This window comes from Saccostrea cucullata, unplaced genomic scaffold (assembly GCF_032062105.1).
Source record: "Saccostrea cucullata isolate Sc308-1 unplaced genomic scaffold, CSIRO_AGI_Scuc_v1 ctg4034, whole genome shotgun sequence".
In the NCBI taxonomy this organism is placed as follows: Eukaryota; Metazoa; Mollusca; class Bivalvia; order Ostreida; family Ostreidae; genus Saccostrea; species Saccostrea cuccullata.
Genome location: NW_026921858.1, coordinates 30,859 through 101,115, shown reverse-complemented (window position 1 = coordinate 101,115; position 70,257 = coordinate 30,859). Strand labels below are relative to the sequence as shown.

The following is a 70,257-nucleotide window of genomic DNA, read 5'->3' as shown; positions in this document are numbered from 1 at the left end:
CAACAAATAATATTGGGCAGGAAGACTGCTGAATCACCAAAGTTTGTGCTGTTATGGAGAAAAAGAGCCCAATGGAGACGCTGTCGTCGTCTGCTAGGCGACCTGATGAGCTTTTACAGAGCGAAACAGTGTACCATAAAATATCTATATTTAAGGAATGAATTTAATAGCTACCCATTTAATACGGTATAAAGTGTAAACTGTCCCAACCCAGTTTATACCGTATAAAATGGGTAGCTATTAAATTCATTCCTTAAATAATTTAATTTTCATTCATTTGATGAAGAAAAAAAGATGATTTTTTTAACAAAAATGACTTCATTTTGTACAAAATTTGAATGTAACGTCAGGCGGATTGATATGTTTTTGACGTAAGTCATTGAGACATAGGCAACCCATTTTATACTTTATGAAGTTAATTTTTTATCCAATCAAATACAACGTTACAACCTGAATTAAATTATTTGCAAATGTTTCCTTTTTTCATAACACAATATAAGCATTACGTATCTATCATGGTTTTGCAAGTCATAAACGTTAAACATTATAATTACCGTTTCTCTGAGTTCATATGGAATCAACATGCTTTCAACTGAATAAACTTGTGCTGTTGAGATTTGAAATGAAGAGTTCTTAGAGTTTTTTGACCTTTGGAATTCAAAATCTATTGGTATTCTTTAAGTCTTAAGGAGTTATGTAGAATTACTTTGTGCGTGGGATTGAACGTTATATTACAGACATGGTCTGTACATGACACAGGACACACAAATTAATTACATCAACTTTCAGCGAAGGCAGAGGAAATTAATTGGAATTATTTTGTTTTATTTAAAGATCTCATCAGTTTGTGTAACAGGCAAGGATTTTTCTATAAACATACAAAAGTAACATTCTTATAATGTATTGAAGAGTTATTCCCCTTGTCACAGCATTTCATCTAAATTTATGTACTGGTATATGCAGTCATGTTTAATTTAGATTTAATGTTTTCTTGTAACAGAATTTGAATTATTTTACATTATTTATAATGATTAAAATTATGTGAATTTAAAGTCCACTCATTAATTTCAAAAGATATTAAGTTGTATAACATGTATCTATAGATCCTAATACAGTTTTTAGAGAACAAGTTTATAAAACTTGAATTAAATAATATACCCGTAATTTGAACATTAAACTTTCATCTGCACTATGGTCACATGTATCATAAAGCTGAACTCGACTCATAGATTAAGGCATATGCCATTGTCGATATTACTGTCTGCTATATTAAGCACCAAGCTATACTCTTCGCATTTGATACAACTGCACATGACTGCTTTATTGGCACAGGTATAGGGGTGGAATGGCCACCCTTGTTTGTGCTGGTTATTCTGCCAGATCTTATAGGAAAGCTGTATTCCAGGAGAAAATTTTGACTGCTGCATCACCAACAAATAATACTGGGCAGGATGACTGCTGCATCACCAACAAATAACATTGGGCAGGATGACTGCTGAATCACCAACAAATAATATTGGGCAGGATGACTGCTGTATCACCAACAAATAATATTGGGCAGGATGACTGCTGTATCACCAACAAATAATATTGGGCAGGATGACTGCTGCATTACCAACAAATAATATTGGGCAGGATGACTGCTGCATCACCAACAAATAATATTGGGCGGGATGACTGCTGCATCACCAACAAATAACATTGGGCGGGATGACTGCTGCATCACCAACAAATAATATTGGGCAGGATGACTGCTGAATCACCAAAGTTTGTGCTGTTATGGAGAAAAAGAGCCCAATGGAGACGCTGTCGTCGTCTGCTAGGCGGCCTGATGAGCTCTCACAGAGCGAAACAGTGTACCATAAAATATCTACATTTAAGGAATGAATTTAATAGCTGCCCATTTAATACGGTATAAAGCGTAAACTGTCCCAACTCAGTTTATACCGTATAAAATGGGTAGCTATTAAATTCATTCCTTAAATAATTTAATTTTCATTCATTTGATGAAGATAAAAAGATGATTGTTCTATCAAAATGACTTCATTTTGTACAAAATTTGAATGTAACGTCAGGCGGATTGATATGTTTTTGACGTAAGTCATTGAGACATAGGCAACCCATTTTATACTTTATGAAGTTAATTTTTTATCCAATCAAATACAACGTTACAACCTGAATTTAATTATTTGCAAATGTTTCCTTTTTTCATAACTCAATACATGTATAAGCAATACGTATCTATCACGGTTTTGCAAGTCATAAACGTTAAACATTATAATTACCGTTTCTCTGAGTTCATATGGAATCAACATGCTTTCAACTGAATAAACTTGTGCTGTTGAGATTTGAAATGAAGAGTTCTTAGAGTTTTTTGACCTTTGGAATTCAAAATCTATTGGTATTCTTTAAGTCTTAAGGAGTTATGTAGAATTACTTTGTGCGTGGGATTGAACGTTATATTACAGACATGGTCTGTACATGACACAGGACACACAAATTAATTACATCAACTTTCAGCGAAGGCAGAGGAAATTAATTGGAATTATTTTGTTTTATTTAAAGATCTCATCAGTTTGTGTAACAGGCAAGTAACATTCTTATAATGTATTGAAGAGTTATTCCCCTTGTCACAGCATTTCATCTAAATTTATGTACTGGTATATGCAGTCATGTTTAATTTAGATTTAATGTTTTCTTGTAACAGAATTTGGATTATTTTACATTATTTATAATGATTAATATTATGTGAATTATAAGTCCACTCATTAATTTCAAAAGATATTAAGTTGTATAACATGTATCTATAGATCATAAATTTAAATACAGTTTTTAGAGAATAAGTTTATAAAACTTGAATTAAATAATATACCCGTAATTTGAACATTAAAGCGGCACTGTGACGCACAAAGGGGGAAATTGACAAATGTAGAATTTTCGCATGACCTCTGTAAATTTTGTTCAATTCCTAAAAGTATTCAGTTTCAGAAAATTACATGTTTCAGAACCTAAAAATTATATTTTTATGGGGAAAAATAAAAGTAAAAATAATTTCTGTCTGCCCCAGAACGAAAATATTGCAAAATACCCTGGTACTTCTTCCTCCCTATTGTACGCGTGCGCAGAAAAGTGTTGAATAAGTAATCATAGTTACCATGGTCTCATTTATCCATGAATGAATGTAAGAAGACCAAAAAATTTGATTTAATCTTTTTAAAAAAGTTTTTAGAACATATTTCTCACCTTTGCATGCTCCAGTTGAATGTTGCTTACAAGTTTGAGCTAAAAATAAGAGTTGCGTGACCTTGACATAACCGAAACAACAAAACGGTAGAAACAAACTTTATTTTTCCGGCACTTATATTGTCCAGTAAATTCTTGCAGTTTAATTGTCATATATTCGCTAAATACTCATAATTTCATAAGTCTTTCTCTTTTTGCTACAAATATCTTAAAATTACGATATGATTATGACTCGCTGTGCCGCTTTAAACTTTCATCTGCACTATGGTCACATGTATCATAAAGCTGAACTCGACTCATAGATTAAGGCATATGCCATTGTCGATATTACTGTCTGCTGTGTAAGCACCAAGCTATACTCTTCGCATTTGTTACACCTGCCCATGACTGCTATATTGTCACAGGTATCGGGGTGGAATGGCCACCCATGTTTGTGCTGGTTATCTTGCATTATAACTTTGTTTACATTTTATTGCAATTACTGTACGTACATGTGTATTAATGTTAGTATACCGCACTGACCTCTACAACTGTTTTAAAGTCCGTTTGGTATCTTACTCTCCTGCAATAGAGAAAGTACACAGTTAAAGATATTTACTGTCGCTAAGAGTGCTGTATAGCATGTACCAGTGACAATTGATTACACTGAACGGTGACTAAGTGAGCTGCTTTATATAGAGGGGTCCTCAGATGTAAAGGGAGGCCTATCGAATATGGCCAGCACATTCCTTTTTCCACTCCCATCTTCTCAGATGGCTCGTACGCTTGTACCTTGCAGTGAACTACATGTAACCTTGGACGTCATAGGTGTTCTACCATCTTGCTGATTCAGTCATGTGATCTTACTTGAATTTCATTCAAGTGTTATACATGTACTTTTGTGGCACCCCAAACACTATGTCCTTGTTTTCAAAGACTTACTAAAATGGCCAACCAAAGTTTTACATAGAAATGTATAAGAAAATTCTTTAAAAATCTTCTTCTCAAGAATAGCAAAGCCATAGTTGATCTGATTATATGGAAGCGACCTCCGGTAGTGTAGATTCAAATTTGCTCAAATCATGACCCCCAGGGGTAGGGTGGGGCCAAAATGGCCGACCAAAGTTTTACATAGAAATGTATAGGGATATTCTTTAAAAATCTGAGTTAACTCAGGTGACCTATTGCTATCCGTTTTCATCCGTCATTGTGCGGGTGTGCGTCATCTGTCGTGCATTAACATTTGAACATTTTCAGCTTCTTCTCTGAAACCACGGAACCAATTTCAACCAAATTTGGCATATAGCATCTCTGGGTGAAGGGAAACAAAATTTGTGAATTTCATAATCCCTACCCCCCCCTCCACTGGGGCCTGAGGGGTGGTGCCAAATTTCCCTCAAAATAGTGCAATCTTTAAAAATCTTCTTCTTTACTCCTGGACATCAAGCAGGCAAACTGTTGGCATAAATGTATTAAGCATTGAGTCCTCTACCAAAATTGTGAAATTCATGACCCCTGGGTCAGGGTTTCTAGTGCTAGGGTGGGGATATATAGATTATATAGTGAAAATGCATTGCTTCTTTATAAATCTTCTCTCCTTCTGGAAATTTAATAAACTAATTACATGTACATAGTTTTGATAAGCAAGAGTGACTGTTCCAAAATTGTGAATTTTATGGCCCCGGGGTCAGGGGTTCTGGTGTTAGGGTGGGGCTCTATTAATTATATAGTGAAACCGCATTATTTCTTTGAAAATCTTCATCTCCCCTTCTGGAAAATAAATAAACTAACTAAGCACATAGTTATGATGAGCAAAACTTTTTCTTCCAACATTTTGAATTTTATGGCCCAAGGGTCAGGGGTTCTAGTGCTAGGGTCGGGCTAAATAGATTATATACTAGTGAAAATGCATTATTTCTCTGAAAATCTTCTTCTCTGCTCCTGGGTATTAAATAAACTATAACTAAGTACATAGTTATGATGAGCAAGAGTGCCTTTTCCAATATTGTGAATTTTATGGCCTTAGAGGGCCAGGGGTTCTAGTGTTAGGGCGGGGCTCTATTGATTATATAGACTAGTGAAAATTAATGCATTTATTCTTTAAAAATTGTCTTCTCTGCTTCTGGGTATATGTGCTAACAAAGCACATAGATGAGCAAGAGTGTCTCTTCCAAAATTTTGAATTTCATGGCCCCAGGGTCAGTATTGAGAAAATGTATTTATTCTTTGAAAATTTCTTCCTCTGCTCCTGGATTTTATGCCAATGATCCAAGTACATGTATATATATTATTGATGAAGAAAGGTGCATCTAGCAAAATGGTTATTTTTTATGCCCCCCCCCCCCTTGGTCGAGGTAGTGGTTACATAGTCTGAAAATAAATTAATGCTTTGAAACCTGCTCTTTGATATTAATCAACCATTTTATGATAAAATTTGCGAAATTTTGAAATATGTGGTCCCAGGGTCAGTGATGTAGCCCTCCAATTTTTTTATTTAATGTTTTCTCCCCCCCCCAAAAAAAAAAAAATTCAGAGAGGGCTACATTATTGCAGCTAGGGTGAGGTACAAAAATTGTTATAAACTGGAAGTGCATTTTCTCTCTGTTACTCTGATCAACCTCTGGGTATTAAGTAAATAGAGTAAGCATGCTAAGTTTATAATTAGGATAAGCAATGGTGCCTCTTTCAAAATTGTTAATTTCATGTCCTCTGGTTTAAAACTCGAACCAAAGTTATTTGTTTGAAAGTTGTTACAGAATACTCAGATGACCTATAAGGCCCATGGGCCTCTTGTTAAGCTTATATGAGAGAAATTGAATTTCTTAAAAACCAATTGTTTTATAACTCGCCTATAAGTCGGACATAGAGTTTTGGACCAAAGTTTAACTCACACAAAGGCGAGTATATACAGTAGAAGATTGTTTCTGGTGGAGGGATGTATCGACATGTTGTGTATTCCTCCACTATTACAGCCGAGGTTTTAATGGAGCATAAAGGAGTCAGCCAAGGATTGCCGCTTGTCCCTTTACTAATCATGTTAAGCTTTGAGGAATGCATCTTTATATTGGTGATCTTGGTCTCGCTGGTTCATCATTAAGATTTTAAAATCATTTTTCTCACCTACTGTATGTGGGAAATATTTTGACATCCTTCACTCAAGTGCAGAAAGTTTAAGGGTAATATTACAATAAAATATGTTCAAATCAACCCTACAATATGATTTTGAACAATTTAGAATCTACACTTTATCAGGAAGCTTCCACATAAGTTTAATATTTATGGTCCACACTAGTCCTTGAGATTTTAAAATCACACCACGGAATTTTCAACTTTGGTACATGAATTTCAAACATAGATATCTGGACTACCATGCAAATGTTGAAATGATTGGCAACTCCTGACCAGACCATATATTTCTTAATTTTTAATTTTTCTCAGTCCCATCAAGGTTGAGATAATGAGGTTTGACTGTAATTATCTTCAATAAACTTGAAAAAAAAATTTAATAAGCAAACTTGAATCCCCTTAGCCCAAGAGACAATTGACAAAGCTCGCTTTAGCAAAGCAAAATAATTTTAAATTCCACTACTTGCTGATGGAGAGCAGCAAAGTTTGACCTATACTAGACACTTGAGCAGCGAGATATTTCGTGCCAATGTCCACTGCCACGCAGGACCTCAATTTATTTCGTGTCATCCAAAGGGTCGGTCTCCATGTCCCACAGTGGGATTTGAACCTCTCATTCAAAGGGTCGGTCTTCATGTCCCACAGTGGGATTTGAACCCCTCATCTAAAGGATCGGTCTCCATGTCCCACAGTGGGATTTGAACCTTACTCCTTGACTCCATAAAGCAGATGCTCTTCCAAAGCGCCATGTGGGTGAGCTTTTAAGTCTGAACCAGCATAATAATACAGAACACTGTATGTGTACTGAATGTTTTAATATCAATAAAATTAAAACATACAAATTTGAAAGTTGAGTATTATAAAACACAGGTACTTGTGGACAGAACCCCCTTAACTTGATTTAACCTATTTATTCGAACAGAAACCAATAAAGATTTCTTGATTTTTATAATTTAAAAAAGTTTTTTTTACCATAATTAATGAATTCCATGCATTTCTCAAATCAATTTTACAAGAGTACCGGGTAATGTCTGAACAAATACTAATACCAATATAGGTAAAAACAGTATATTTTTATAAAAATATAATTTATTACATACAGACATTCCTAAATTCATATGACTTGAAGAAAGTTATATAAAACTGACATGTACAGTGGAGCTTCGTTTATCAGGACGCTTTGGTTCCCAGTCAATTTGTCCGGATATGTGAAGCATCTGGATACCTGAATCACCAGTTAAACAAGACATAATAACATTTTGAAATTCTGTTCCGATGAAAAAGCGCCCGGATACTGAAGCATCCGGATATTTGAAGGTCCACTGTATGGTCTAATTATGAATTAATGAAGATAATAATTAATTAAAAATTATAAATTCTACAGATTAGTTTATCAATACCATGCATCTTAACAGTGAGCAATTAGAAATTTCCACAGTCTAAGGGCAATAACTCTCTTGAACACTGATTCAAAAAAAAAAAAAGAAAAAAAACATCAGGACATAACATGCAAACTTTTTTCTAAAAAATAACAGCATAAACTTGTACTTTTTCATTAAAAAGTTTCAAAATAATCTCATATTATATAAGTAAATATTTATAAGGATGATGGCAAAAAAGGTACCATTTTGTACAAATCATAGAAAGTTAATATTTGTAACTTAAAGTAGGTTGCTAAACTTCAAAATATTTCTCACATGTGAATAAAAGTTGGTTTACAGTAATGCCTTGTTTATGTTTCTAACAATTATTCAATGTTTTAGCTCTTAGTTTTGCTGTACATATTCCTGGAGAGACAGAATTAATAAAAATCTTCTTACATTTTAGAAATTCAATATTTTACATAATTTACAACCACATTGCAATGTTAAATAAATATCAGCTAGTTCATACATTCATTTGTTTGTATCACCTGTCCTTATATTTGAAATATATATAATGCAAATTTACCCTATACATACTATCAGGTCAACAAAGTAAGAAAAAAATGAGAAATTTTTCAAGGTCTAAGGGCGATAACTCTTTTGAATAACTGGCCAGTAGTCACCATACCTAATATAAAGCTTACTTCATAAAAGTAAGGAGAGATATCTCACAGAAATACTATGTACAATGTAGTACAATTGTATCTCAAAGATAAGCGTTCATGTAATCTAGATACAGTTAGACTAGACCCAACTTGCAGTCATTTGAAAAAGAGAATTATTTGAAATTTTTAAAAAAAGGAAGTCCAAGGATGTTCTAGTCCTCTTCAGATTCAGTGGTTCCAGTGAGTAACATCTGGTTCAAGCACTCCATCTTGGGGACCAGGTTCTGCATGCTGACCTTGACCCGGTTAAGAATGGAGAGCGTCTCCGAGATCCCCTGATACTGGTCCGCGTGTTTGTTGTATTTCTTCTGTTTGTCCTGCATCACTCCCAGTAAAGACTGTATTACACAATCAATCTACAAAACAGATAGAAGAGAGTGGAAGTTTCCTTTGACTTTCACAAAATTTGACACTTAAAGTTTTGTTTACATATATTCTCTGACAAAGGAAATTTTGCAGTTTTAATCCCCCCCTCCAAAAAAAAATAAAGCAAAAAAAGTGTACATAAAGAGTTTTCTACAGTAATTTACTATGGATAATGGACAAATTTTGATCAGAAAAGCTCACTTAAACCTTCGTCTCAGGTGAGATAGAAATAAAACAAACAAGAGGCCCAGAGGCCACAGCGCTCACCTGAGCACATCAGGCTTGAATTTCACCCCCCCAGGCATACATCATTTGAACAAACTAGAATCTACACTACATGAGGATGATTCCATATAAATATCACTAGTCATAGCTTTGAAGTACTTGAAAAGAAGATTTTAAAAGATTTCCCTATATATCCCTATGAAAAATTTGGGTTGGCCATTTTGGCCCCATCCTAGCTCTGGGGGTCATGATTTGAACAAATTTGAATCTACACTACCTGAGGATGATTCCACATGAGTTTCATCTTTCCTGGCCCATTGGTTCTTGAGAAGAAGATTTTGAAGATTTTTCCTAGTATATATTCCTAAGTAAATCGTGGGTCGGCCATTTTGGCCCCACCCTAGCCAGGGGGTCCTGATTTGAACAAACTTGAATCTACACTACCTGAGGATGATTTCACATTAGTTCCATCTTTCCTGGCCCAGTGGTTCTTGAGAAGATTTTAAAAGATTTTTCCTATATATTCCTATGTAAAACTTTGATCACCCATTTTGGCCCCACCCTATCCCCGGGGGTCATGATTTGAATAAATTTGAATCTACACTACCTGATGATGATTCCACATGAGTTCCATCTTTCCTAGCCCAGTGGTTCTTAAGAAGAAGATTTTTTAAAAATGCCATTAATTTTTAATCTTTTTCATAATTATCTCCCCTTGGAAGAGGGGGTGGCCCTTCATTTGAACAAACTTGAATCCCCTTTATCTAAGGATACTTTGTGGCAAGGTTGGTTGAAATTGGTCCAGTGGTTCTTGAGAAGAAGAAGAATATGTGAAAAGTTTATGGCAATGATGACAACAATAACAACAACAACGACAGACAACGGACAAATTTTGATCAGAAAAGCCCACACGAGCCTTCGGCTTAGGTGAGCTAAAAAGAGATTCTTTTGTTTTTGATTCTTTAGCCATCTGGTTTTTCTTAACTTAATAATTACATGTAATAAAACTTTCTTTGAGGTTTCCATTTGACCAATTGAAAATGTATATAGACACTGACCTGATAGAGACTGTGGGTGTAGGACTTGCCCACAGGCTTTTTGTCTGGCCCCCGTCTCTACGACCCATATGGACACCTCATTATTTCCCTGGGTGGCTGAGATCAGCCAGGACTGCTTCTGGGGGTGCATGATCAACCTCCTTACTCGGCACCTGTCCATAGCAATATAAATATTCAACACCAAAAGAGTCCATAATTGTATAAAATTTTTAAAAAATATGAAAGTGATCAAAGATTTTAAAATTAATTCTTTCTGAATCAAAGGAATTCTCTGCCGTAAGAATACACAAATGGTTTTTCTCATATAACCTCCTAAATGCCTATTGTGACGTCATGAACTTGAGCATTTTCCTGTATTTTCTTAAAAAGTCAGAAATCTCAATTTTCAGTGGAATTTTCTTTCAAAGTCAAACTCTTGCACCGTCGCCAGGGAAGATTTTGAGATACTAAACTCAAAATTAAACTTAAAAATGTACCAAATTAATGACGTCATATTTTCAAGAAAGGCTCTTCTTCATGCCATATTCTTAAATGATTTATCATATTCATCTACTCAACTATTGTTGCCAATTTACTTTTTAAGAGCATTAAATTTTACGGGACAATAAAGCTTAAACTGTACCGTCTTGCTTTGCCTGTTACCCGAGCTTCCAGACTTCCTTATTAGAGCGAAGATCGTGTCCCACTAAGAACCCATTGTTTGTATATGATTTAACAGACTGGGCACCTGTAACAAGACAGAACCCTTGAGAACTCGATCATACACCAAGATCTCCTACACTCAACATTTGAACAAAAACTTTAAGACAACATTTAAACATTTTCCTTTGTTCTTCATAATTCTTTTCCCACTTTACACAATATACCGTATAAGTAGAATTTTTAGCAAGGATATAATTTTGGCATTATATGCGAGGGTGTTGAGAACGCTTTGTAATAACTTCTTAAGTGAGCATTGCAAAATCACTAAAATTACTTATCGCTAAAAATAAAATCTGCGTCTGGCTAAAATTTTCAATTATACGGTATAAAATTGCCTATTTCATCATACATGTACATATCTAAATAATCATGCATGTCAAGTTAAATATATCTGTACAATGCTGTACCTGTATTAAAGTGCGCGAGATCTTCTGTTTCCATAGTCATACTTGTACGCATTAATAGCTTTGTTCCAAGTGGCCTTTCCTGTATCTATCCTGTTAAAAAAAGCAAATCATGAAAAGAAACAATTCATATATTTCTAACTTCAATACATGTATATAAAAGACACTACTGGCTTGCAAATGTTGATTACCACCATGTCGGTGAATATGGCTAGAGAGAGCAGATCCAGGAGCTTCAACAGAAAACTAAACCTTTCACTTTCTCTCCTCATCAAACAAAGAAATAAACAGCACTTATACGTATCTATATTCAAGTATAAGTCAGATAATTTTAAAAAATCAAATATTTTTCTTTCATCTTAAATTTTTCTGATGATTTAAAGAAAAATTAGATATTCATAAAAAAATCAATGACATAAGGCAAAAAAAAAAGTTCTTGGTTCTCAGACCCTCCCTCATCTTTTCCAAGGGTGCCTCATTGACCCTTTTTATTGCTAAATCAATAAAATATAAACACCAAATCACCTCCCTCATCATTTTTTGAGGTTTTGTACAATGTAAAAAGCTGCCTCATCATGTTTTGGGGGCAATAAAAAAGGGAAAAAAAATGCCTCCCTTCTTCATCATATTTCTTGAAAAAAGAAAAGGCCTGCGAACCAAGTAATTAACTTTGCATGGCCTAATACAATCTATATCAAAGTAATTTTTTATTTTACCAGGTACAGAAGTATTCTTGAGGGTCTGTTTAGAGCAGTTAGCAACACTGTTTACCTCCAGTTTTTCAGAGTCCCATAATTTGACTGTACCATCATTGGAGGCCTTGGCAAAGAATACATGGTCTTGAGAAACTTGAATCCTGCTAATAGATAACATATTCTTTAATTATAATTTAAATGTACTAGTGTATAATAACAAATTATTTGGCTAATTAAGGCAGTTAAATCTCAATAAAGTCATTGCTGAATAGTATTACAAAGAGAAGATAAATGTTACTGCTTAGAAGAGTTATTCCCCTTGATGATGCACTTTTCTTTTTACAGTAAAACTCGGTTATAGCGAAGTCCCGGGGACCTGTGAATTTAATTCGCTATATATCCGTAATTCGTTATATCTGTATAACAAATTTGTATAAACAATATAGCGAATTCACACTGTGCATGTTTTCTTTCAAGTATTACTACCAACTATGTTAGTGAAGCAAATATAACAAAACATATCTTCAATAACTACATGTAAGGTTTTCTTATGAATTGAATTTTTTTTTTACAAATGCTATAGGAAATCGAGAAAGTTCTATTTATCATTTCTTTTCATAATCTTAGAAAGTTCATTATAAAAGATGTAAATTTCATTAGCCTATATTTAACCTCAATGGGACTCTAAATTAGTTCACTATTTCCGTGAATTTGCTATATCCATGTTAGTTAGTAACAAAAAATGTAGAGTGACACTATACAGCTACTCACCATGGTAACAGATTGGTCCTTTGGATTTGTCTTTTTAGAAGAACGACTAGAACCCCCCCCCCCCCCAAAAAAAAAAAAATCACTTACAACAATGAATATCATTTTCATTTTTTGGAAGCAAAATTTCTCCATGTATAGGGGCAAAAACTTATCTATTACAACTGTAGTAATTTTATGCAAACATTTTGAATTAAATTGTAACCCCTGTTCTCCAAATTTTAATGATCCAACTGAATTTTGCACATCTGATATCATCTTTCAACAGGAAAAAACTGTGTACAGTCAGTAGTATTTACGGTACACAAACCTGGAAGTACTTAGATCCACTCCCGGCTGTTTTGGATCTTTCTGTTTCAGTAATTCAGCATGTCTCCTGGTTATTGCTTTACCCGGGCCCACAATACAGAATCTACCGTGGGAATTATACCCTGACTCTTGTTGAGTCTCCACAGACCTTAACAGAAAATTAGAAATTATCTATCAAAATCTAAACCAATAGTGAAAGCTTCTCTGAATTTAGAATAGAGAAAACATAACAGTTTATGAACAAATTTTACTGTCAGAAATGGAGTTGAGAGCTTGCTTACCCTGCTCTGGATCTGTTTAATTTCATTATGTAATCTTTCATGGCCGGAAAACAAATGCAGCTCAGCATCTGAAATATTTAGAATATGAGTCTTAATATATCATACATGTATGAAAGGCAATAAATTATAAACTAAATTTTACTTACAAGAAGTTGATCTTCTTGTGATTCACTCATAACAAAGGTAGACAACTATTTTAAAAACCTACATAAGGATTCTCCTCCAGCAGTAAATAACTAAGACACATAGACCTTGATTAAGATGTGAGAGAAAATGTTATGCTTTTATTTTTTAAAACCTAATTGTTAATTTACTGAATACTGAATTACCTGGGTCATAGTCTCATCTAGCTCGGAGTAGATGATGAGATGATGCGATGCCCCTGCCGGCTGATGGACTTAATATAATATACTGCTTCTCGCTCAGAATATCAAACACTCAGTCAGGCTGGCTGACCCTCAGAATATCAAACACTTGATCCGGCTGACTGACCCTCAGAATATCAAACACTCGATCTGGCTGACTGACCCTCAGGATATCAAACACTCAATCCGGCTGACTGACCCTCAGGATATCAAACACTCGATCCGGCTGACTGACCCTCAGGATATCAAACACTCGATCCGGCTGACTGACCCTCAGAATATCAAACACTCGGTCCGGCTGACTGACCCTCAGAATATCAAACACTCGAACCAGCTGACTGACCCTCAGGATATCAAACACTCGAACCAGCTGACTGACCCTCAGAATATCAAACACTCGAACCAGCTGACTGACCCTCAGAATATCAAACACTCGATCCGGCTGACTGACCCTCAGAATATCAAACACTCAATCCGGCTGACTGACCCTCAGGATATCAAACACTCGATCCGGCTGACTGACCCTCAGAATATCAAACACTCGAACCAGCTGACTGACCCTCAGGATATCAAACACTCGAACCAGCTGACTGACCCTCAGGATATCAAACACTCGATCCGGCTGACTGACCCTCAGGATATCAAACACTCGATCCGGCTGACTGACCCTCAGAATATCAAACATTTGATCCGGCTGACTGACCCTCAGGATATCAAACACTCGATCCGGCTGACTGACCCTCAGAATATCAAACACTCAATCCGGCTGACTGACCCTCAGGATATCAAACACTCGATCCGGCTGACTGACCCTCAGGATATCAAACACTCGATCCGGCTGACTGACCCTCAGGATATCAAACAATCGATCCGGCTGACTGACCCTCAGAATATCAAACACTCGAACCAGCTGACTGACCCTCAGAATATCAAACACTCGAACCAGCTGACTGACCCTCAGGATATCAAACACTCAATCCGGCTGACTGACCCTCAGGATATCAAACACTCGATCCGGCTGACTGACCCTCAGAATATCAAACACTCGAACCAGCTGACTGACCCTCAGGATATCAAACACTCAATCCGGCTGACTGACCCTCAGGATATCAAACACTCGATCCGGCTGACTGACCCTCAGAATATCAAACACTCAGTCAGGCTGGCTGACCCGCAGGATGTAGTCAAAGACGTTCTGCAGGGCATTCAGCAGAAAAATCTGAAAGAAGCATAATGTGTAGTTATTTCATACTGCAATTTTGCTGGTTAAAAAATGAAAATGAAACTTTAAGAATTTTTCCTTTTGAATTTCCCACCACTAAAATCATGAATATTTATTATCTGGCACATTGCCTTGTATATATTCACATTCTGTTTCTGTTTGATGTCAGGAATAAGATTTATTCTTCCACGATTATTCAAAACATCAAAGAAAACCGCAAGACATTATTCTCCAATTAAATCACGAATGTCATAAAAAATTTATCAGATCAGAAACATGTATCAAATCTGAACAATTCAAATGCATGTATGGCTGCAGTAGAATGAAATACATGTTTAGACCGCATCGAAGTGTCAACATGTTGTCTTTTGCAGTATAAACACTGTAAATTGCATCAAGTTGCTGATGAATGTCAGTTTTTATAGCTTAGCGGGACTATTCCACAGACCTCCCTACACACAATTTTTTTTGTTATTGTATAATCGTTTTAACGTATCAATACATATTATGAACATATTGGTAATTTGTAAAAAGGCGCGCGCTATTTTTAATGTAACGAAAGCTCAAATCGTTTGCATTCTATATTCACAGCTAAGCTGAGTGAAACAAATTTTACAACTGATGTTAAATAAAACAGCGTAATCAAGACATGGTGATCTTATTTGTTTCTCTATAGAGGAAATGATTATCCTTAATTTAGCGTTTGTACCATACTTGGCAGAATAGAAATAAAGTCCATGTTGTCCTGAATGATGCCCGATAACCTCTGGGGTCGAGAAATATATGTTGTTCGAAAGATAAAAGCTGAGGCGCTAGCCAAGGCTTTTTTTATATTTCAAACATTTGGAGACCAAGGAGGTTATTCTGCAACATTCACGAAAACGCAGACTTTATTTCTAAAACAAACAAGTGTTTGACAAAAGCTTTTACAGAATGTTAGAATTTAATACTCACTTGATTCAAATAATTGAATAAGAAATGTTTACAAAAGTGAGCATAGTATTAGATTATTAAATTATTATATGAAATAAAATGTATGTACATGTAATTATTTGGTCACATTTTTTATAGCTTACTTACAGGGTGTGTCAAAAAAGGGATCAATTCATGTAAGAATTCCTGGAGCATGGATTTTTGAATGAGACCTAATTCTGTAACAGCCTGTAGAGCAACTTACGTCTTGTGTACCACAAATTCTTCTTGGTCACTCAATAGAAAATCAAGTTTATACTGTGAAATCATTATTTCAATTGGGGATTTAATTATCATTGTTTCTTTAAGATTTGACTGGCTATAATTATTATCACCTGATTTCCGTACCTGGTCAATAAGTGGCTTCAGAATAGAGCAGCTCTGCTACTGATATAGGCGGCCACACCCACAATGTTGTCAAAGAGGAGCCACGGAGATGCCAGTCAGTCTGAAAAAAAAACAAGAATGTAATGTATATATGTGTACATACCGTGTAATTTGGCATATTCAAATTTAAATGCACTCACTGGGTATGAGTTGTTGGTGTAATCATGAATTAGTGCTACACATGTCTGTGTCATATTTTGTATTTATAAAAGATTTCTTAGAGATACAGTAAAACTCGGTTATAACAAAGTCTAGGGGACCTCTGAAATTAATTCACTAATTTATCCCTTACTCATTATATCCGTATAAGGAATTAATTAAATTAATATAGCTGGGGGATCCATGACGGTGTGTTCCCATTTCGCTTTAATAGTGAAAAACAGGTAAGAAAACGTTAAAAAGAACTAAGGCAAAATTGGAATTTCAGTATTTCTAAATTTTATTACTTGGTTGATATAAAAAATTAAATGATATTTTTTTATTGAATTTAACAGATAACGGAAATTTATGAATAAAGTGATTGAAATAATACATGTAATAATAAAAATTTCTTTATGCTATATATATTTTATCGTCATCACCTTTATTCACCTGAGAGCTTACTAAGGCAAAATGGGAATGTTAAAGGACAAGATAGGGTAAGAACAGTATTTGGCCCCCGATTTGGAGTAACTTTCAGAATGATCCAACAGTTTATCCATGAAAACCTGTTTTCACCCCTGCCACATAATGAGTGTTGGTTTTAAGATTTAGGAAATACAGGGGTCACAGTGAGTCAGGAAATAGGTCATTTTTCGAAATTTCTCATTTTTATGCAATTTTTCATTAATTTTACAGCACATTTTCTTTTGGAAAACATAGAGCACACGCTTGCCTATATCTACTAAATTTATATATTTTATACACTGATATCAGATGCAGTATATATGTAAAAATCTCAGATAGGCAAGCGTGTGCTCTATGTTTTCCGAAGAGAAATGTATCCCAAATATGATGAAATTCCACCAGAATTGAGGAAATTCGGGAAAATGTCTTATTTCTGCACCCTCTAGTGGCTGCCATGTAGGCTTTGAATCAAAATCAGTGCTTGTCTTGAAGTAAGCATCATTTTAACTTCTTAACTACAAACTATCACAGTTTTACCAGTGTTCTGATTTTTATATCAAATAAGGGGCCAGATTCGGCTGCTACCCTATCTTGTCCTTTAACAGTTAAGGTGAGATGGGAACAAATCTCCATGATAACTTCGCTATATCCATGGATTCACAATATCCCTGTTCGTACTCAGCAACTTTTACTGTATTCATAAATTAGCTCATTATCGTCTGTTCCAAAGTCTCTAAAATATAAAGCCTGCTATTCTAAATACAGTATACAGGGAAATTTTTGCCCCTTCCACAGGTACCCTTATTTTGGGCAAAATCAAAGATTTCAGTGCAATTTCTTAAACAAAGCTAGAACCTGGGTGAATTCAAATTGGGGAAAAATTTGTTTGAAACTGTGAAAGGGGCAAAAATAACACTTGGTGAAAATAACCCTGTATACAGTACACATACAGTACAAGTACATCACTGATCAGAGAAAGTTAATTTCACATAGGACTTTAATTATTATTTATCTTACCTTGTCATCGAGGAATGTTATCATGTGAGACAGCAACACATCATTGGCTGAAAATTAAATACAGAAATTTTAAAACATTTCTAAAAATTCAAATCCACCATCCTAAACCACATTTACTCTACATGTATATCGGGCAAGAGAATGAGAATAAACTTCAAACAACTACCACAACTCAAGCATGTTTTAACTTTACATCCGTAAATCAGATTGTAGAATTAAATCTTGTTGAGAAAAGTATTTTTCAATGCCTGGTTTTGGTAAAGTGAGTACCTTTCTAGCTGCCAAGGAAGACACACAGCTTTGTGATTGCGTTCTCCAGTAGGGTCTGTTTAACACTGTTGTTTGGGTCACTCAGCAGGGTCATGACCTTCTGTTGTCTGGGTCACTCAGCAGGGTCACAACCTTCTGTTGTACGTGTTACTCAGCAGGGTCACGACCTTCTGTTGTCTGGGTCACTCAGCAGGGTCACGACCTTCTGTTGTCTGGGTCACTCAGCAGGGTCACGACCTTCTGTTGTATGGTCATCATGTAGAGACGGCAGCTCTATGTCATAATTTGCCTGTTTAAACAACAAGAGGCCAATGGGCCACATCACTCACCTGAGCAATGTGACTAGGAAAAAAGCATAAGTTAGTGTAATATTGAAAAGTTGAAACCCAATAGTGGTCCCAAACAATACTTAAAATTGAGAGCTACATTGGGTATGAATTAAACAAACTTGAATCTACACTAACTTAGGATGCTTGCATATTTCTTTGACTACCTGTGGTTTTATTGCCCTTTACATTTGAACTTTCATTGAGGCCCCACCCTACCCCAAGGGGTCATGATTCAAACAAAATTGAATCTACACTACCGAAGAATGCTTCCATATGAATAGGACTGATCATGGCTTTGCTGTTTTTGAAATAAAGATTTTTGAAGATTTTTTTTTACACGTATGTAAAACTTGGATTCCATGCCGTGGCTTATACCTATCCCCTGGGATTATGATTTGAACAAACTTGAATGTCCACTACATGAGGATACTTCCATAAAAATATGATCATTCATGCCTTTGCTATTCCAGAGAATGATTTTGAAAGAATTTTCCATGTCAAAATTGAATCCTCATGCTTCCCTATGAGTTTCTCTCTTTGCACAGTGGTTTTTGAGAAGAAGATTTTAAAAAAAAAATTCATATATTTCTATGTAAAATTTTGATTGGCCATTGGGGGAGGGGGGGGGGCACCTGCCTATTCTCATTAGAAAAACAAACTGCTCAGCTGAATAAAAAAGATCAATTTCTTATGTTTGCTTTCAAGTCATATATCATGAGAAATAAAATGTTTGAATTTATGTAGCTTGTCTTAAGTTGGTGTGTGTTATTTTCTCTCTCAACTTACTAATAACTTGAGAGGGGACAGTCTGCTCGGGGGAGTCAGTCAAAATTGAATCTCCACTACCTGAAGATGCTTCCCTATGAGTTTCATCTCTCCTGCACAGTGGTTTTTGAGAAGAAGATTTTAAAAAAAAAATTCTTATATATTTCTATGTAAAATTTTGATTGGCCATTGGGGGAGGGGGGGGGGGGCACCTTGGAAGCTTCTTTAAACTTTTATTTGCCCTTTTGCCACTTTTCAGTTAGAAAAACAACAGGACTTTCTACTCCAACGCATGCGCAATATGATTAACTTGAAAGATGAAGTTTGAAAAAATGTTATGGGTAAAAACACGTTACTTTGAAAATTCAGAGACATTTTTGTGTATGAAAACCTCTTTTAATCAGACAAAAATTGATTTTTAAAAAAAAAAAATCGAAGTACCTTAAAGAATTAAAAAATAAGGAATATAACTAGTTTTCCTTGTCATCTTTAACTGTTTTGAAAATTATTATTAGAATGTATTTTTGAACACATGATGTTTAATATTCAACACTTCAAAAACACTAAATGTTTAAAAATTAAACACTTAATAAACACTTAGAGTTTACTAAATAAACACCGTGAGTGTTTAAAATTTAAACATTTCATGTGTAATAAATAAACGTGTTCAACCTAAACACTTAAACGCTTAAACATGTTTATTCGATGCAACAGATAATAATTACTTAAACATGTTTATTGGTTAATTTTTAAACACTTCAACTTGTTTATTTTACAAAATAAATAAATACTTAAACGTGTTTATAAGTTTTCAACATTTTTATTTGAAACAAATATAAATCAGTACAAAGCACACTGTGGTTGATAATGAATATGTACATAAAGCTTTTTTTTTTTGATAAATGATTTAATGTTGATTGAGGGTTCAAACTTTATAAACAACTATATATTAAATAACACATTCACCAACAAATGGATTCATTATTTTTAATTTAGTTGAAAAAAAAAATAGAATTTATAAAAAAAAATACATTATTGCTTAATAAAATGAAATTTTTTTTTCTAGATCATCCTTAACATCTTTTTTTAAAAAAATAAAAGAAGCAAAATATAAATAGTTGTAAATCAAGCTTTCACTTGTTAACATAAAATTTAATTACTGATAAGTTTTTTTTTCTCCCTTCTCAGTCTGAAAAAAATGATGTAAAATGACATTTTTGCAAAAAAAAACTGCAAATATAATTTGTTGTCTGGGTACAGCGTACTAATATGTATGATTTCAATATGTTGAAGTATTTTCAAGTTTTATACTTTCACAAATATTATTTTTAACAAATGTCCTTTTGATTTAAAGGACTAATTTTTTGATAAACAAGAGCTGCATGTTTATCACTCACATAATATCCATATCATATTCTAACTGAGTTAAAAAGTCTATAGCTCCTCTGGTTGTGGGTAAAATTCAGGTTCTTCTACAACGGATGATGATCTCCAGTTTTCCATTCTCCAAAACTGTTTTCACCCCAAGTAGTTCTAGTGCATTCCTTCATATCCTGAAAGATGAATGGAAAAATAATCACTATGCAAATTCAGATAATTATCTGTAAAAAAATACATAAAGATAAAAAAAAATTATTTTTCTTCACGCCAATTTTAATTATATTATACATACTGAGAAACAATTTTGGAATAAAAATCTGCAATTCAAATACCTGTAAATCATACATGTACATGTATAAGCGTAAAATCTGTACACTAAAAAAATTAAATGTTCATGTACCTGTAGGAGCAGCCCAACAGCAAGAATTTAGAGAGAGGGGGGATACCTTGTCCCGAGGCATTTTCTAGAGTACATAAAGTTTCCTTAAAGAATACATGTACATGAAATTATTGTTGGTAGATGCACTAACTCAAGTTTTAAATATAGTTATTGGTCAAAGGCAAATACAAAGTCTCTCGCGAACGATGTCAATTTCTAGCAATGAATTATTCAGTAAGATATTAACAAAATATGTAGGCGTCTGCAGCTGTGGTAGTGTGGGTTGCATGTTAAGGAGCATAAATATTAGCATGATATGTATTGGATTATTATCATCATTTATCAAGAAAATGGTCTGTGTGTGTGTGGGGGGGGGGGGGGGGGGGGGGGGGCTTTTTCTTTTTTGTAAGCCCCTCTCAAGGTTAAGCATGATCTTTGTTTCAATCCCTTTCCGTTTTCTTCTCAGGATTCACAGTAACAGATGAATGTCCCTGCAAAAATCAGATATCAAGACTACATAAGCATTTTATATGTCTACCTCTGTGCATGGCCGGATTGCACAATATAAATTTGCATTTGATAAATGAAAAGCATTTTAGATCTCATAATGTATTCAACATTCTTTTTGAAAAGATTTTATGTAAAGAAATGTATAAATACCTCTTATATCCTGGCTAGATATGGTGTTTCTTGTCAGTATGTGCGTGATTCTGCATCTTCTGTGTTCAAATGGCATGTTATGACATAATCAACTGCGTCATTTTCTATCATAACGAATTAAACACTGGTGTTTAATTTGCAATTTCTATATAAATACCATGTGTTTAATTTATAAATATATATGGTTAAGAAATGAACACTCTTGTTAAACACCGGTGATTAAAATATTGATACAATTATAGAAAATATCATGATATTTGTTTCCATTTCTTCTTTAACAGTTTCTGAAAATTTTGAAATTTTGGCACAAAATTACTACCAATTAATGTTAATTGTGAATGCGTTTGGTATGATCTAAAGTCAACATATTCCCTTGCTATTCGTATTTTTTTCTGTGTCGATAAATATCTAATATTATATACATAAATTAAGACATTGTAAAAATGACAAATTCATACAGCATATACTAAGAACCAACACATAATTTATTTTTTGATTTGATGCATATGAACATTACGTGTTTAAGACGGATGATTAAACACCCTCCTTATTGAACACCAGTTTAAACATAAGTGTTTATATATAAAACGCTTGTGTTTTGTTTTTAAACCTACTATGTTTAATTGTAAAACACGACTGTTTAAAAATTAAACACAAGTTAAACATCATTTTTTACAGTGTACCCACTGACTCAGTTTAAAAAAATATTAGTCGGCAACTGCGAACAAAGATTTTTTTAAGCTTAGCCTAGTACACTGGTCTGTATGGACCTGCTGGGCCGATATTCTGGGCACTGCCCTGTACGTACCTGCTGGGCCCATACTTTGTGCACTGCTCTTTATGGACCTGCTAGGTCCATACTCTGGGCCCTGCCCTGTACATGTATGTACTGCCCTGTATGTACCTGTACATGTAGGCACTGCCCTGTATGTACCTGCTGGGCCCATACTCTGGACACTGCCCTGTATGTACCTGCTGGGCCCATACTCTGGACACTGCCCTGAATGTACCTGCTAAGCCCATACTCTGGACACTGCCCTGTATGGACCTGCTGGGCCCATACTCTGGACACTACACTGTATGGACGTGCTGGGCCTATACTCTGGACACTGCCCTGTATGTACCTGCTGGGCCCATACTCTGGACACTGCCCTGTATGTACCTGCTGGGCCCATACTCTGGTTACTGCGCTGTATGTTCCTGCTGGGTCCATACTCTGGACACTGCCCTGTATGTACCTGCTGGGCCCATACTCTGGTTACTGCGCTGTATGTACCTGCTGGGCCCATACTCTGGACACTGCCCTGTATATACCTGCTGGGCCCATACTCTGGACACTACCCTGTATGTACCTGCTGGGCCCATACTCTGGACACTGTCCTGAATGTACCTGCTGGGCCCATACTCTGGACACTGCCCTGTATATACCTGCTGGGCCCATACTCTAGACACTGCCCTGTATGTACCTGCTGGGCCCATACTCCGGACACTGCCCTGTATGTACCTGCTAGGCCCATACTCTGGACACTACCCTGTTATTTATTTATTTATTATTTATTTATTTTTAAAAAATAAAAGGTAGATAAATATATAGATATATATCTACACGACCATACAGAGGCCTGTCTTTCTGCATTTGTGTAGAAAGTTCAGAGATTTTTGAGGCTGGAACCACAAAGTGAAACAATAAGAATATTATATTCTAAGCACCAATGAATGATTTATCGTATTATGATTTATCAACAATATATAAACACAAAACACTGCCCTGTATGTACCTGCTGGGCCCATACTCTGAGCACTGCCCTGTATGGACCTGCTGGGCCCATACTCTGGACACTGCCCTGTATGTACCTGCTGGGCCCATACTCTGGACACAGCCCTGTATGTACCTGCTTGGCCCATACTCTGGACACTGCCTTGTATGGACCTACTAGGTCCATACTCTGGACACTGCCCTGTATGTACCTGCTGGGCCCATACTCTGGACACTGCCCTGTATGTACACTGTAAAAAATGATGTTTAACTTGTGTTTTGTTTTTAAACCTACTATGTTTAATTGTAAAACACGACTGTTTAAAAATTAAACACAAGTTAAACATCATTTTTTACAGTGTACCCACTGACTCAGTTTAAAAAAATATTAGTCGGCAACTGCGAACAAAGATTTTTTTAAGCTTAGCCTAGTACACTGGTCTGTATGGACCTGCTGGGCCGATATTCTGGGCACTGCCCTGTACGTACCTGCTGGGCCCATACTTTGTGCACTGCTCTTTATGGACCTGCTAGGTCCATACTCTGGGCCCTGCCCTGTACATGTATGTACCTGCTGGGCCCAAACTCTGGGCACTGCCCTGTATGGACCTGCTAGGCCCATACTCTGGACACAGCCCTGTATGTACCTGCTTGGCCCATACTCTGGACACTGCCTTGTATGGACCTGCTAGGTCCATACTCTGGACACTGCCCTGTATGTACCTGCTGGGCCCATACTCTGGACACTGCCCTGTATGTACCTGCTAGGCCCATACTCTGGACACTGTTCTGTATGTACCTGCTAGGCCCATATTCTGGACACTGCCCTGTATGTACCTTCTGGGCCCATACTCTGGACACTGCCCTGTATGTACCTGCTGGGCCCATACTCTGGACAATGCCCTGTATGTACCTGCTGGGCCCATACTCTGGACACTGCCCTGTATGTACCTGATGGGCCCATACTCTGGACACTACCCTGTATGTACCTGCTAGGCCCATACTCTTGACACTGCCCTGTATGTACCTGCTAGGCCCATACTCTTGACACTGCCCTGTATGTACCTGCTAGGCACATACTCTGGACACTGTCCGGTATGTACCTGCTAGGCCCATACTCTTGACACTGCCCTGTATGTACCTGCTAGGCACATACTCTGGACACTGTCCTGTATGTACCTGCTATGCCCATATTCTGGACACTGCCTAGTATGGACCTGCTGGACTTATTTCATTTCAGCATTTGTATATAAAATTTAAATCATAATAAAACTATGGTTATCGAATGTATGTTTTGAAATATTTGCAAATATAACGCAAGTATGGTAGTAATATTTGAGGGAAAACATGCTTTTAGCAAATTCGCTATATATTGTTATATGAATTTCTTATATGGATATTACGAATTACAAATATAACAAATTAAATTCACAGGTCCCTGGCAGGACTTCGCTATAACCGAGTTTTACTGTAGATAACTATTAAATTAAATTCAGTTATAAAAGGAGAGGAGAAAATGTATGGCTGGACAAGGAATTGAATCCAGGATCTCAGTATCACTAGTCAGGTACTCTACCATTATTCAGGTTGATATCCATTACACGCGTACACAGTACTTATATATATGCCTATTAATCTATATCTCATTTACATTGTACTTGTACAGTGTATTATTTCTGTCCAGAATTAGTCTATGATTGTCAAAGATTTGCACAAATAGAACAATAAAAAGGTGTTCTGACAGTTTACTTTAAATTTATAAATAAAATTAAAAAGGGTAACTGATTCTTCGTGTTAATATTGCATCTTTTTCTGTCCATAGTTACACATAATTTTTTCGAACACTTTAAAACAGAACATTATGAATATAGCTTACCTACTTTTTCGTGTCACTATTAGAAGTGTTTGTCTAATATTATGGGGCAGGGCCCAATGTACAACTGCCGACTGGCTTCTTTGAGGTTGTTTGATTTGACGCCAATATGAAACTAATATTTTTTCAATCTTGAACCCGATGCAAATTGACATAAAAAGTGAAAACAGCACATGAACAGGTTTTTTAAATTCAAATGAGACAATTTGAAAAGAAGATGATCTTGTGAAACACTGATTCAGTTGATGAAAGCTCTATATAGACCAAGATTAAAGTTTTCAAATATATTTCAAACTCTAAGATCAAGAACCCCTCCCCCCCCCCCCCCCCAGTTAAAAGTTATGGCGATCAGGGTTTTCAGTTTTTCATTTCTTAGTAGATCATACTCTTAGTTCTTAATTCAAACAACTTAATTACTTTAAAATTATTGGTACCAAAGGAAAGTTCTCAAAAGGAATACATATGATTCATGTGCAAGCACAGACACCTGACGTTACTTATTTTTTTTTTCTTTCAATAAAAAATAAGATCTATACCCCCTACCTAATAATTAATGTGTGAAAGCATCAATTAAATGTTCTATCTAGAGCAATTTATGTTATGTAATAGCATAAAGTTATAGATAAGATGTAGCTGTAGATCTGTAGCGTTATGGTTTTATATATTTGTCTTTGGCCATAACGCTACAGATCCTGTAATGCAAAAAAGGTGCATGCAATTTACGGCGCAATATGTTTTGCGCGCTTTGGGGGAAATTACCCACTTTCAAGCATTGGTCAATCAACCGCCTTTTACTCCCTAATTCTAGACACATCCTGTAGCCAATATGTATATTTTATACACCTCCCAACCCTTTATACTCGTCTCTACAAGTGATAAACTCGCCTGATTAAAATTATTTGTATTGCAGAAAATTCACTTCTAACGACTTTATTGCCTGAAGAGACAAATATAAATGGTTGAAAGGTGGACAAAAAAAAAGACAAATGAAATATATAAAAAAATCCCATTTCGAGGGGGGGTAGCCAACTTTTTCTTCAGATTTGTTGCTTCGTTAAAAAGCTAGATCTGAAAGGTGGGGGGGGGGGGGGCTTGCCCCCTGTGACTACGCCTAAGAAGGATATGGAAATAAAGAACAGTATTCAATCTCAACGTCCATTAAACAAATATACAAAATAAGAGCAGAGCAAACAAAAGGCAAATATATAAAATAAGAAACGCTATCTGCAGCTAGATGAGATGTTGACCATTCGTTCAATTAAAAGAAAATTTCTGCTTTGAGAGTTTATTTTATTTTATATATTTAATTGTACAGGGGCGTAGCAACGGGGGGGGGGGGGGGCGGGCTCCCTTCACCTTTTTCCCAACCTTACTGTTACTATAGGAAATGTTAATTGAAAACCTGGTTGTTGCCTCCCCCTTTTAGACTTTTTAAGTTATGTACCAAAAATGAAGCATTAGAAATGGTACTGAAAGTATTTGACACTGAGAAAAAGTTCCCCCCCTCTCCCTCAAAATATTTCTTACTTTGGGCAAACTTTTTTTTTTGCTCGTCAACTTTTGCAGGTGAGTAAAAAAAAATTCTCTAGCTGCTCCCCCCCCCACTTTCAAAAACGATGTAACGCCACTGCATGTGCATGAAGTCACCCGTCGTTAAAACTTAGAAATACCAAGGTACACGTGTATAGTTCATATCATAATAAACGTCTACAAAATTAAGGGAGAAAATATTTTTAAAGACTTTTCGTATAGACAAAAATATGATGGATATATACAAAGCTGGAGATAAAAGGATAGACAGGATGAATCTAAAGTTCATTTTTATGATTTTAATGACCATATACGGTAACTATTGTTAATAACACCCCTTAATTTTAATTTAATCGTACTCTCTACATAGGTTGATATTTAGATAGCTGAGGTATTTAAATCATGTGACCTGGTAACAGGTTAACATTTAGAACAAAGACAAGGAAGTAAATTGTGATGTAAAGGATTATCAGGGAGGCCATGTTGGATTTAGAGGTGATGCTAGATTATATTTAGAAAATTTAACATGCTGAAAGACATTTCCAGATTATTGATTTCAAGTCTAGTACATGTATAATACATTAGATAAATTGCATGAGAGGGCCACTTTAGATAGATTAGATAGATTATATTTATTAACTACATAAACTGTTTTGACTGTTATCGAACATTTTTTCATGATTTTTTAATCAAACATAAGAAAAGTTTACATGCCAATTTAAAACTACAAATAGATCCTTCCTGTTATTTCTATACACTGTCTACAATTAACAAAATGTCATGTTCCATTTTTTATTTCTAAACAAAATTTAGAACAACATTTATATTTACTCCCACCCGGTAAATTCAAAATTTAGAACATGACAAAACATAACTCTTATATATTTATTTATTTTATTTTAAAATTGCTTAACATTTCTGTAGTCAGTGAGCCATGCCTACATTTACTTTATACAGGGTCATCTGATTTTATGACCAAAACTCCAGTGATGGACCCCCTTGACAGAGCTCAAGTTCTCCTCCTCTGTGACCTGTGTCAAAAAGCTGCATTACAGAGTCATTGTGAACTTTGTCAGATTAACATTTGTAAGGCCTGTGTAGGGGAGCATCTCTCTGATTCATCAAAAAGGCACAAAGTTGTACCATAAAAACACAGAAAATCTACTCCAACTGCTATCTACCCAAAGTGTCCAAACCACACCCAGAAACATTGTGAACTTTACTGTGAGAAATGTGACATCCCTGTCTGTTCTACCTGCATCTCCTCTGGGAAACATCATGGGCATAAATTAACAAATGTCTTACAGAATCCCAGCTTTATAAAAGAAATTTTAAACAATGATTTGAAAGAACTAGCAAAAAAAATATGTCCTACATATGAAGAAATTGCATCAGATTTAAACTCTGAAAAACTTAATTTGGAAAAACATTATGAGAAACTGACAACAGCTGTCACCATACAAGGAGAAGACTGGCACAGAGAAATTAACATTGTTGTCAACAAACAGAAATCTGAAATTGATGAGCTGAAATCTAAACACCTGGCTGCTCTAGATAAACAGGAAAATGAAATCAAACAGACCACGTCTGATGTTAAACAGTGCATTTTTGATCTGAAGAAATTACTGGACTCCAATGACGTCTCCCTAACATCTGGGTACAAATCTAGAAATGCTGAATTCAGAAGTTTACCTCCTAAAGTCAATGTTTCATTACCAAGTTTCTCTCCTCATCAGATCAACACAGAACTGCTCCATCAAATGTTTGGTTCTCTGTCAGCATTATCCATTACAACAGAAGAACATGGCTACACAATGAAGACACCAGAAGCCGTATCCCGTCCTCCAGTCAAACTACTGCTTGATAAACCAGAGCTCATCACCACCATAAACACTGGGCATGAACATGGGCTATACAGTGTTACCTGTCTGAGTGATGAAGAAATCTGGACATGTGGAGAAGACAAAATCATGAAACTTTACAACCTCCAGGGCAAGCTATTGAAGTCAATCCAAACCAAATCAGAGAACTATCCACTAGACATAGCAGTAACAGAGAGAGGAGATCTAGTTTATACTGACCCTGGTACAAGGACTGTAAACATAGTGAAGAATAAACAAATACAGGAAGTGATCAGATTACAGAGGTGGAGAACTTACTATGTCTGTGGTACCTCCTCTGGTGACTTCCTGGTTACCATGGTCAGTGATGAAGATAAACAATCAAAAGTCGTCCGTTACTCTGGCTCACAGAGAGAAACAATCCATTCAGTTTGATAGTGAAGGTAAACCTCTGTATTCATGTAGTATCTTCAGTAAATACATCACTGAGAACAGGAACCTGGATATCTATGTGGCTGACAGTGGTGCCAAAGCAGTAGTGGTGGTTAATCAGGCAGGAAAACTTCGATTAGGTACACTGGTCATCCTTCTACTAATAAGGGATTAATTTATCCATGCGGCATCACAACAGAAAGCCAGAGTCAGATCCTGATAGCAGACCGTCGCAACAACTGCATCCACATCCTAGATCAGGACGGACAGTTCCTCCGTTACATTGATAACTGTCATCTACCGCGTCCATGTGGTTTATGTGTAGACACCAGAGATGATCTAATTGTGGCTGAGTATATAGGTGGTAAAGTGAAGGAAATCAAATATATTTGAACGAAGTGTTTTAAATAACATGCTTGTGATAGAAACTTTCCAATTTTACAAATCACCAGAATTTATTGTTTGATTCAGGTTGATTTTCTAGTATTTATGTGTGTGGGGTGTGAGGGTGAGTGTGTGTAAGGGTGTGTGTGAGGGTGTGTGTGAGGGAGTGTGTGTGTGTGTGTGTGTGTGAGTGGGGTGAGGGTGTGTGGGGGTGTGGTGAAAATATTTTCAATAATACTAGTATTATCAACATGATCAATAAGGTATAACATATATTAAACAAAAAGAATATTAAGAACAATCATTTCAAAATTCTACTAAAGGTTGAAATGACTGCTTCATATATTAACGTTATATTGGAAGAAAACTTCAATATTTCAAAGGAATACTATGTATATTTGCAAGCAAGGAGAAAGAAAAACCAGAAGTCTCTGTCGAGACTGAAGCTCTACTGGTTTGAACTAATAGCAAAGGAAGAGGAAAATACTTAAGCAGTTGGGAATTAAAACTTTACAACAGCAATAAATAGAATATTGATCCGCGATTAAGTCTCTTTATGTTCTTAGTGTAGTTTACTTGCATGCCACATTATATTATAATCAGACTAAAACTGTATTTGGAGTGGTATTTTGAGAGTATTCAACAAAAATTTCTATTTTTAATTACCAAGGCAATGATGTTCATGGGAGTCAAAAAACCGATACACAGAAATGTGTATCTTAGGGTAGTCAACTTGTGTGCCAAATTATTGAAATCAGTCCAAAACTGTAGGAAAAAATAGAATTTTGAAAGAATTTCTTCACAGAAATTTCTATTTTTATTAACCACAGAATCACTGTTTATCGAAATCAAAAACCGATACACAGAATTATGTATCTTAATTAGTGTAGTCTACTTGTCTGCCAAGTTTTATTGAAATCACAACAAAACTGTAGGAGGAGCAGAATTTTGAAAGAATTTAACAGAAATTTCTATTTTTAGTAACCACAGCAACACCGTTTATCGAAATCAAAAACCAATATACAGAATTAAGTATCTTAGTGTAGTCTACTTGTGTGCCAAGCTATATTGAAATCAATCCGTAACTTTTATAAAAAAGTAGAATTTTAAAAGAATTTCTTCACAGAAATTTCTATTTTTAGTAAACACGGAAACACTGTTCATCGAAATCAAAGACCGATATACAGAATTGTGTATCTTAATAAGTGTAGTCTACTTGTTTGCCAAGTAATATTGAAACCAGACCAAAACTGTCAGAGACGTAGCATTTTGAAAGGATTTCACAAAAAAAATTTTTTTTAGTAACCACGGCAACACCGTTCATCAAAATTTAAAACCGATTAAGAGTATTATGTATCTTAGTGTAGTCTACTTGTGTGCCAAGTTATACTGAAATCAGACCAAAACTGTAGAAAAAGTAGCATTTTGAAAGAATTTCACAGAAATGTCTTTGTTTAGTAACCACAGCAACACCGTTCATCGAAATCAAGAGCCGATACACAGAATTAAGTATCTTAGTGCAGTATACTTGTGTGCCAAGTTATTTATGAAATAAGTTATCATTTTAAAAAATATATCGGGCTATAAATACGGGTTGGTCACGAGATTAAATTCCTTAATGATGAATTTAATCTCGTACCAACCCGTATTTATAGCCCGATAGATGTTTAAAAATAATACCTTATTACTTATATTTACATTTCTGACTTAGTCATACTTTATATTTGCCTGATTTTGACTTTTAACGCGTGCAATGCATTATTTTTCAAACCCAACGGCATGTATTTAATCCACTGAACGCGCGTCGATCCTTTATGAGAAATAACGTCGAACGTTGATCCGGTATTTATACAGTTATAGATATGCATTGTTTGCAGTAGAGTTATAGAAAGGAAAACATTTCCAAATGTAAATAAATTGAAATCAGTCCAAAACTGTAGGAGACGTAGCATTTGAAAGTATTTCACAGAAATTTCTATCTTTGGCTACCACAGCAACACCTTTCATCGAAATCAAAAACCGATATACAGTATTATGAATCTTAGTGTAGCCTACTTGTGTGCCAAGTTATACTGAAATCTGACCAAAACTGTAGAAAAAGTTGCATTTTGAAAGAATTTCACAGCAATTTTTATTTATAGTAACAACGACAACACCGTTCATCGAAATCAAAACAGATATACAGAAACATGTAATATCTAAGTGTAGTCTACTTGTGTGCCAGGATATGTTAAAATCAGACTAAAACTATAGGAGGAGTAGCACTTTGAAAGAATTTCACAAAAAAAAAATATTTTTAGTAACCACGTCAACACCATTCATCAAAATCAAAAACCGATACACAGAATTATGTATCTTAGTGTAGTCTTCTTGTGTGCCAAGTTATTTTCAAATCAGACCAAAACTATAGTAGGAATATCATTTGAAAAATTGTTTACAGACAGTTAGACGGACAGACAGAGGGACTGCACTGCACACTGAAGAGTTGTGATTATACGAGGGGCTATCAAGATGTTCGTGGACTAGCGCCATAAAATTAAAACCGCTTTAGGCATGTTAGGTGCATGAATGAATTTTAAAATATCTAGATATCACCATCTTTTCTATCTATAGAATAATAAAATAGTAATGTTTTTGTAAGCAGTGGCATGTCCATGCGGTGCAACATTGAAAATGACGTTTTTTTTTCTACCTAAGTATACTGCTAATAAGAAAAACTAAATGTGATATGAACATTTGACATCCAAAAATCCCGTTAATTTAGGGATGTGTTGGGACACTATTGTTCCATAAAATATTAATTTTTCACCTCATTCTGGAAATTCTATGAAATTTTATCGTATATTTTACATGGAGTATCGACACAAATGTTGCCTTGAAAATGATGTAAAAAGGGGGAGGGGTTTCCTTTTCCAACACTCTATAAAGTTTTGCCCCTTGATCAGTTGATTAAACTGGTTTACACTTAGAGAATATTTAAACTGGCTAAGGAGAAATAATATGCATCCAGATTATTTGTTTTTTTTTTATGCCAAAATAGATTAAGAGAGAAAAAGAATGCACGATTTATGATGATTTGTAGTCAAGGTGTGAAAAATCAATCACGTCAAAAATGATCGACATTGATCGTGTTGTGTAGATATTGAACTCCAAAAAGCAAAATATAATGGCACAATCAAGCGAGGATCTCTGCCATGGTATAAATCCATTAGCAATAGTATATACATTGAAAGCCGCTGTTCATGTCATTGAAAAATCATATAAACAAGACGGATTGAAGCCGATGTTCATGTCATTGTAAAATCATATAAACAAGACGGATTGAAGTCCTTATACTCAGCTCTAGAGAATCTCATCAAAATAAGTGTATGAAGTAGAAGAAGCAGACATTGAAAAACAATGACGTTGTCGGACGTCATAAAAGTAAACGGCGACAGCGCCGGGTGATGATTTAATGTCGTTTTCATTTTATGATAATTTTGGAAAATAATGAACGTATCAAGATAAGATTTTCAACATTTCTTTATTTTTTGTTGTTTTATGCTCCATAAAAATTTTGTAAGCTCAGACTACATAGTACTAATTTTATAGCCTTGTGGCAACGCACTTTGAAAAAATTACGCACTTTGAAAAATTTTTTCAAGGTGCTTTAAAATTTGGGACCAAGCTTATGCACTTTGAAAAAGAATTCTTTTTTTCAAAGTGCGTTAAGATCGACCACATTAACACACTTTGAGAAAAAATGTAAAGACTAATCAATATTCCTTCAATTAATCGGTATCATATAAATAACAGATCCTGGTTTGATGACTTTTTTTATGATAAAGTCAGTGTAGGACCTGAGATATTGACGTTTTAAATATTTACGGTTTTGAAAAATTAAAAGGGAAATTAAAGGGTCTCGAAAAAAAGGATGACTATTGTTTAAGTTCATTAATTCGTTTCTTCTTTTTTTTTAAACAGGGTGTAGCAACAGGGGAGGGGGGGCAGGGGGGCCTGCATCCCCACTTTTTTTTCCTAACCTTACTTATACTATAGGAAATGTTAATTGAAAACCTGGTTGGCCCCCCACTTTTAGACCTTTAGTGATGACAGAGAATGTAGTATTGGAATTGCTACTGAAAGTAGTTGACAGTGAGAAAAAGTATACCTAATTATCCCCACCACCACCACCACAAAATAGTATTTTCGACCTTGGGCTATTGGGCTAAACTTTTCCTTTTTTTTTACTTGTCAACTTTTTTAGTTAAGTACAAAAAAAATTTCTCTGGCTGGCCCCCTACACTTATAAAAACGATGCTACGCCACTGTTAAATTTTAGTCTTTTATAAGTAGATGTTGTAAAGGTGCATAGGGGGCACTAACAGAGGACAGCTTCAAGCAACTTAGCATTTATCATAATAAAAAGGGACCAATTTGATTGTTCAAACTATGAAGATGCTTTCTCTCTCATACGTTTTACTGTACTTAAAAATTTCTAGTTTTCATCTGTTTTAATTAAATCATTTATGATTGAAAGTTTTCAACGTCATACCAGTTAGGTTAATTCATAATTATATGAATGCTTTGAGTATAGCATAGACATCGAGACTGGACGAAGAGCCAGGGGAGGGGATGGGGGCTTAAGCCCCACTTATTTTGGAAAGATATATATACATCGTATAAGCATTGAAAATGCAGCGTACCCTTTTTAGGTTTATTGCTCCCACGTTTGTTACCGACACCTATGCATTAAAAAGATAAAGATTAGGACTGATGGATCTTATACCCGTCTTCTCCTCTTCTCAACCGGTGTAAATCAATTCATTTTTGAAGTTAGGGTTAGGTTTAGTTTTTTTAAAGATAAATAAGAAATAAAATCTTTCCATGACTAAAATATGATTTTTTTTTTCAAAGTGCGTTAAGTGTCTCCATGATAAAATATATTGATGTAGACTCTTAACGCACTTTGAAAAAAAATTTCAAAGTGCGTTGATTTTGTCCCAATTTTAACGAATTTTTTTTTTCAAAGTGCGTTAAGAGTGTACATTAACATTTTTTACCATGGGGAAAAATGCACTTTGAAAAAAAATATGTATTAAGCAAAAATTCTATAGAATTCAATTTTAGTAATTGAGAAAATTATTTTGTAATAATTATATCTTCTTAATTCACGTGAATTGATTATACCTTATTGAGAACAAGGAGAAGACGAGAAGAAGGTCTCTCAGCCCAACTCTTTTTTTTTACATAGCCGTGGGTAGCAAATTAATTGAACGTTACATGTACCCCCCCCCCCCCGAAAGTAATCCCAAATTAATGTCTATATTATGTAACTACTGTATATCATTGTAAAACATTCGCGTGTCTAAGCACCCCTCCCGGTACCCGATGCCTATGCTTCACCAAAATATGCATTTGCATAACTAGTATAACGTTGAAAACTTTTGATAAATTTTAGTTTACATGAAATGCATGCAAACTGGAAAAATTTAAGTACAATTATAAAACATTTAAGAGAGAAAGAATTTTCAAAGTATGGAAAAATCAAAATCGCTCACTTCACACCCTGAAGTGACCTTATCACCAAAAAGTTGGCCAACAGGTTCAATTAGTTTAAACCATATTTTATTTGAACATGACAAGGGAAGTACAAAGATCAAAAAGGATTCGGAAACAAGTTTCAAAAACTAATACTAATCCGTTTCCTTATTATTTATGATAATGATGACAGACCCTTATTCATCGTCTCAAGCCACGGTCCGGAGTCCGCAGATAGCTCTCTCAGAATGGAAGAGGAGTGTACATTTTGGCCGTGGTTTGCGACGATTACCCTTTTTTAGATAGTTACATAACAGGTTCAATTATTTATCATACCTAAGATTTGCAAGAATATCAATTATGCACTTTTTTCAAAGTGCGTTAATATGGTCGATATTAACGCACTTTGAAAATAAATTTTATTTTTTCAAAGTGTGTTGAATTGGTTCAAATTTTAACGCACTTTGAATTTTTTTTTCAAAGTGCGTAATTTTTCAAAGTGCGTTGTAACAAAGCTGGCATGGCATTTCTATTATTTACCGGCTGTTTTTTTAAATATATTTTTTTAAAGATTAATAAATAACTTTGGAGTATAATTTATTTTGAGGTATTAATTTCTTGGTATAGATTTATCAATTTTATCTTGTTTTATTTCAATTTATGAGTTAAAAAAAAACCAAAACAAACAAACACTGCAACCAAAAGTAAACGATTTAAGTCTTTCTTCTTGAACATGTTGAATTGTTTATACACACCCTTTTTATTGAGTTCTTAAATATGCACGGATCAGCTTGATTTAAAAAAAGTAAGAATGAGTCATTCAAATGCAACCCTCGAAATGTTTTATTTTTCTATATTTCACATGATATTCGTAAAATCGTAATTTTGTCGCCTTTTACCCCCCCCCCCCCCCGCACTTTTTTCACGTAAAATAGTTTCGTGTGTTAAGAAAAAAAATGAAGCATGGAGAGAAAATTATTAAATAATGTAAGATTTATTTTATTTTTAGAAAATAATGCAGTATTACAATCGTCTGTTGATGTTATGTAAACCCATTGCGACTTATAAAATATCTAGTTGGATAAAATAAGTCCTATTTTGCAATTTTGATATTCCCCCTTTTCACTGCAACAAAGGCTACCTCTAATTTTCTTTTTATTTTTTAAAAGGGGGATGAAAATTGCATGATGTATGTGAAATAAAAAACATTTCATCATTTATTTTTTTTATTTGTCAATTCCTTTGTTTAATGGGGAGTTTTAACAAGTGTTTAGTATGTAATTGTGTATAAAAACACGAAAAGGGTCAATATCTTGAAAGAGCTCCCATTTTACTACAATAAAGGCAAAGTAACAATATTTCATTCTAATTAGCATTTACATACAAATATATTTCTAGGAACTAAAAAAATTTATCATTCCGTTCTGGAAATTTCCAAAAACGGAATGATAAATCTTTTTAGTTCCATAATATGTTTTCTATATGCTAAAAATAGCTTTTTTGAACCTCACTATTACTTTTTAACCATGAGAGATAGAGACTTCATATTTGGTATATATATATTATTATAACAGTAACTTGATCCGAAGGGTCGTATTACGTCGAGTTGACAGGCGCGGATCAACAGATAACACGAGACACGAAGCGTCGAGTGTGATCTGATGATCCGCGCCTGTTAACGAGACGTGATACGGCTCCTCGGATCAAGTTACTGTTATAATGATAAATTTATTATATACCCCCTTATAACTAGCTAAATATAGCAGAATAAAACTTTAGAGATAGATTGTATAATATTTCTCCATTAAACAAAGCATAATAACAAGGGACTTTTTAACGCGCAAGAAAAATAACGTCATGTTTTTGCGTACTACGTCACCAGTTTCAGAGAGTGGTGATATGGATTCAGAAAACCACAGTGTGGTGATCCAGAAAATCAGATCAAACTCTGTAAAATTAAAAGTAATAAAAACAAGGAAATTGATGGGTATATAATAAACATACTTCACTAATCAAGTTCTTTCAAATGACACTAAGATCAATGACCTTGTGACCTTAGATGTTTTTTAACTTTGTTGCCACCGGGCGCATAGTGTTTCACAAACACATCTTGTTTAATTAAAGAAACAAGAGCCCGGTGTAAAGACGAAAAATGACCTCCATCGAATAATGACCGGGGGTCATTTTTCAACGACAAAAAAATGACTTCATACCCATAGAAAAAAAATCATTTTTTGTAGAAAAAGTGTCATAGGGGTCATTATTTTATATGTTAGTCCTATAAAAAATTGACCCCCATTGAAAAATGACCCCCTTTAAAGTAAAAAGAGATTCTTTAATTGTCAAGTAATAAAATTTCTTTTTTATTTCCTCCTTATAGTGTTTGCTTAAAGAATGATATTCCATTTGTTTTTAGAAATCAAACCATGCAAAAATCAGATTCCAATACTCTTAATAGAAAAATTAATTTTTCCTTCATTTCAACTTTTAGCTTGTATAAGTTTGGCAAATCCTATTTGACAATGAAAGAGGGGGAAATTTTAAACCCCCCCCCCCAAAAAAAAAAAAAATTACGCTTATTCCAAAAAAAAATCAAATAATAATAATAAAATAAAAAAATAAAAAATAAATAAAAAAAAATGAATGAAAGGCAAAAATATAAATAAAACTCTTTTCCTTTCAATAATTATACTGAAAGAGGCTCTAGGTAAGATATTGAAATGAAGTTAAGCCTTCACACAAGTACTATCATATCATAATTTACTTCGCCATGATTAAAGCATACTTTAAATGTTGGTGGGGGTATACTTGAAAGTTTTGTGGCAAAGTAACAGTTGAAAATTAGTAGAATAGTAGATTATTTTAAGCTTATTTTTAGTCGCTCCTTATAGAAAAATACAGGTAGGGTAGTTTTTTTGTTGATAATCGACTTCCTCCTAAATAAGTAAGGGGTGGGGTGGGTATGACACCTAAAAACATGCTCTGTAAAGCTATGGGCAAGTGTAAAAATACACATTCTAATGCAAAAACTATACACTTAGACATGACCTTTCGATTTAGCACACAGTATTCATTACATTTCTTAATTCTTGTTTTACTCCACCCTTTTACCCAGTTCTGAGTTTTTTTTTCAGAGAATTTAATATGAAAATCAGAACACACATTTTCATTTTTGTAACGTCTTCTTTATACTGTATCATAATATGAAAAGTTCATTGAAGACCATTTCTTTTTATGTCCCTGTAATCGAAGATTCGGGGGGTATATAGTTTTATCGTGTTTGTCTGTATGTCTGTCTGTCTATCTGGCGGTCTGGTTCTCCGCAAAAACTATAACCTTGACCATAACTTTTCATTTATTGGAGCTATGCCTTTCATATTCAATATGCGTGTATTCCTTGTTACAAGACCTTACTTTGGTTACCACCAAATTTCACCTTTTGACTTTTACCTTGGAGTTTGTCCCATTTTACAAAAAATGCCAAATTTTTTAATTTACTTTGGCTATAACTTTTTAACTGTAGATACTAGTACTCTCATACTTCGCAAATGTATATCTTGTTACATTAAACCTTTCTTAAGAAACCATCAACTTTGACCTTTTAGTTTGACCTACTTTTCAAACACTTATCCTGAGCCATTAATTTTGAACAAGTGGTGCTAGGGCTTTCTTATTTAGTAATTGTATTTCTTGTAAGAAGACCCTACTTTGGGTACCATGATATTTAAATTGCCATTAAGAAAAGTTTAATCTTCGCTATGTTGCCATACAGGGGCATAGCTGTTTCACAAACACATCTTTTTATATGTAAGAGGAGTTGCGAATAACAGATGGATACCCCAAAGCGTAACAGACGGACGGACGGACGTCCCGATCACTATATACCCTCCCGCTTTTCAAGGATATAATAATATATGATATTGATTTTTTCTGTCAGTACGATGTTTTCCACTATCGAAAAACAATGTTTACCTAACCCTCTAGGCTCGATAAATCTTTACTCCTTTAGATTCTGAATGATCGCATTGACCTTAAAATATAGCTATAATCGTATCTTATGAGATCAACATCTCATTAATTTTTCCAAATAAGCTCAGGTGAGCATTTTGGCCAATATGCTTCTTTATCTATTTTTTTTTTTTTTTGCCCTCTAAAAATTTAAGCTTTAATCCACAGGGAGTTGTTTTTGTACGGGGTCATTTTTCTTCACGTGGGTTCTGCAAATTTTTAGGGTGGTGACACTTTTTCTACGGGCAAAAAGGTCATTTTTCTACGTTGAATAATGACCGAGGGTCATTTTTCGCCGTTGAATTTTGACCGGGGGTCATTTTTCGCTGTCAAAAAATGACCCCCGGTCATTATTCGATGGGGGACATTATTCGTCTTTACACCGGCCATGGGCCACATCGCTTTCCTGAGTAGCTTTGTATTTTCTGTTCTTTACCAGATTCCCCCCTTGAAAAAACTATTGGGACCTAACCCTACCCCATGAGTCATACTTTGGACAATTTAAAATAGAGAATGAGTGCCGAAGAATTTGCTGCTCTCCTCCGGAAAGTGGTGTTGTCTCCATATGAGTGAAAAAATTCTTAAAGACACGTTAAACAATATACAATCAATCAGTGTAAAAATCGGATTCCCTATTGTGGCCACGCCATACCCCCGGGTTCATACTTTGAGTAATTCTCAGTTTTTCTGGCCAAACGTTTCTTGGAAAGATTTTCAAAGAAAGATTTTTTTCTATATATTTCAATGTAAATCTTGCATTCCCTATTGTGGCCCCTCCCTACCCACGGGGCTCATGAAATGAACAATTTAGAATCTACAAGTTACCCAAACTTTGGTGCTTCCACATATGTTTCAGCTTTTCTGGTCCATGCAGTTGTTCTTGAGAAGAACATTTTTTTAATGAACCTGTCACAATATTGTAAGTATTGCTCCAAATGCGCTTCCATACATATTGGAGTGTTTTACTTGCACGCATCGAAGGTCACTGAATTGTAGCATACAGAGCTGCAGCATCGGTTGGTAAACCTGTTTGTCAAGTTGAACGATATTTATAGCCATGGGTTTTGACCAGGTTTGTCAGATTAGTTCTGGACACCAAACTGTGTAGACGGTGTGAGATAAGGACCCCATACTTAGTGGATTGGGCAGCTCCTATGCTGTGTGAAATTGGGATGCATTTCTTAGTGATACTTTTACCTGTGTGGACCATTTGAAACCTGAGTGGACATTTGACTCCTGCGTGGACTGTTTGAAACCTGGGCCTTTTGTTTTTGCATGTGTAAGAGTGTGAGTGACTACAATCCAGTAAGTGTTATTTTCTTGTTTTTCTTAGAAGTTTGTGTATACGAAATTATTTGCTTGTTATATATATTTTTATCGCTACAAAACGTAAATTACCTGGTTTATAGCTGTAAATACTTGAATACAATCTTTGTTACGGAAGACCATATTTGTATTATAGTTTTTGTCACATGTATGCGTTAGGCGTGTTAATGAGAAGTTATTATGTTAAATAGATTAGGTCATTATATGTGGTTGTTCAATATTTTAAATAGGTGACCTTCTTATCGGTGTACATAGCCTACTCTGATGTTATACTACTTTATGAGGGAACTTTCTCAGTCTGATGACGACTACTTCCGGTGATGATACGTACTTCCGGCCAACACGTGGGGGATACCAATGATATGGTTCTTTGAATTCGGGGACACGTGGTACTGATGTCTGATGTTCACCTATGCGCTACACCGGAGCCCAAGTTTTATTTTGAATTTTTGTACATTTGTAAATAAATTGTTATTGTTGTAAAATATTGTTTTCCTTGATTGGCAAAGGTCATCTATTTACCAGATTGGTAAAGGTCATTTTGATAAAAGAACCTAGCACAATTAAATGCAATTGTGACAGAACCCTACCCTATTTTTGTCTTTTTAGGTCACCTGAGTAAACTCAGGTGACCTATTGCTATCTGTTTTTGTACGTCGGCGTCCGTCGTGCGTCGTGCGTTAACATTTGAACATTTTCAGCTTCTTCTCTGAAACCACTGAACCAATTTCAACCAATTTTGGAATATGGCATCTACGGGTGAAGGGGAACAGAAATTGTGAATTTTGTGGTCCCTGACCCCTGGGGGTGGGGCAAAAACCACTAAAATTAATGCAATCTTTATAACCTCCTTCTTTACTCCTGGACATCAAGCAGTCAAACTGTTGGTATGACTGTAATCAGCATTGAGTCGTCTACCAAAATTGTGAAAGTTATAGCCCCAAGGTCAGGGGTTCTGATGTTAGGGCGGGGCTCTATTGATTATATAGTGAAAATGCATGAATTCTTTGAAAATCTTCTTCTCTGCTCCTTGGTATTAAATAAACTAATTAAGTTAATGATAATGATGAGCAAGAGTGTCTCTACCAAAATTGTGAAATTCTTGGCCCCAGGGTCAGGGGTTATGCTGTTAGGGCGGGGCTCTATTGATTATATAGTGAAAATGCATTAAATCTTTGAAAATCTTCTTCTCTGCTCCTGGTTATTTAATTAACTAATTACACATGTATATACATAGTTATGATGAGCAAGAGTGTCTCTTCCCAAATTGTGAATTTTATGGCCCCAGGGTCAGGGGTTCTGATGTTAGGGCGGGGCTCTATAATGATTCTATGGTGAAGATATATTACATCTATGAAAATCTTCTTCTCTGCTTCTGAGGATTAAATAATCTAATTAAAGCTGAACACGTTTCATAAAAAGGCACTGTCAGATGGGTATATAGATGTCCGATTTCGTTACACTCGGTTGCACATTTGAAATTCGTGTTGGACATGTAGTACTCCTTGCGTGGTCTTAGATTTTTTTGCGTTTTTCCTTGTTTTTATGTGCATTTTCTGCTTGTATATATAATGTATTGACCTGTATTTTTCATGATACTATTGTCCTTTTTTGGACAAAGTACGTTAAATTTGATAATATCATCTCGACCGAGTTGCACGGCTGTGTAAGATGTACGTCTCACCCTACTTTAGGGAGAAATAGTTATGTAAAGAAAAGAATTTTTTATCTTAAAATTATGAACATCTTCAATTTAATAAACATCGGTGATTTAACGGTTGAACGATTTCCATACCATAACCGGAAGTCAAGTTTGAGTCTGCTTAACAAAAATAAAAAATTGCATGTTTAACAAAACATTTGGCAATATTATGGAGTTTTAAGGGTTTTTACTTTACATCATAAGTAATGTATCAATATTTCAAAAAATAAACTCTCCTTTCGTTTCCCGTAACGATGCTAAGGCTACTTGAAAATGGCTTATGTATGCATTTCTATTGCTCTAGCTGGAAAATTTCAATGTAAAGGTGATGGAGAGTTGCTGATGCGAAATTTTACTATATTACGCCTCAACAGGGTCTTACGTATCATATGCATTAATGACAGTCCTTGTACCGGAAGTCCAAGGGTGGCTACACTGCTCTAAATTAGAGAAAATTCGACCTAATCATCTGAAAAACGGGCATTTAAAAACGCCAAAGAATAATACCTTCGCTCAGATATCGATATTAATGAACCTACTGTATCGTAGAAATTAAGCTGCAATTGCTTTTTAGGGCAGTCTTGCACGTTTTATTTGAATGGCTGGGAGGGGGGTGTTTCAACAGTCAAATTTTACTTAGTAAAGTAAACAGATAAACATTTAGCATTTTTATCAAATATCTGATGTTCTGAAAGTGAGTTTAGCCTAACTTAATTAGCTTTTGAAAATTATAAGATAAAAAATCAAACATTTGTAGATTACTGCTGGTTGCGTTTCTATTGCGTGTCAGTATATATTAATTAAAATTCAAATCAAAAAATGGGGATCAATACGCTTCTTTTGGCGCTACAGTACATTTTATACGACCTTTTTGCATTGAAATTTGTGTCTTAATAAAAAATCAAATTTTTGACGTTTTCCCCTCCAATATTTTTATCCATTTAAAGCATGAAAAAAAATGAACTTTGTTTAAAAAAAGACATTAAAAAATTGTAAGAAAAAGTTTCAAATTGCTGCGCATAATCAATTATTTGATCTTTCTGCAAAAATAAATAGTGATTTATCTGGCATTGAAAAATTAATAAGCAAGAAAATTATTATAAAGTCTTAAACTTTTTTCTGATTTTTAGCAAATAGGCCAAATTTATCTTGAATATTTAGAAAAGAACATCAAAAGTGGGGGTATGTGATGTAAATTTTCAGATATTACTAAAAAAGTTTCAATTTTACGTTAAAATTGGCTCATTTACCCCCGGATTTTCAGAATATATTTATTATATGTGTCACACTTTGTTGATAGAATTCATAAGAAGTAATTTATTAAATATTAAAGAACCAGCATAACACATTTCAATGCTGCAAAAACAGCTTTTTGTGCAACCAGAATGGAAAAATAGGAATCCAAATTAACAGTACTGTTAAAGTTCAAAATCGAAAAACTGATCATTTTCGTCTTAAAATCCTTTCGCCACAAAATATAGTACCTAGCTTAATTCTAATTGAATGGAATTTAATCCCGTTTTTTTTTTTCATTTAATATAGTTAAATTTGCACTGTAGAATTCAGATTAAATGTTTGAACTTAAAAAAAATGATGGAGAATTTTCTAAAATTAATAAAATTTTGGACCTGAAAATGCCAAAAATGTATTTTGTTCAAAATAAATCTCAGGATTGTTAACGTCCATACAATTATAAAGAAGAGTTGATGTATCTGGTTTTAGAAAGTCTGTTGTCCTTCTAAGTTTTTAAAGTTTTTAATAAGAAAGTCTATTCGCATTTATAAACCTTGACACCTGATACAAAATGAAGCGTCTACAGATCTCATTACAATGTACAAGAATGATATTTAAAAAATAGTTAGTAGTGGGTATTGTTTTTTTATTAACAAAAAAGCCCACATGTTTTCCCTTCTTTACAAACATAAAGAATGATTGATTGATTGTATATATTGTTTAACATCCCTCTCGAGAATTTTTCACTCATATGGAGACACCACCACTTGCCGGTGGAGAGCTGCAAATTTTGCCCTATACTCGGCACTCAGGGCGATTGAGCACGGAGGGATCTTTTTTTTGTGCCAGCACTTACTGCGACACGGGACCTCGGTTTATATGGTCTCATCCGAAAGACCGGTCTTCACGTCCCACAGTGGGATTCGAACCCGCGACGTAAGGATTGACTCCTTACTTTGCGACTCTAGAGCAGCCGCTTTAACCACTGCGCCACGCGGACGACAACAAACATTAAGAAGTACAATTTGAAGATCATGGCCTAAAATATAAATGCAGTGCATCTTTCAAGTCTAAGTCAAAAGGATCTAAAGTTGTATCTGGCTTTATTTTTCTTAATTTGACCTTGAATGAAAAGTGAACAAGGTGAAACATTTTGATGTAGTGCATTTAGTGTTCATGTTCACTTGTTCCAAGTTTAAATTTGAAATATTAAAAAAATATCTCAAGTAACAATACATGATAGGAGCTGAGCAAACATGGACCTCCAAAACATCAGAGAAGGGATCAGTTGCCTTGGAGAAGTGAGCATCTTCTGCTGACAGGTCACACCCGCTGTGTGCTCCTTGACATGATCGGGAAATAACGGAAAAATCTGTCGTCAATTAAGTGTATAAATAAACCTCTGGTCTGGACTTTTTTAATGTAAAAGTGTGACCTTTACTTTATGATATTTAGTTCAAGGTCAAAAATTTTGATGACATTCATATTTCCTTTATTCGTCCTCTGCATGTTCTAAGTTTGAAGTCTAAATGTCAAAGGGTTTATTCATGCAATTTATGGTAAAGTCGTGTGTTCTTTATTTAACCTTGAAGAAAGAAAGAGTTCAAGGTCAAAGATCTGATGCAGTGCATCTAGAATTCACTGCCTTCTTTCTGTTTGACAGTCTTTAACTCCTTATATCAAAGGGCAGACAAGCTATGGTCTGGGGCTCTGTTTTTGATGCAAAAGTTTGATCTTGACCTTATGAATGGATCAAGGTAAAAAATTGTGGTTTCTTGTACTCTGTCTTACGTTCTTCAATCTATGTTCTAAGTTTGGATGAAGAAGAAGAATATGAAATTCAATGAAAACAAGATGTCTCTCCTTGGAAGGAGAGACATAATTCCTAAAACATTATATCTGATATGTCTGATGTGTACAATAAAGGTAAAAATTACTTACCAAATCTAAAATCATAAAAAGAAAAGGAAAGCCAGCTAAAATTTTGAAAGCACTAGAACTAAAATGTTTGAGTTGTAATGTATTTTTTTGTTGAATATTTTCCCTACCTTATATAAATACTAGTATCAAAAGATCAAATTATAGTGTGTAATACGTTAGCGCTTGAAATATGTGTCCAAAATTAAAATCCTACCATAATTCAAAAAAATCCCCGTTTTCTATTACTGTTTTAAAACAACAGTAAAATTGATTTAAGTTTGGTTTAGGAGGACATATTCATGTAGAAACAGTGTGTAGCACACATATGCTATTTATTAAAATTATGATATTAGGCAAGTTTTAATTTCTTTTTTTTTAAATTGTCATATTTTTTTTTATTTACCTTTTCTTGCTAAAATCAAAATAGAAAATAAAATTAAAATAAAGTTTATTCATACATAACTTTGACACTTTCTAATTAGTTTGTATGTAGAAAAGGACAATATTGCTATTTATTAAAATTATTATTAGGCGTTTTAAAAAATGTACTTTTTCAAGGTAAACATACCAATACATTACATTTAAAATCATGTGATCAGGAAGTTAATAGTAAGTCTTTTTACTAGCATGGACGACCATCTTGTAATAACAGGTGAGACACTATAATTATTATTTATGCTTTTCAGACTTGATTATTATTATTTTTCTTTAAAGTTGAAAGATTTATATTTAACAAAAAATCATCGTTAACTAAATTGATATATTTTTTGTCGTCAAGTGCTGATTGTGTGAAGCAATAAGGAGCTGTCCATATAATCATGTATTCCTCTGTATAATCATGGCTGTCTTCCTTTCAGTACTTACAAATTCATCCCCAGTCAAATTTGAACTTGTTTAAAATCTCTGCCCTTCATACTCACTTTATTAAATATAATAGTTAATACACGATATTACAGCATTTTCTTCATCATGTGACTGAAGCATCTAATATGGACCCGCGTTATTGTGCCCAAGACATCCTCCTCTGTGACCTGTGTCAAACTGCTGCATTACAGAGTCATTGCGAACTTTGTCATGTTAATATCTGTAAAGTCTGTGTTGGTAAACATCTCTCTGATTCGTCTAAAAGACACAATGTTGTACCATACAAACACAGAACTTCTACTCCTAACTACCCAAAATGTCCAAACCACACCCAGAAACATTGTGAACTTTACTGTGAGAAATGTGACATTCCTGTCTGTTCTACCTGCATCTCCTCTGGGAAACATAAAGGACATGATTTATCTGATGCTCTGCAGATGCTAAATTGTAAATCAAAAGATTTAGAAAATGACCTAAAAGAGCTAGAAGCAAGAATCTGTCCTAAATATGAAGAAATTGCATTAGATGTATACTCTGAAAAAACCAATTCGGAAAAACATTATGAGAAACTGAAAACAGCTGTCGCCAAGCAAGGAGAAGACATGCACAGAGAAATTAACATGATTGTCAACAAACAAAAATCTGAAATTGATGAGATGAAAACTAAACACCTGGCTGCTCTACAAGAACTGGAAAAAGAAATCAAACATATTATTTCTGATGTAAAACAGACCACACTTGATCTAAAGAAAATACTGGATTCCAATGATGTCACTCTAACCTCTGCATACAAATCCAGGAATGCTGAATTCAGAAGTTTGCCTTCCAAACTCAATGTATCATTACCAAGTTTCTCTCCTAATCAGGTCAACAAAGAACGGCTCCATCAAATGTTTGGTTCTCTGTCAGCATTATCCATTACAACAGATGAACATGGCTACACAATGAAGACACCGGAAGCTGTATCCCGTCCTTCGGTCAAACCACTGCTTGATGAGCCAGAGCTCATCACCTCTATAAACACTGGGTATGAATATCTATTCAGTATTACCTGTCTCAGTGATAAAGAAATCTGGACACGTGGAGATGACAAAATCATGAAACTCTATAACCTCAAGGGCAAACTACTGAAGTCAATCCAAACCAAGTCAAAAAACATACCACGTGACATAGCAGTGACATGGAATGGACATCTATTGTATACTGATGATGATACAAGAACTGTAAACAAAGTGAGGAATAAAAAGATAGAGGAAAAGATCAGATTACAGGGGTGGATACCTTACAATGTCTGTAGTACCTCCTCTTGTGACCTCCTGGTTACCATGGTCAGTGATGATGATAAACAATCTAAAGTTGTTCGTTACTCTGGCTCCACAGAGAAGCAAACAATTCAGTTTGATAGCGAAGGTAAACCTCTTTATTCATTTGGAATCTACAGTAAATACATCAGTGAGAACAGGAACCTGGATATCTGTGTAGCTGACTATGGAGCCGATGCAGTAGTGGTGGTTAATCAGGCAGGAAAACTCCGATTTAGATACACTGGTCATCCCTCTACGAACAAGGGACCTTTTAGTCCACGTGGTATTAAAACAGACAGCCAGAGTCAGATCCTCATAGCAGATTTTCAAAACAACTGTATCCACATCGTAGATCAGGACGGACAGTTCCTCCGTTACATTGATAACTGTGATATACAGCTTCCATGGGGTTTATGTGTAGACACCAGAATTTATTGTTAGATTCAGTTTGATTTTTTTAGCATTTAGGTGTGTGTGTGTGAGGGAGGGTAAGGGTGTGTGAAAATATTAAAAATAATATTAATAAGGTAAAATTTGAATAAAAGTTTTTTTTATAATAATTGTTCATATGATTATTTCATTGACATTTACGTGTTTTAGGTTGTTTATTTTCAAATTGATCCTCTATCGTGCATTGCACACTGAAGAGTTCTGATTATACTGTAAATTTGATGCCTTTAGAATGATTTGTCCTTAGATCTTAATACACGTAAATAAATCTACATCCTTTCAATCTAGTTATATGTAATTCATCCAAGGACTTTAATTAAGATAAATTAATTAAACACTTTATTAGCATGTTTTTCATTGACACCAGAGAACAGGGTTTGACTGTATATATAACCCCAAAACAAAAATTAGAAACCTGATACACAAAACTTTTTATTGTAGATGTTTTCATTTTAATTCACATACATCTTGAAATACATGGACAAAACTGATTTCAACAGATATTAATAGTTTAACTTCTATGTGATATCAGCTCAATGAGTCCACTGCCAGTAGCACTGAACATTAAAATCCTTACTTGATGTACAGTATATTTTCTCTGAATGTTTTTTTTAAATTCATATTTAAAGACAACATCAATCATTTCACTATAGTGATCTCCCTGTGTCTGGTTTTATATAACTTATAAGCTCCCTGTGTTGAGCCTCTCCTTACTCTCCTTATGAGGGCCTCCACAAAGCTGTAGTGGGTCCTGGACTTACAGTATTCCTTAACAAACAAGCAAATAATGGATTATTCCAAAGTTTTGTCACAGTTGGGTCATAAATTTAAATATGGTTCATTTAAAGTATTATTTATAACCCCCGCTTGAAAAGCTGGGTTTAGGGTATAGTGATGGGGGTGTTAGTTCATCCATCTGTATGTCTGTCCAATAAACATTTTTTTGTTTTACCCATCTCTTATCCATAACTCCTCTTATATAAATAAAAATTTAATTTCATAGAATCTTTATTGCATAGAGCCATTGTGCACATATTTTACATTTTTCATCCAACACTTATTTCATGTCTCTCAGACCAAAACTTAAGACTTTGCCATTATGATAATATGGGAGGCAGGGGGTGTCATTTTGGGAGCTCAGTGCTTATTTATGGTATATGTTCTATTTTAAAACAGTGATCTATTTTTATTGCGGATTTTAACAAATAGGCTGATGAAACAGAATTTAAGTATGGCTTTGGGAGAGGATTTAAGTTGGGCTGTGGAAAAGGACGGGTTATTTTGTTAATGTGGGCTGATTTAGAGGGGTGGCTGAAGCACTTTTGTGAACTGTAAGAGAGGGGTAAATGAATTTTGTTTTGAATTGCACTGCAGGAGAAGTGAATAAGGCCAGCTTAAAACAAGAGGTCCATGGACCATAACGCTCACCTGAGAAACTTTAGCCATGCTGTTCTTTAACAGATTTCCCCTTTTTTTAATACCAATTGTGACCACGCCCTATCCCAGGGGTCATGATTTGGACAATTTAGAATCTACATTATTCCATGATCCTTCCACATATTAAGTTTCAGGTTTTCTGGCCCAGTGGTTCTTGAGAAGGAGATTTTTAAAGTTTTTTTCCTATATATTTCTATGTAAAACTTAGATTCCCTATTGTGGCCCCGGCCTACCCCAGGGGTCATGATTTGAATAATTTTGAATCAACACTTTTCCAGAATGTTTCCACATAGGTTTCAGCTTTTCTGGCTCAGTGGTTCTAGAGAAGAAGATATTTAAAGTGTTTTCCTATATATTTCTATGTAAAAGTTGGATTCCCTATTGTGGCCCCGCCCTATTCCAGGGGGTCATGATTTGTATAATTTAAAATCTACCTACCCCAGAATGCTTCTACATACGTTTCAGCTTTTCTGGCTCAGTAGTTCTTGAAAAGAAGATTTTTTAATTTTTTCCTATATATTTCTATGTAAAACTTGGATGCCCTATTATGGCCCCGCCCTACCCCATGGGGTCATGATTTGTATAATTTAGAATCTACACTACCCCAGGATGCTTCCACATAAGATTCAGCTTTTCTGGCCCAGTGGTTCTTGAGAAGAAGATTTTTTAATGATCCCACCCTATTTTTGTATTTTCTTGATTATCTCCCCTTGGAAGGGGCCCTGGCCCTTGATTTTTACAATTTATATTCCCTTCACCAAAGGATGCTTTGTACCAAGTTTGGTTTAAATTGGCCCAGTGGTTCCTGAGAAGAAGTTGAAAATGTGAAAAGTTTACAGACGGACGGCTAGACAGACAGGTAGACAGATGGACGGATGACTGACAATAGGTGATCAGATACAAAATTTATTTTGTTGACCTCTTCTCAACCAATTGACCTAAATTGACCAGACTCAAAACTTTTTTTCTTACATTCCAGAAAACATTTTTTTTCTTCTTTTCAGTCCTCTTATATCCTCGACAAATATGTTTAAAAAAATTTTGAAAACAGATTTTTCTTGAAATATAAAAGGATTTTTCTTGAAAAAAGATTTTTCCACAAACCTAAAGTACCAACCCAATAATTGTACCCCAAGCCAGGAGAGGGCAAGCATGTTTAAAGATGACCTAAGCTACCTAAAAATCGGATGTGGCCAAATTGTGGAAGGGGATGCATGACCAAGTCTTAAATGTAAAAGAGATGGCTAAGTATTTTTTCTTTAATTAATATTTTGTTTCCCCTTGGCCTCTCCCTTTTTATTTGGAATCATTATCTACTGTTTCACTTTTACCATGTCAATCTTTTGTATCTTTTCGAGGAGTGAGTCGTGTATGGCTGAGTTTGCTGTCTGTTTCAATGTCTCTATATCTTCACTGGTCACCCCCATCATAAGCTGTCTATCTATGTCTGGCAGAGAGTCGACATCAGATTCTCCAAATGATGAATGAGAAATCCCTGTCAAATCTGTAAACATTTAAAGGATTAACCTATCATATATCACTATCTGGAAGTACATTACACACTTGGATAAAAAAATTCAATATTGTACACAATACACAACAATATTTTCATTCAGTTTTATTTTCGCTCTCCTACACTTTCAAACAAATTTGCCCTATTTTAAATTCACTTAGACTAAGTTGTGTGTGTTTTCATATTAAAATTTACCCGATTTCAAATTCTCACATTGGTGAAGAAGGTATTGAAAACAAGATGAGTTTGTGAAAGCAGCAACAAAGTTAAAAAAAACATATATTTAGCATAAAGGTCATAGTCAAGGTTACAAGGACATTGATCTTGATGTCATTTGAAAGAACTTGATTAGTGAAGTATGCATATTAAATTTGAAGTCTCTATCTCTCATAGTTCAAAAGTAATGGTGAAGGTTCAAAAAGGCTATTTTTAGAATGTAGGAAACAGTCAAGGTCACAAGACCACTGACCTTTGTGTTATTTGAAAGGGCTTTATCAGTGGAGTACGCATGCCAAATATTAAGTCTCTATCTTTCTTTGTTCTTAAGTTATGGCAAAGGTTAAAGTTTGCTGACAAAAAAGCTATTAATATTTAGAGTATTGGTCAAAGTCAAGGTCACAAGCTCATTGACCATGGTTTTATTTAAAAGAGCTTAATCAGTGGTGTATACATACCAAATATGAAGTCTCTATCTTTTATGGTTCAAAAGTTATGGCATAATTTCGAAAAAAAAAATTTAACATGTAGGTCAGTCAATATCACAAGGTCATTGACCTTGGTGTCATTTGAAAGAGCTTCATTAGTGGATTATACAAACCAAATATGAAGTCTGTGCCATTCATGGTTCAAAAGTTATGGCGAAGGTTCAAGTTTGCAGACAAAAAGATAAACAGACAAACAGACAGGCAGACAGGACAAAACAATATATATGCCTCGGATCTTTCGATCTGGGCGCATAAAAATTGGAGGTAAAACACTTTCCCAGCGTACAGTTAGACTGATTTCACTTAGACAAAAAAAAGACGATTAAGGAATCACTGTCTAGTTTTGAGAGTATGCCAGGGCATCAACAATGGTGGGAAACATGGGATAATTTGCATAACGGGCGAAGTAAAGCCCGTTATGCTAAAATTATCCCATGTTTCCCACTATTGTTGATGTCCCTGACATACTCTCAAAACAAGACAGTGATTCCTTATATTTCCATTTCATTTTGAAATAAAATTGTAGATTTAGACTTTAAAAATGTAGACATAGATTTAAATCACACGAGGACGTCCATGCCAATTTCAATAGTCCTCGCCCACTGACGTCAAACACAAAGGCAGCCGCACGAGATTTACATGCATTTACATGCTATTCCTTAGCGTAAGACTCAGAGACAGATGTGCACGGGATTTGCATGCATATTAGGCCTCCTTGGCACCTGACCTATCGACCTGTCTAATTTACATTCCGGCAGAATTATCAAGAAATAAACTCCGACAACTTTCAAAGAGTTATCACAGAGAAACAATTAGAAATGGAAATATAAAGGCATAAACTCATTTGTACCACATGTAAAAGACATGAGATATAAATATCCTGACTAACCTTGAAGCCTCCTGAGTTGTGTGTGTCTGCGAGTCTGACTCTGGTACGCAGATGTCTGCTGATTGACAGGAACGCAGTGAATGAGATAATACTCCAGATGGCGCCACAACATAAACAGACAGTTCTCCAAGATGTCTACTGCATAGTCAAGGGAGATTACTACCAGTTATGTTTTCTGTTCTTGTTTTTCAATGTTTCTATTTATTCACATGTTTGAAATTGTACACTAGCTGCCAAATAAAAATAATTGATTCAACTTCAAACAAAAACTTTTACGTAGCCAACATCATAATATTAGCTGCTTCATTTCAAAAGGATACAAGCTAGGTACTGCAGTTGTTCCTCTTCGTAATGCACGATTTTGGTGAGGCGAGTTCTAGCGAGTTTCTGTCTCTGATGAGATGTGAGCTTCTCTTCTACTCCAGAAAACTAAATACCGGTAAACAGATCAATACAAAAATATAAGAATAAATACATATATAAAAGACATATACTCAGTAATCTAAATGACTAAAAATTACAACCTTCTCCGATTTCATATCCTTTGTACTATGTAGTACGTTATGCTTCGATTTTTTTATTTTCTCTGTACCTGTTTGAGGTCGTCTGTACTAAGGTCAGTCAGACTCTGTAGTTTACGGAGGTGTTATTTGTGTCTTTACCTGTTTGAGGACGTCTGTACTAAGGTCAGCCAGACTCTGTAGTTTACGGAATTGTTTGTGTCTTTACCTGTTTGAGGTCGTCTGTACTAAGATCAGACAGACTCTGTAGTTTACGGAGGTGTTGTCTGTGTCTTTACCTGTTTGAGATCGTCTGTACTAAGGTCAGTCAGACTATGAGTTTACAGAGGTATTGTTTGTGTCTTTACCTGTTTGAGGTCGTCTGTACTAAGGTCAGTCAGACTCTGTAGTTTACGGAGATGTTGTTTGTGTCTTTACCTGTTTGAGGTCGTCTGTACTAAGGTCAGTCAGACTCTGTAGTGTACGGAGGTGTTGTTTGTGTCTTTACCTGTTTGAGGTCGTCTGTACTAAGATCAGACAGACTCTGTAGTTTACGTAGATGTTGTTTGTGTCTTTACCTGTTTGAGGACGTCTGTACTAAGGTCAGACAGACTCTGTAGTGTACGGAGGTGTTGTTTGTGTCTTTACCTGTTTGAGGTCGTCTGTACTAGGTCAGTCAGACTCTGTAGTTTACGGAGGTGTTGTTTGTGTCTTTACCTGTTTGAGGTCGTCTGTACTAGGTCAGACAGACTCTGTAGTTTACGTAGATGTTGTTTGTGTCTTTACCTGTTTGAGGACGTCTGTACTAAGGTCAGACAGACTCTGTAGTTTAGGGAGATGTTGTTTGTGTCTTTACCTGTCTGAGATCGTCTGTACTAAAGTCAGACAGACTCTATAGTTTACGGAGGTGTTGTTTGTGTCTTTACCTGTTTGAGGTCGTCTGTACTAAGGTCAGACAGACTCTATAGTTTATGGAGGTGTTGTTTGTGTCTTTACCTGTTTGAGATCGTCTGTACTAAGATCAGACAGACTCTATAGTTTACGGAGATGTTGTTTGTGTCTTTACCTGTTTGAGGTCGTCTGTACTAAGATCAGTCAGACTTTGTAGTGTACGGAGGTGTTGTTTGTGTCTTTACCTGTTTGAGATCGTCTGTACTAAGGTCAGTCAGACTCTGTAGTTTAGGGAGGTGTTGTTTGTGTCTTTACCTGTTTGAGGTCGTCTGTACTAAGATCAGTCAGACTCTGTAGTGTACGGAGGTGTTGTTTGTGTCTTTACCTGTTTGAGGTCGTCTGTACTAAGATCAGTCAGACTCTGTAGTTTACGAAGGTGTTGTTTATGTCTTTACCTGTTTGAGATCGTCTGTACTAAGGTCAGTCAGACTCTGTAGTTTACGGAGGTGTTGTTTGTGTCTTTACCTGTTTGAAGTCGTCTGTACTAAGGTCAGTCAGACTCTGTAGTTTACGGAGGTGTTGTTTGTGTCTTTACCTGTTTGAGGTCGTCTGTACTAAGGTCAGACAGACTCTGTAGTTTACGGAGGTGTTGTTTGTGTCTTTACCTGTTTGAGGTCGTCTGTAATAAGGTCAGACAGACTCTATAGTTTAGGGAGGTGTTGTTTGTGTCTTTACCTGTTTGAGGTCGTCTGTACTAAGGTCAGCCAGACTCTGTAGTGTACGGAGGTGTTGTTTGTGTCTTTACCTGTTTGAGGTCGTCTGTACTAAGGTCAGACAGACTCTGTAGTTTACGGAGATGTTGTTTGTGTCTTTACCTGTTTAAGGTCGTCTGTACTAAGATCAGTCAGATTCTGTAGTTTACGGATGTTTTGTTTGTGTCTTTACCTGTTTGAGTCGTCTGTACTAAGATCAGCCAGACTCTGTAGTTTACGGAGATGTTGTTTGTGTCTTTACCTGTTTGAGGTCGTCTGTACTAAGGTCAGTCAGACTCTGTAGTGTACGGAGGTGTTGTTTGTGTCTTTACCTGTTTGAGGTCGTCTGTACTAAGATCAGACAGACTCTGTAGTTTAAAGTAGATGTTGTTTGTGTCTTTACCTGTCTGAGGTCGTCTGTACTAAGGTCAGACAGACTCTGTAGTTTACGGAGATGTTGTTTGTGTCTTTACCTGTTTGAGGTCCTCTGTACTAGGTTAGTCAGACTCTGTAGTGTACGGAGGTGTTATTTGTGTCTTTACCTGTTTGAGGTCGTCTGTACTAAGATCAGTCAGACTCTGTAGTTTACGGAGATGTTGTTTGTGTCTTTACCTGTTTGAGGTCGTCTGTACTAAGATCAGACAGACTCTGTAGTTTACGTAGATGTTGTTTGTGTCTTTACCTGTTTGAGGACGTCTGTACTAAGGTCAGACAGACTCTGTAGTTTACGTAGATGTTGTTTGTGTCTTTACCTGTTTGAGTTCCTCTGTACTAGGTCAGTCAGACTCTGTAGTTTAGGGAGGTGTTGTTTGTGTCTTTACCTGTTTGAGGTCGTCTGTACTAAGGTCAGTCAGACTCTGTAGTTTACGGAGGTGTTGTTTGTGTCTTTACCTGTTTGAGGTCGTCTGTACTAAGATCAGTCAGACTTTGTAGTGTACGGAGATGTTGTTTGTGTCTTTACCTGTTTGAGATCGTCTGTACTAAGGTCAGTCAGACTCTGTAGTTTAGGGAGGTGTTGTTTGTGTCTTTACCTGTTTGAGGTCGTCTGTACTAAGATCAGTCAGACTCTGTAGTGTACGGAGGTGTTGTTTGTGTCTTTACCTGTTTGAGGTCGTCTGTACTAAGATCAGTCAGACTCTGTAGTTTACGAAGGTGTTGTTTATGTCTTTACCTGTTTGAGATCGTCTGTACTAAGGTCAGTCAGACTCTGTAGTTTACGGAGGTGTTGTTTGTGTCTTTACCTGTTTGAGGTCGTCTGTACTAAGGTCAGACAGACTCTGTAGTTTAGGGAGGTGTTGTTTGTGTCTTTACCTGTTTGAGGTCGTCTGTACTAAGGTCAGACAGACTCTGTAGTTTACGGAGGTGTTGTTTGTGTCTTTACCTGTTTGAGGTCGTCTGTAATAAGGTCAGACAGACTCTATAGTTTAGGGAGGTGTTGTTTGTGTCTTTACCTGTTTGAGGTCGTCTGTACTAAGGTCAGCCAGACTCTGTAGTGTACGGAGGTGTTGTTTGTGTCTTTACCTGTTTGAGGTCGTCTGTACTAAGGTCAGACAGACTCTGTAGTTTACGGAGGTGTTGTTTGTGTCTTTACCTGTTTGAGATCGTCTGTACTAAGGTTAGTCAGACTCTGTAGTTTAGGGAGGTGTTGTTTGTGTCTTTACCTGTTTGAGGTCGTCTGTACTAAGATCAGTCAGACTCTGTAGTTTACGAAGGTGTTGTTTATGTCTTTACCTGTTTGAGGTCGTCTGTACTGAGGTCAGTCAGACTCTGTAGTTTACGGAGGTGTTGTTTGTGTCTTTACCTGTTTGAGTCATCTGTACTAAGGTCAGACAGACTCTGTAGTTTAGGGAGATGTTGTTTATGTCTTTACCTGTCTGAGATCGTCTGTACTAAAGTCAGACAGACTCTATAGTTTACGGAGGTGTTGTTTGTGTCTTTACCTGTTTGAGGTCGTCTGTACTAAGGTCAGACAGACTCTATAGTTTATGGAGGTGTTGTTTGTGTCTTTACCTGTTTGAGATCGTCTGTACTAAGATCAGACAGACTCTATAGTTTACGGAGGTGTTGTTTGTGTCTTTACCTGTTTGAGGTCGTCTGTACTAAGGTCAGACAGACTCTGTAGTTTACGGAGGTGTTGTTTGTGTCTTTACCTGTTTGAGGTCGTCTGTACTAAGGTCAGACAGACTCTATAGTTTATGGAGGTGTTGTTTGTGTCTTTACCTGTTTGAGGTCGTCTGTACTAAGGTCAGTCAGACTATGAGTTTACGGAGGTGTTGTTTGTGTCTTAACCTGTTTGAGATCGTTTGTACTAAGATCAGTCAGACTCTGTAGTTTAGGGAGGTGTTGTTTGTGTCTTTACCTGTTTGAGGTCGTCTGTACTAAGGTCAGTCAGACTCTGTAGTTTTCTGAGATGTTGTTTGTGTCTTTACCTGTTTGAGGTCATCTGTACTAAGATCAGTCAGACTCTGTAGTTTACGGAGATGTTGTTTGTGTCACTACCTGTTTGAGGTCGTCTGTACTAAGGTCAGCCAGACTCTGTAGTGTACTGAGGTGTTGTTTGTGTCTTTACCTGTTTGAGGTCGTCTGTACTAAGATCAGACAGACTCTGTAGTTTACGGAGATGTTGTTTGTGTCTTTACCTGTTTGAGGTCGTCTGTACTAAGATCAGTCAGACTCTGTAGTTTACAGAGGTGTTGTTTGTGTCTTTACCTGTTTGAGGTCGTCTGTACTAAGATCAGTCAGACTCTGTAGTTTACGGAGGTGTTGTTTGTGTCTTTACCTGTTTGAGGTCGTCTGTACTAAGATCAGTCAGACTCTGTAGTTTACGGAGATGTTGTTTGTGTCTTTACCTGTTTGAGGTCGTCTGTACTAAGATCAGTCAGACTCTGTAGTGTACGGAGGTATTGTTTGTGTCTTTACCTGTTTGAGGTCGTCTGTACTAAGATCAGTCAGACTCTGTAGTTTAGGATGGTGTTGTTTGTGTCTTTACCTGTTTGAGGTCGTCTGTACTAAGGTTAGTCAGACTCTGTAGTTTACGTAGATGTTATTTGTGTCTTTACCTGATTGAGGTCGTCTGTACTAAGATCAGTCAGACTCTGTAGTTTACGTAGATGTTGTTTGTGTCTTTACCTGTTTGAGATCGTCTGTACTAAGATCAGCCAGACTCTGTAGTTTACACAGGTATTGTTTGTGTCTTTACCTGTTTGAGGTCGTCTGTACTTAGATCAGTCAGACTCTGTAGTTAACGGAGATGTTGTTTGTGTCTTTACCTGTTTGAGGTCGTCTGTACTAAGGTCAGCCAGACTCTGTAGTTTACGGAGGTATTGTTTGTGTCTTTACCTGTTTGAGGTCGTCTGTACTAAGATCAGCCAGACTCTGTAGTTTACGGAGATGTTGTTTGTATCTTACCTGTTTGAGGTCGTCTGTACTAAGATCAGCCAGACTCTGTAGTTTACGTAGATGTTGTTTGTGTCTTTACCTGTTTGAGGTCGTCTGTACTAAGATCAGCCAGACTCCGTAGTTTACGTAGATGTTGTTTGTGTCTTTACCTGTTTGAGGTTGTCTGTACTAAGATCAGCCAGACTCTGTAGTTTAGGGAGGTGTTGTTTGTGTCTTTACCTGTTTGAGGTCGTCTGTACTAAGATCAGCCAGACTCTGTAGTTTACGGAGATGTTGTTTGTATCTTACCTGTTTGAGGTCGTCTGTACTAAGATCAGCCAGACTCTGTAGTTTACGGAGATGTTGTTTGTATCTTACCTGTTTGAGGTCGTCTGTACTAAGATCAGCCAGACTCCGTAGTTTACGTAGATGTTGTTTGTGTCTTTACCTGTTTGAGGTCGTCTGTACTAAGATCAGCCAGACTCTGTAGCTTACGTAGATGTTGATTGTGTATTTATCTGTTTGAGGTCGTCTGTACTAAGATCAGCCAGACTCTGTAGCTTACGTAGATGTTGATTGTGTATTTATCTGTTTGAGGTCGTCTGTACTAAGATCAGCCAGACTCTGTAGTTTACGTAGATGTTGTTTGTGTCTTTACCTGTTTGAGGTCGTCTGTACTAAGATCAGCCAGACTCTGTAGCTTACGTAGATGTTGATTGTGTATTTATCTGTTTGAGGTCGTCTGTACTAAGATCAGCCAGACTCTGTAGCTTACGTAGATGTTGCTTGTGTCTTTACCTGTTTGAGGTCGTCTGTACTAAGGTCAGTCAGACTCTGTAGCTTACGTAGATGTTGTTTGTGTCTTTACCTGTTTGAGGTCGTCTGTACTAAGATCAGCCAGACTCTGTAGCTTACGTAGATGTTGATTGTGTATTTATCTGTTTGAGGTCGTCTGTACTAAGATCAGCCAGACTCTGTAGTTTACGTAGATGTTGCTTGTGACTCTCGTACACAGACATGAAGTGGTTGGCACACTGACGGAGTTGATACACCACCACCCCTAGACTGGGGGCCTGGACTGTACTGCTACTCAGGAATGAGGTGTCTGTAACCAGATATGTTACAAATACATTTAAAACAAGAAATGTTTAAAAATAAAGACCTCCACCCTTTTATATAATAATATACAATTATTGCTGTTTTTAAGGTCAATACGATGATTTAGCTCTTCAAAGTACAGTATTTGGGCTCAGTGAATATTGTACTCCTCAGGTGTCTAAATCATCGTATTAACTGCAAAAAATAGCAATATCTATCTTATCACATGATTAAATGATAGCAAACTCGATCCTAAAAGACTGACTATTTCTTTGCTTTAATTGAAAGTTTTAACAAGAAATTTCAACAAGAACACATTGTAACTTTCTTACATTGTTGGTTCTCAGCCAATAAGAGAAAAGAAAATTATTCAATATAACAGGTAGTGACCTTCTTACAGTGTTGGTTCTAGCCAATAAGAGAAAAGAAAATTATTCAATATAACAGTTTATTGACCTCTGACCTCTAGTGATATAAATAACTTACCGTCAGTACTTCCTAGATCTCTAGAAAGGGCTTCCTCCAGACTCGGTCGAACAGATCTCAAGAAAACTGTGATGTTGGTCCTATAAATTGAAAAAAAAAATCAGAAATTACAAAAAGTTACAATATGTTTTCCTGATGCTGATATTACTTAACATTTACAATATGGTAATTAAATGCTTCTGAGAAAGAATAAGGAATATTTGGGGCACTTCTAATTTTAGTGCCTTTGGCGCAAGAGCCCCTGGACGTTAAATATTTTTGTGCGATAACAGATGTCTAAATATTTTTTTTAAAAGTGTTTTTATATTGAGGCTTTTTTGTGTGTATGTTTAAAGCTAATAAGTTTAAAAAGTTTGCAATACCATTATTAATGCCCAGTACTAAACAATGTTTATAAAGGTATTATCTGCTTTGACACTTTATAAAGGTAACAACATAAATTTCGGCCCCTACACACATAAATTTAAATTGAAAGATTTACAACTTCAAAATTTTATTGCCAGTTCTGACAGGTTTATCACAACTTAATTGATCAATCTGACAAGATATGTCCTTAAATTTGTTGTTTTACCTGAGGTTGAGATGACAGCTCGACAGTAGGAGGTCACATTGGAGGACACTTCTAAAAATACCACCGCGAGTTCTGAACTCAAGTCCTTCCCCCGAGTCGACTCGTCAGACTCCAGTAACTTGAGTTGTCGGTTGACTCTCTCTGATATACAGTACATGTACTTTGGCATTAAGGTAAGTCGCGGGTTTACTGCATAAAAATTCTTACGAGAAAACATATCCTGAAAATTTGATATAATGATCATTAGAATTCATAGCGTATTATCTGCAATTTTCATTAAATTTGCCTAGATAGTTTTAATACTATATTACTGTAAGCGCGGTATTGTTGTTGGTACTTTTTTTTACGTTTTACTATTGAATTGTATGGGAAAATGACGTTTTAAGCCAATTTTGTGAAAATAGTTTCTTTGAAAAAGAATGGATAACTTTTTAAAGACGTAGACGAATTAGTCAGGAGTTTCAAAATGTGAAGATCAGGTAAAATTAAAACTATTAATATAAAAAAATCAATATGTCTTCTCGCTAGATTTTTTGCTAAATAATTTCAAAGTTTTCTTTAATACTACTAAAATGTTGCGTTTATGGCGTAATTAACATCTACAACGTCATTTGTTGAACGCAGTCACGTTCATAGTACGAGTATAAATATCTTGGTATTTGGAAAATTTAAAAGATGACATATATACAAAATTTAATTTTAATTAAATATATCATTTCATTTATTGTGGAGACACATTAGAATGACCAGCAACTTATTATCACTAGTATTGTAAAAATTCATATTCCGATCACAAAGTCAGATTGAACGGTATAAAGATTCCTCGAACCTGAAAATTAACATACGGCGACAACAACGCAAGTAATAAAATATTAAATATTAGTACATGTATTTTTAAGAAATTCATGGTTAGTAGGATTTCAGGCATGACACTACATTGTATATTCGAAAACCGTGAGAAAAAACATCCCGATTCAGAGGAAATTAGCGGCCGAGGGGAGGAGGGGGGTTTATACTTGTTCTTTCTATATTAGTTACAAGCTATAGTATATTGCACTATATCAAACATGCATTTATTAATTTTCGATTTTTCTGAATGAATTTCAATACGGGATATGTAAAACTCTTGCATTTAGCTTTTACACTTTGAGTTTTTGTTATAAAAAATTTTAATACATGTATATAGAAAAAGATAATTATAAATTGTTTACAGTGTCTTATATGTCTTACAGTCCAGGTGTTTGTATAATTTTATTTTTAAATGAATTTCACAATTTATTAGCCAGCAAAACAAGGCGATTACAAGAGATTTAAATGCATAACGACCAGACAATATTGACAATGATGATAGTAATAAAAAAAAAACAGGAAAAACATGTGCTTAAATTTCACTCTTTTTTACTGATAATTATGTGTTCCATCCTGAAAAGTATATACGCATATTTTCGCCCCGGCTTTTATGGCAGTTATGATGCAATACGCATGTTCCCCTGAGTTTTAAATAATGTGCACACATACAACCCCTCAAGTTTTCCACTAAGCAATTTTTATTCAGGACAACTTTCTTTCTGCATTCCATAATTTTACGTTGATTTATTTTGATATACTCTTAGCAGTTTAGATCCCGTGGGGACCCGGGTTAGAATAGGTCCTCAGTTCCCCCTTGCTTGTCGTAAAAGGCGACTAAATGGGGCGGTCCTTCGGATGAGACCGTATAAACCGAGGCCCCGTGTCACAGCAGGTGTGGCACGAAAAAGATATCTCCCTGCTCAATGGCCCTGAGTGCCGAGCAAAGGCCCAAAGCAGCCCTTCACCGGCAATGGTGACATCTCCATATCAGTGGAATATTCTGGAGAGGGACGTTACACAGTATACAATCAATCAATCAATCTTAGCAGTTTAGTTACACTCACAATATAAATAATTTCTCTCATTTGGCATTGTATTTAATAAGTCTTTAGACATTACATATAATAATTAATTCATGAATTTAGACTGAAATTTAATTATAAAACATATACAGGGTTTACGTACAAAAGCATGCACTTTGTATTTATCTACTTGTATGGCACGCCAAATTCACAAAAATGAGCAAAACATAGTTTCACAGTCGATAAATTAGATTTATCGGTTGTAAACTATAGTTTACGGACTGTAAACTATAGTTAACGACGTTAATCTATATTTTACGTCTGTAAACCATAGTTAACGCGATAATCTATGTTTCACAACCGTAAACTATACTTAACACCGAAAACAATCATTTGCGATTGCAAAACATAGATTATCTGATAAATAAAGTTTCACGATTTGTAAACTATAGTTTACTACTCTTAACTATAGTTAACTGTTAACTGATAAATATAGTTTCGATTTGTGAAACTATGGTTAACAACTCTTAACTATAGTTAACTGTTAACTGATAAATATAGTTCCGATTTGTGAAACTATGATTAACAACACTTAACTATAGTTTACGATTGTAAATTATAGTTTACAAACGTGAATCTATGTTTATCAACAAAATCTATTGTTAACGCTTTATTACAGACAGATAAACTTAGATTATTATTCGTACAGATGAAAACTATACTTAACGAATCGTTAACTATAGTTTACGGTTTGTAAACTATAGTTTACAGTCGATAAACCTAGTTTATCAATTGTGAAACTAGGTTTATCTCATTTTTGTGAATTTGGCGTGCCATATACTTGATTCGTACAGACTTGAAGTCATTTACAGAGAATTAAGCGCGAAACAACGTTACGTTGTCTTTGTGACGTAACTGACGTCATAATCAAATGTGCACAAAACAGCCGCTCGAATCGTCAAAATTGCGTACCAAAACTGATGACAAAAGCAAACCCGCGACCTACCTTAAAGCCAACATCTGTCTCTCAATCCTGACCTTTTGACCTTTCAACTCTATTCCAGCTGGGTCAAGGTCATCAAATTCTGCATCTGGAATGCATGTTTTGTACAACATTAGAAATGAAGATACACATAATAATTTGAACATTTTATAACTAAACTTTTGAAAAAAAAAAATACTACCAATAAAAATGTCACAATGAAAAAATCTACTTCCATAAAGGCACAAACCTCTGGAGTTGGCTCATGTCAGTACTGCTGTAGTTAGAGCTAGTTCACGTAGAGCTGAAAGATTTAAACTGGGCTGTCTGTCTCGTAGAATTCCGTGGAAAACTTCTCCGTGAGATAAGATAAACTGCATCACCTATATAACGGCAAGGAATGGTGAACAATTCTGTAACATGTATGTGGGGTCTGTTATTTGTGGATTTCGTTGGTCACCCTTACCCATAAAATTACATTCCCATGACAATTTATTTTTTTAAATGTATGTATCAGTAACTCAATTCTAATCTCTCTTTGAGTTACCTAAGAAATTATATATATGCCTTCAAGAACATGTCAATTGCCTTATACTGTATAAGTGGAAATTTTAGTGATACTCAAATTTAGCGATTTCTCCTTAAAAAATGGTATTTTATTTAAAGCCAGAGGTAATTTTAGCGATTTTAAAATACTTAATAAAGCAGCAATTACAAATACAATTAATTTTTAGCGGTATTCAGTTTTAGCGATCTCATGACCCTCGCTAATACATATAATGCCAAAATAATGCCTAAATAAAATCCTCGCTAAAAATTCTACTTATACGGAAATAGCAATGATAAGGAGAGGTTTTCTTAACTCATAAGTTGGAAGAACTTGTTTCCAAAATCCTTTTGTTTATACAATAAAATATGTTCAAAACAAACAACACTGATACCCACAAGTCAAAACAATGATAAATTCTACTTGATGTAAAGACTTTCTACACAACTAATTCTAAATACTGATATGGGTCCATTAACCGTCCAAGGGACTTTGCATTAAATATTAAATCTAAAGCTGGAGAGAATATTCATGCACCTGATTGCCACAGTCCTGGTTTTCTATACCCAGTGAGGTCAGCATGGCCTGACAGAATTTGAGTGCGGCAAAGAGAAGTTGACGATAGCGGGCCATGAGGCTGGACAGGAAGTCCTCCTCTGTATCAACACCGGCTTCATCTCTATAGAAATCACCATATTAAGGTCAACAATCAACATGTAGACTACATGTATGCTCATGCAATGGTTACTGATGAGAAAACTATTTTCTTAATTCATTATACATTGTAAACTGTTGAACTCTATACTACTACAACATGTACATAATTACAGTGGAAAGTTTTGATTAATTTAATTTAAAGAGTTGTCAACAATCAAGACATATACATATAACAGGGTATTATTTCAGCTCGGAATAATTATTTCATTCGGAATTTAAAGAATTAAAAAAAATAACAGACGCTCTTACATGTATTTTTAGCTCAGTAGAAAAAAATGTTGCCTTAGATCTCTGCATATTTTGTGAGTATTTGGGTAAAGATTTTGTTTATAAACTCATTAAATAAGTTATTCTATTTTCTGTTAATTATTTCTTCTTATCTGTTTATTTGTTTGTTATTTGTTTGTTTATTTATTGTTGTGTATGTTTATTTATTGGTGTAAACAAGTTTGCATGTACTGGCAGGGGTTAGATGAACTTTTTACTGGGTTAGTTGGCGCATGCCCAAAGGGGTTAGTCGCCGCCGGGTGTCGACTAACCCCTTTGGGCATGCGCCGGTTGCGTTAGTTAAAAATCCTGTAGTAAATCCATATTCAATGTGTATTCGGTCTGTATTGTTAATCAGTCCACGCGATGTACGTAATAAACGGTAATTAACACTGTAGAAGTGTTATTTGCTTGAAAAAAAAATTACAAACCTAAGTATTTAATGCAATCTCCATCCACAAGAAACATATTGACGCAACCTGTACGAAAATTTACGCCCTGACTCCAGGCGGAATTCACTAAACCAGAATCCGCCTATCATCTATAAGAAACTTAATAAGACTATTAGACGGAGTCCGGGTGGAGTCAGGGCGTAAAGTGCTCGAAATATTTAAATTAGTTAAGGCGTATTCCGCCTTTCCTAATATGGGTTACCTGCAAGGCGTATTCCGCCTTACCTGCAAGGCGTATTCCGCCTAACCTGCAAGGCCTATTCCACCTGACCTGCAAGGCGTATTCCGCCTTACTCACAATAGGCGTATTCCGCCTAACCTGTAAGGCGTATTCCGCCTAACGTCAGGTAGGCGTATTCCGCCTTACTAGCAAGGGGTATTCCGCCTAATGGTTTTGAGGGATTTTGCATTAATGATTACATAATCTAATGTACTTATCACAGTTATCAGATATTGTTGTTTAGACTTTTACAAACTTAACAATTAAAAAAAATTAAATTATACAAATTATATATCATTTATTTTTTAGGTCTTTAAAATTCAATGACTACAAAACATGTTTACATAAATTGAAACCATGTCCTGCCTTGCTTCACATGAAATTAAAAGATAAAAAATATTGTACCAAAACTTGATTTAACAATTAGCTGTTAATTTACAACTGGTTGAATATTTTCACAAAATTCTTTCTGTCTGTAAGGAAATAGTGTATCATTTTTATTGCTCTCCTTCCTAAGTTGTCAGTGGTATAACCTAGCTATCTTTTTTAAGATTCCAGCTTTCCTTTGAGGTTCTTCACATAACACAAGATGAAGTCTGTAAAAAATACAAAACTGAGATGAATTTTTCATTTTAAAACAACTCTTGAACATTTTTCAATAAAATGACTCTTTTATTCTTCTTATTCCTATTAACGTAAATTGAGGGAGTATGCAAAATTCTTGTGTTATTTTTCTCAACACTAAAAACATAATGTAAGAATAATTTTTCATTTATATCTATCTTGTCTGATATCTTCATGTATTCATCCTCTCATAACCTGCAGTCAGCTGGTTACGTCCATGATAAACTGGTTCCTGTTACTCTCCACTACATTTGAATTGAAGCATATGTGTTAGATTGCATTTCTTTTTCTTCAATCTTCAGCAAGCTCTCAAATTGAGAAGAGCAGAATTGCCTGTTTACTGGTAAGGGTGGAATCAGAGAGTGGCTTCTGGCCTTCATCCTGACTTGATGTACAATGCCGCTTTCCTCATTTTACCTTTATCAGCCATAATCTCAAGGAACTTGTAAGGTCTAAGTGCTGAAATGTAGAACACAGCACTATTGCACTGCAAGCGTCAAAACCCTAATAACAATTTCAATATACAGATGTTTTAATCTCTTATTCAATTATTTCATAATTTGGGCGACATTTGAAAAAGGTACTAACATAAGACCCCTTTCTACAAATATATTTTTAAACAACACTATGACTGGGCAAATGATAATAAATACGGCTCAAAATATGTTTGCAAGTGTGAAAGGCGAAAATAAGACAGGGCGAAAATAACCTTATACAGTAATGTTTTGGATTGTAAATGATGACTTACAGATCTCAAACCTATTAATGAAATTTGCAGTGACCTGTTTTTTAAAATTTCTTATATTTATCAATCAAAATATCCACGTGATATAAAACAGTGCTTGCGACAAATCATAACAAAATTTCTTCAACCGTGATGCATGTACAATATTCATGCGCAGATCTAGTGACGGTCGCTAATTTTAAAGGGAAAAAATATTTCCGGAAAACACACTAAAGGTACTTAATAATTGACCAATGAAAACGCAGACCCCCCTGGTTTTACACTGTAATTTTTTGAAATGGGTTCTCAAAAAGGGAAAATTTGACTCATAATATTGAGTAAATTTGCAGGTCCGTTTGGGGGAGTTTTACTTTACATTTGGCAATTTTTTTTTGCTTGTCAAAATATTTAGAGATTGGATTTTCTTTTGATCTGGGTTAGTGTAGAAAAATGGGACCTCAATGCTATTGATATTAATTAACAGAGTAATTGTTGACTGTCCAAATTTTGCCTCGTACAAAATAAAAAAGAGAGCTCTGGGGCTCAAAACAAAAAACACGCTTAAAATTTAACTTACCATAGGGTCGTAAGTACGGTTTAGGCACAATCCCTATCCTGTCTAGCACATGATGTTCACTGCCGAGTATAATTTGCTTTACTTCAAAGCTCAGTAGAATAACACTAAACGTTGTCACTCTTTTTTTGCCAAAAACACATAAATGTGATTCAGTTGGGGTTCTTAATAATAATTTACAGTTACATCTTGCCTATCGGTTTAAGTTAATGAAATATAAAGATTTCAACTAAAATTATAATTATGTTATCAAACTTTTCAAAATCTGAAAACAAAAACTGACACAGTCATCCAAAGTGGCGAATTGTGGTTCATTGTAAATGTTCACGACAACTGTTTTAGGGGGTCACCAGGTGTGCATTCAGTTTACCTCTTGTATACAATTGTTTTGATAAAAACTTCACTTACCCTGTTATTACGCAAATTCAATGTTAATAAAGCATAATCGACCGCCTATTCACTTGAAATTGAAACTCTAAAAAGTTTGACTATTTTTTACGAATATCTCCCCCTTATGTATAATGCCATGTATCTAGAGAATAAAACATGTGGTCATAATTTAAACTGATATAATCCTGTGTAAGATGAATGCAGATTCCGTCTAAGAGCTAAGCCAGAAAACGTCTAACAAAAATACGCCTAGGATTTAAGGTGGAATCCGCCTAAGATATGAGGCGGAAAACGGTTAAAGCTTAGACATTTTCCATGTCCGCCTTAGGTACGGCTTGGTCCTCCTAGCACTTAACCGGAATCCGTGATCAACCCACCCCCACCCCCCTCTCAACGAAAAAATTAAAGTTCTTAAAAGCGTCAAAAATAGGCCGCAAACCAATTTATATAACTGTTGAAGTTCCTTTCAGAAACTTAAATTTGCTGTTTTTAAAAATAACATTTAATAATTCTGAAATTTATGCAAAAAAAATTTAAGATATACTTAAGTCACCTCTCGTGACATGAAGTTTTGCTAAGATTGCCAAATCTAAATGCCGAGTTACGGTCTTAATGCATGTACAGTATTACATGTTTAGGCAATATAAACTATGCAATAGTCCTCTGCGTCTCTGCACTCAGTTTGAAGTTTGATGTTTAAGTAGTTTTTACATAAAAAGTACAAAACTAAAGTTTAGACTTAGCTATAGTTTTACTTTAATAAAAACGCAACAAATATTTAATATGTTGGGCTCTTCGCTCTCTCTTATAGGATGTTAGCATCCCCCCCCCCCCCAACTCCTTCAAGATCCACCACTACATTTTTCTTCTCTTTTGTTTTGGTGTTGATATGTGGCGGGAAAATGTTTGGCACATTGTAAAACGCGCCCTATCCAGTCTCTTAGACCAAAATGTCGTAATATTCTTTGCTTTTAAGAAATAAATAATTATTTCATCAAATTTTTGAAAAATTTCCATAGAAAATGTATAAATATACATCATTTCAAAATAAATACAGCAAATCCTGTTGTTAAAAAGAGAAAGTAAAATTGTTGATTTACAACGCTGTCTTTGTTTTAGACTATGCCTACACTCCTACTAATTTTCTCCGCACTTCAATTAAATCAGAGTTTGTCAATCAGGATTGGATGAAATATTTACCCCCATTATTTATAAGATTTTAATTTTATGATTATTGTGCTTTTTGTTAAACATTTAGAAAAAATCTTTGTTTAATATTCTAACACCAGCGATATGATGTTTAATATTTTTATTTAAATTGTTAGCTCCGCAGAAACGCACAGGACAACTCAAACTTTCATATCATATAACCGACCGCCTCCTGGCGGCCGGTAATCAATGAAGGACTAGTAAGGTACCTACACCATGTGCACATGCCGATCTCCCGAAGAAAATAAATCACGGAGCAAGAGAACGAAAATACATGCCAATGCATATTCATCACGATAAATGAAAACATATAGTCTTAAGAACGATTAAATCCAACAAATAGCCAGTGAAACGCGGCGATGTCAACACTGCCAATGCACTGCAAACAACTCCTGTTCGACGTCATATTTCGAAGTACGACGTCACAGGTACGCATGTTTTTCCCGAACTTTCTCTCTGTATCAAAATGGCGTATAGGCATTGTACGTAATATAAGGTATTCTGTCAATAAGATACATCATTTAAACATTATTTTTTAGCTGAACGTTTTCCTTTACTTGGACAACCAAATATCACAAGAGGAAATGAAAGTGAAAAGTGTTTAGTACAAAAAACAGGCTTTAAAAATTGCAAGATCCAGGATCCGCGAACTTGTTTCACCTCAGCTAAGAGGTGCAGTTTTAGTGTGCACATCTCAAGTTTTCCATCTATTGTGACGTATCACTCGGGGAAAACTGTACAGATTGACATGTAAATGACATTAGCTATACCAGAACATACATAGGCAAGATATTCTACAGCTGTTTGTAAATAAAAAGATTAAATTAACATTTTAAATACTGAGTATTTTATGTTTTAAACGATGGTGTAAATTAATATTCTACACCCAACCTCTCTCGTTTTATTCACAAAATGTCCACCCCCTTTCCCAGAAAATTGTTCCGGCCTTACATCGTAATATATGTAGATCTATATTATAAAAATATAATTTTAAAAAATGTGAAAAATAATCTATATATTTTGAAACTTTTAAATTAAAAAAACACATTTTTTCTGAGGAAGGGGGGTCGAATAATCAATAAATAATTTTTCAACGAATGTCTTAATGTTGAATATAAGTAAATCTGTCCTCGACGGACAAGATAATAAATAATCTGTCCCTGACCAGTGTTACCCCCCCCCCCCACCCCAAGCGAATTACAGTTTAAATTTCGATGTTCTATTTTCATGCCTTAATATTTTTTTCTCCTTAGAATAGTAGAATGGTCGTCTCCTACATGTAGCTTGCACAAAAATAAAAATCACAAACAGCATTAAAGTTTCAGTAATACAATTTCTTCATTAATCTTTAAACATCAGACAGTGAAGGAGGGGGGGGGGTTGTAATACAAAAAAGTAACTTGAACGAAACAGCTTCGATTCTTCGACAAATTTCATTCTCACTGAATTAATCCACTTCCGGCAGAACATTGGCAGGTTCGATCACAAAGTAATAATGAAAAGCATGATAAGAGTGAAATTTTTCAAAAAGGACAATACACTGGGAAAAAAAAAAAAAAAAAAAATCAGGAGTTTTTTTTCCACGCGGTGTTCGTGTAGATGGTCACAGGATACACGTTTACTACAACCAGATAACTGCAGTACTGTTAGTGGGTTTCTCCGAATCACAAATGCCCAAAAAGATTCAGTCTCTGTGGTCAACAAAATGCTTTCTATGGTTG

At 35.3% G+C, this 70,257-nt stretch overlaps 1 protein-coding gene and 1 pseudogene across 1 annotated transcript; one reads left to right on the top strand and one right to left on the bottom strand.

Annotated features, from left to right (window-relative positions):
- The first annotated feature begins 27,208 nt into the window (after window positions 1–27,208).
- Window positions 27,209–47,731, top strand: LOC134260830 (uncharacterized; annotated as a pseudogene).
- Window positions 47,732–48,379: 648 nt separating this feature from the next.
- LOC134260829 (nuclear pore complex protein Nup205-like) lies at window positions 48,380–59,432 on the bottom strand. Its single transcript, XM_062743363.1, has 6 exons — window positions 59,389–59,432; window positions 58,790–58,909; window positions 52,604–52,702; window positions 52,284–52,418; window positions 50,509–50,681; window positions 48,380–48,508 (listed from the first exon to the last, which is right to left on the bottom strand). The coding sequence occupies exons 2-6, from the start codon at window positions 58,821–58,823 to the stop codon at window positions 48,380–48,382; spliced, it is 570 nt and encodes a 189-aa protein (XP_062599347.1). The 5' UTR covers window positions 58,824–58,909; window positions 59,389–59,432.
- Window positions 59,433–70,257: the final 10,825 nt, after the last annotated feature.

Coding starts and splice junctions, on each gene's coding strand:
- LOC134260829 (XM_062743363.1), bottom strand. CDS start 58,823: ATGTCTGTGTACGAGAGTCACAAGCAACATCTAC. Junction 52,419..52,603: donor ACAACTGCAGTACCTAGCTT/GTATCCTTTTGA, acceptor ACTATGCAGTAG/ACATCTTGGAGAACTGTCTG. Junction 50,682..52,283: donor ACAACTCAGGAGGCTTCAAG/GTTAGTCAGGAT, acceptor AAATGTTTACAG/ATTTGACAGGGATTTCTCAT.